The following is a 70,963-nucleotide window of genomic DNA, read 5'->3' as shown; positions in this document are numbered from 1 at the left end:
ACCTTGGGGGCCCCTTCCACCATTTCTTGGCTAAACAGACCATTGCTTTGATGCAGGTGCCCAAGGATGGAGTGCTGGGGGCTTCTGGGCCCATACCAATGGTGCTCAGGGCCCCAGGGGCCACGTCTGGCAATCAATCAACCCGGGGTCAGTGCTGGCAGGGCAGGAGCCTAAACCCCCGCACTATCCCTCTGACCCTCTGAAAGAGTTTTTCTGAACTGCAGGGTAGATGTAAGGATGGCAGTGGATATGTCTTGGTCCCTCCTACCTTCTCCCCTTAATCCCCCCTGTGCCCCCCCCAACCACACACACACCTAGCCCACACCAATCAGAGATTAAACATTTCCCCATAAGCAGGGTCTGCACCCAGGGGCGTGTCTTCTTCCTCACACGGACACTTCCCTCTCCCGGGGGTCACCCCAGGCCCCCGTGGCCCTCAATATCAAGTCTACATGGCAGGTACCCATCTGGCCAGTCATAGAAAGGAGAACAGGTGGGACCCTGTGCCCCCCCCCCCACTCTTTGTAGCCCTGAACATGAGCCTCAAAGTCACTCTGCCGCCAGCATGGCTGAGAGGTGGAGTGAGCAGGGAGGAAGGCGAAAGGAGACAGGTTGGTCCTGCCAGCCTGGGACCCATCTTTCACGGCAGGACAAGTCCTTGTTATAGATACTGAGCATAAAACAAGGCCGGCAGCAGGAAGACACAGGAGAGACGCAGGGGGAAGCGCTTCATCATTGCAAGTGCATCATCCATCCATCCGTCCGGGCACGGCGTTTATGCCTGCAGCGAGAACACGGGAAGCCCAGGCCGGGATTGACTGGGAGAGTAATTGTTCATGCACTCTCTTTTCTTGAGGAACCGTCCTCTGAAACGTCTCCATCTCCTTGCCTTGCTCTCCCGTGCCATCCCAGATGTGTGCGTCTGCCCCACAGCCCGGGGTCCTTTGCAGTTCCTCCACTGTCTTCCCTCAAGGCCTAACTCGCACCCTGGGGCACTCCCCATCTCTAACCTAGAGAAGGGGTTCCCAGAGTCTGAACTGCACAGAGGAGATGAAGCCCCTTTCCTGATTGTTCTGCTGGATCCACTGAGGATATGAGCAACTCCAGGGAACTCCTCTGTAGCTCCCCCATGGCCATTCTAGATCATTCTGGCTAGGTGGCCATGGAGCGGGCACCCTTTGCACTCAGCACTTTAACCTTCTCCGTGAAGGGAAGGATCAGACTAGGTGAATTCGCGTTTCTTTTCCCGTTCCTGCCTCGTCAAAGAAAAACCGGGCCAAGAGTGGGCATTCCAGGGACCCAGGGGCAAGCAGAGCCCTCTGGTGAGCTTGGGGGTCTTGAAGATGATGTTCTAAGTTACCTTTCAGATGGGGGGCGAGGGGAGCAGGTTCAGAGGGATCAGAAGCTTCTTTTCTGTTGTTCTGTTTTGTTTTGAGGCCAAACACAGTGGTGCTCACTCAGGGCTCCCTCCTGGCTCTGTGCTCAGGGATCACTCCTGGAAGCTTTTCAATACATGATGCCGGGGATTGAACCCGTGTGGCCATGAGCTAGGCAAGCACCTTACCTGTTGCACTATCGCTCAGGCCCAGGAGATGTTCCTTAAAGGCGGAGGGTGATGATGAGTTTTATTACTGGTTCATGCCCCTACCTTACCCTCTGTTTTTTTTTTTTAAATTCCCTTTCTTCCTCGTCCTTCTGTTCCTGTCCCTCCCCTCCTACCGCTCCCTCTCTCGTATCCTCTCCTCTCTCCTACTCTCTCCCATTCCCTCTCTCCTCTCATCTGTCTTATGCACATCTTGGGCTTTGCCATCTTGCTTCTCACAAACTAGTTCTTTCAAACTATCTTCTGCCAGAAATAGCTCCCATGTCTGGCCCAGACCCTAGCCAAAGCCATGATCCAAAGCATCTATCCCAAAACTCAGATAGGTCCTTTGGATGGGAAATGAGCTGTTCTGGTCTTAGTAAGGTCACCCCCCCACCACACAACCCCCCGGGACAGACCACAGTGACAGAGAATCATTTCTGAAGCTGGTATAAGCCTGGATGCTTAGACATTCAGGAGGAGGCATCGGCCCCTCTTGTTCCTAGGGAGGCTTCTGTCCAAGGCTGAGACTTGGGGACCCCACAGAGAAAAGTGCCTTGAAGGGGACTATGTGTGGGAGCTCTCCCACCAAGGAAATTCTGGGGTCCTAAGCAGCAGCTTTTCATCCAGGAGAGATGTTCACAGCTGTGAACCAGAAGTGTCTCCTCACGGCTTAAACATGAAACAAACAAATAAACCACATGCCAGATAAATGGCAAAAGATGGTCTGTCCTTCTGACCTGTGATCCAGCACTTTCCAGGCCCTGGACCTGCACAAACGACTCTGTCATAAGCCACTATCAAGTTCTCTCGAAACTTCCAGAGTTTCCTGCCGCCTTTCTAAGCTGCGCCAAACAGGCCTTCACACGGCCTCCTGTTTGCCACCGAGGTTCACATCCCATTTTCTCTCGTTCACCGACTGAATCTCACGGGGGTCTTTCTGTTTCTGCGCAAGCTTCCTGGCTCGTTTTTGCAGCTGCTTCGTATTCAATAGCTGCCGTCCTGCGTCAAGGTCTTCCTACATCTGAGCGCTTCGGGGGTTTCTAGATCAGACAGACACTCACCATGGGTGTTTAAGAGCAAGAGCAACATGACACAGCAAAAGGGCTCAGACCTGAGGACCCTAAAACACCACCTTCACCCAGAGCCTCCCAGGATGCCAGTCCTGTAGATTTGAGACGGGACCATAAACTGCTCTTTTATTTATTTATTTATTTAGATGGTTGGGGGGAGGTTTGGGCCACACCCAATGGTGCTCAAGGGGTTACTCCTTGCTCTGCACTTAGGAATTATCCCTGGCAGTGCTTGGAGGACTATATGAGATGAGAGGACTCAAACCCAGGTCAGATGCATGAAAGGCAAGTGCCTACCTGCTATACTGTCTTTCCTTCCCCTTTAAATGTACTTTAACAAGATGAATCTGTGCTCTCTCACTCTCTCCTTCTCTCTCTCTCTCTTTCTCTCTCAGCAGAGCTGGTGAACGGGAGAGGAAGCAAGAGCCACAGCCTACCCTGGAAATCCTGAATTTGTTGCCATTCATCATTAAATTTAGCTCTGAGCTGGCTGGCAGCCTTGATCAAAGTGGAACCAAAAGGATATAGTGTTCTCCCTGCCAGAACAAAAGGCCAGTTTTTCAGGGGACATAACCATGTCCCCGGCATTTTGTTCCAAGCAGAGTCTATCACGGAAGCCATTACTTAAGGTACACTGAGCCGTGTCTCCCCAGCAGCCTCACTGGTGCAGACACGCTCCTCACGCCGCCACTGCGGACGCAGGGAGGGAGCCCGGCCCGGCACAGAACTGTGATTCTGCAAGAACTTGGCCGGCACAGGCCGGGGAGGTGAGAAAATGGCCATCTGCAAGGAACAGTCGGGCACTCCCAACACCCTCAGAAAACCTGGGGAGGGGGGAGGACTCAAGGTGACAGAGGAGAGGGAACAAGGACAGGCAGCCGCTTGGCTTCCGAACCCCGGGGAGGCAGAGTCCCTGTGCCAAGGCCAACACGCAGGAGAATTCTCACCTTACCGGAAGAAGCTCCCGGCACAATGAGAGGAAGGCAGGGGCAGGGTGAGCTGTGAACTCTACCTCCCTCCCCTTCTTCCCACCTCAGGCATTAAGTGTTTCCTGAATCTTTGGCAGTTAGTGCCTCTTTGTCATTTAGCATGCAAATCGAGGGATTGGAACATGGGGAGCAGTAGGCTGGGCTGTTACTGATGGCGGGCAGCCTGGGGAGAAAGCTGTGCTCCCCCTCCGGCTGTCTTAGGGTATCTTGAAAGTCACCGGTGCTCATGGATCCTGAAGGGCCGATCAAGGGGATTATGTCCAATCTCCTAAAAGTGGTCCTTCAACCCCAACTTTTGTCTGCTCCAACACAGGAGGGTCAAGATACCATAAAGCCCATCTTTCCTCTATCCCCCTCAGTTCACCTCTCTCCAAATCGGAGAGTCACTGAAACCACAGTTGACATTAGGGGTGCTCAGAGAGCTGTGATCATGGAGGCTACAGACTGCTAGTGAGTTGGGATAAAGGAGGACACCCCTCTAGGGTGAGGTCAGTAAGCCAGGACCAAAGCAGAAAGGCACTGTTCTTTTTCATTCTTTCCTTTCTTTCTGTTTTGTTGTGTTGTCTTTGTTTTGGTGCCACACCCAACAGTACTCAGAGCTCACTCCTGGATCTGCACTCAAGGATCACTCCTGGTGGGCTCAGGGACCTATATGTGATGCTGGGGGGGCTGAACCACGTTTGGCTGCTTGCTAGCCAAGCATCTTATCTACTGAACTGTTACTCCAGGCCCAAGAGATCATTGCTCTCATGAGAAGAAACCATAAATAAATGATGGCAATTGTTGGTTGATTGGGGAGTGGCGGGGGCGGGGGATATGCAGGTGTGCTTAGGAATTATTCCTGGCTCTGTGCTCAGGAGTCACTCCTAGTGGTGCTGGGCATCAAACCAAGTTCAGCCTCATGCAAAACAAGCCCTTAACCCCTCACCCCACATCCCCTGTACTATCTCTCCAGTCCCACAACTGTTCGCTGAATGTCCAATTCCATCCTGCTCGGCTTCTGTAATGACACAATGATATGAACCATACAGTTGCTCAGCTAGGTGTTACGTTTCCTAGCTCCTCTTGCTACCAAGTGCAGGTACGAGCTTCAGATCTCCCCACTGGCAATGCAGCATCTGTCATTTCCAGCCCTGGCCCTTGGAGCCTTGGAGGGGTGTTCTCTGCTATCCTCCCTGCCCATGAGCCCAAATGCAGAGAGCCCCGTGGCCCAGCTGCAGCCAAGCAAGTGAGAAGAAGGCCCTAGAGTGGTTCATCTCTCTAGAGCATCAGAAGTACCTAGAGGGATTGGCAGATCATGGTTTGCTGGGCTCCACTACAACTTTCTGATTGAATAGTGCCAGGGTGGGGAACCAGGAGTTTGCATTGCTAAACAGCTCTAGGATGATGCCAGAATGCCATGGGCCCAGGGACCCTATTTTGACTAGCAAGACCACGAGGAAGAAGAGAGGAAGATTCTGGATCCCTGAAGGGTCAAGGTGGAACTGAGCCTCCATACACCTGGCTCTTCATCTCAAGTGGATGCATGAGACGGGGGTATTTTTAGCCTCTGATTTATTGCTGGCTATCTGTGTTCCAGAGTACAGCTTTGCACTAATGAATACAACCATCACCCGCTGTACCCTTTTTGACTATAGATAGGGATGAAGCAGTTTAGGATGGGAAGGCGTTACGGCCACCTTCCCGGGCTCACACTGGCCAGAACAAGAACCAGATGTTGAGCCGGTATGCCTTCTGGGAGCCAGAGCCCTGCGGATAGCTTGCTTGGCTCTGTATCCCTGAATTCCAGGAATGTTAAAAGTGTATCATGCCCTTCCAACCAGGGCAAGTGGTGGATGACCACACAGGGGAAACAGGAAGTCCCCTGCTCCCGGGGAATTCAAGGGCTAAGAGAATCATTGATTGGGAGGAATCGTTATCCTAAAACTTACTTTAGGAGCCAGAGCAATAGTAGAGCAGGTAGGACATTTGCCTTGTACATGACTGACCCAGGTTCGACTCCTGATATCCCAGATGATCCCTCGATCTGAGTGCAGAGTCAGGAATAACCACTGAGCATCTCCGGTTATGCCCCACATCTCACTTTAAGGAATGCAAGTCCTCCACCAGGAGGACGCTTTGGTTCAGAGTAAGAGGTGAGATATTAGAGCTATCATCTCTAGAGCATTTTTCCCAGAGGAAGGTGTTATACAGTTCTTAGCTCCCCTGACTCCTTCCTATAAAGCACTTATTTTTTTTTTGCTTTTTGGGTCATACCCAGAGATGCACAGGGGTTACTCCTTGCTTTGCACTCAGGAATCACTCCTGGCGGTGCTCGGGGGACCATATGGGATGCTGGGAATCGAACACGGGTCGGCTGCGTGCAAGGCAAACGCCCTCCCCGCTGTGCTATCGCTCCAGCCCCTCTATAAGCATTTTTATGGGAGCACATGAGGTTTCAGACCCACTCCTTAGAGCTCACTCTCTAGGCGCCCTGAGAAAGGGCCACGAGTGGCCCCAGCCAGCTGCTGCTCTGCGGATTTCAGTGCCCCACCCCACCCACTGCAGGCTTGAGATTAAGCTCAGGGACAGGAGGATTCCCACTCAGAGCATGCCTCTTACCCATGCCCAAACTCCCTGAATTGTAAGAGGCACAAATATATTTTTTTAATGGAGCCAGGCGGGATTAACAGATATTCCACTGATTGGGCATTGAATGGATGGAAATTCAGGCCAGAAAGGTGGGAAAGTAGAAGGAAGAAAATAGGAGGGATTCATGTGACAGTGCTCATCACTCATACCCTGAGGGGCTACTTTCCAGGCATTTGTCTTCCTCCTCCTCCTCCTCCTCTTCCTCCTCCTTCTCCTCCTACTCCTCCCCCCCTCCTCCTCTTTTGTTTTGAGACAATGCTCAGGTCTCACTCCTGGCTCTGCACTCAGGAATCACTCCTGGTGGTGCTTGGGAGACCATATGGGTTGCCAGGGTTAAGCCCTGGGTGGACATGTATGAGGTATGTGCTGTCTCACTGTCCTATCTCTCTGGCTCCTGTCCACTCTTTTACTTATTCATTCATTCATAGATTATTTCAAGCATATAGTGGACATGGACCACATCAAGTTGGATCCTGTCTTTTAGAAACCCACAGAACAAATGCTATAAAGTTATTCCCCTTACCCCTCACAAAGTCCCTGCCATAGAGGTATTGTTTGTCCTCATGTTACAGATAAAGAAACTGAAGAGCCGAGAGATTCAGCCACCAGCCCAGCTTCCGCCATTTACTTATATGTAGCAAAAAAGGCAAACTAAACTGAGCTTTCCATTCGGCATCTACTTACCCTTTCCTGTGAAGTCTGTTTTGCTGTGCAAGATGGGGGCAGCGACCCCTCTTCACAAGATTGTTCTGCATGTTAGAGGCAGTGCGTGTTAACCATGGTCATGGAGTGGAAATTCAGCAAATGCTTCATGATGCAGAAACCCTTGTGGCCTTAAGTCCAATCTCCTCGAATGGCCATTGGAGATGGTTGCCACTGAGCTGGGGAAGGAAGGAGGCAATTAAGAGCCCAGGAGATTTGGGTGTAATGGGATGCAGAGACTGATTAGACTGTCATCAGGTAATAATTGAAGAGCAGTTGTGGATCCTGGGAAGGAGATGTGAGACCCAGAAGATATGGCATCCCCCCTCCTGGAACTCTTAGATGAGGGGCAGGCAAAATAGCCTGTGAAGACAGAGGCCGGGCTGTGTGTTCACTGCATAAAACCATAGGGGCCACAAAGAGTAGATGGGAAGTCTTCTTGGAAAAAGAAACATCTGAACTGACCCCCCCCCCCCCAGAGATCAGCTGGATACCGAAGAGGCAGTTAAGAGGAAGTTAAGGTGCTGAAATGGGCTATACTTTAAACATGTATTTTTATTTTTTTTTCTTTTTGCTTTTTGGGTCACACCTGGCGATGCACAGAGGTTACTCCTGGCTCTGCACTCAGGAATTACCCCTGGCCGTGCTCAGGGGACCATATGGGATGCTGGGATTTGAACCTGGGTCGGCCACGTGCAAGGCAAACGCCCTACCCGCTGTGCTATCTCTCCAGCCCCTAAACATGTATTTTTAAAAACTGTACACTTTGTAGCACTGTAGCGCTGTCCTCCTGGTGATCATAGATTTGCTGGAGCAGGCACCAGTAATGTCTCCATTGTGATACTTGTTGTTACTGTTTTTGGCATATTAAATACCATGGGTTGCTTGCCAGGCTCTGCCGTGCCGGTGGTATACTCTTGGTAGCTTGCCAGAGTTTCCAAGAGGGATGAAGGAATCGAACCCGGGTCGGCCGCGTGCAAGGCAAATGCCCTACCCACTGTGCTATCACTCTAGTCCAAAAAAGTTGTGAAAATAACATGAGAGGGTCCAAGCTCAGATTCCCCCAGTGGTAGAGGGAAAGGTGGGGTGACACTAGCAATTTCAAAGCTTCCTACAATGAGCTCAACTGCAGCCTTCACTCAACTTTTTTTTTTCTTTTTGGGTCACACCCGGCCATGCACAGGGGTTACTCCTGGCTCTGCGCTGAGGAATCACTCCTGGCGGTGCTCAGGGGACCATATGGGATGCTGGGATTTGAGCCTGGGTCGGCCGCATGCAAGGCAAACGCCCTACCCACTGCGCTACTGCTCCAGTCCCCACCACTTTTATCCATTTTTGCACACTCATATTTTTGCGTGTGTCTTGGTACAGCTCTGTAAGTTTGCCCCATGTACATTTGTATTCCCAGAGCCACAGTTGAGATACAGAATGTTTCCATTGTCTTAAAGGAGACGCGGACAGCACACCTGTAAATCACTCACGTCATACGCTGCACAGGGATGCTGGGGTGCTCCCTGGCTTGTACTGGTCAGATGGAAGAGGTCTCATCGGGTCTGCCCACTAGAGACATGCTGGGGCGTGGAGGTCCATAGGCAAGTGTCCGGGGATGGACTGAAGCCTCCGGTGCAAGCAGTCCTCTCCCTCAGGCTCATCCTGCAACTTTCTTGCAGGAGAAACGGAAACTGCCCGACTTCTTCTCAGGCAAGGCTTGGAGCAGCACTCGGCAGGTCCAAGAACCCTGGGGAGGCAAAGCTATCAGAGACCCCAAGTGTACAGTGGGTGCCACTTCGGGGCCCGTGGGAGCCTGTGCAAGTACTGATTCCCCTCCCCTCGGACCCCAGGGCAGGGGCGAGAGTGGACTGTTCAGGAATGCAGCCCCCGGCTCCCGCCCCCAGCCTCCACCATCCAAAGCTCACACTGCCTTTTCTCCTGTCCCGAAGTTCTCTCCTTGACATCCCCACCTTGCCAGCTCCGATCTCTGAATTAATTCCCCTGAAGAGCTGGCAGAATCATCGAGACAGCCCGAGAGCACACGGCGTGCTGCTCCCTGCCTGCTCCCACATATGAGGCAGCACCCGCACCCCCACCAGCAGAACGAGAAGCCTCCGGAGGAGCCCGAGACCGACTCTCCTTCACTTGCCTTTCGCATCTCCCCCCCATCGTCCTCACACCCAGCGTGGCCCCACACCCAGCAAAGGCACTCAGGATCCTTCTGGAAGATGGGCTGAGGAGGGAATGACTTTGCAACTTTGATTTGCGGCAGCCCCCCCTCCCCCTACTGCCGCCAGAATCCTTTCCTGGCACCCTTTCCTGTCTGGCCCGAGGGCCGGAAGCAGAGTGGACAGTGAACCCTCACATTGCCTTCTAGAGATCAGTGCAGTTTTCTTCCCCTTTGTCGTGCGTAGGACTCTCGGCCCCAGGGAATGGACATGGGCAGCGGTACTAGTCCTGGCTGTCACTGCCCACCTTGGAGTTAGCCCCACCAACCAGGGAGCACCTTTCCAAGCCACGCCCCCAGCCGGTGCCCCTGAGAGAGACCTTACCCTGGTTCTATACTGGGCCAGACAGACAGACCCTGAAGGACTGAAGGGATCTTATTGGGGTCACACCCTGAGATGCTCAGGGTTCCTACTCCTAGCTCAGCACTCGAGGACCACTTCTGGTGGGCTTAGGAGACCATCCTGGTGGGGACTGAACCTGGGTCAGCTGTGCAGAAGGCAAGTGCCCTACGCGCTGTATCATCTCTCCGGCCCCGAGGACTGAAGGAGTCTTGTCTTGGCTGATGTGAAGTTCTGTCCACCCTCTCTGGCACTTACTTGCCTCAGTTGAATAAAGTGTCCTTGCCCCTCCCCACCTCCCCAGGGCAACCCACTGGCTGATCCGTGACAGGCAGTAAAGACCTTCATACAGCTCTAAAGTTCGGTCCAACTGCAGAGCCTCTGCAGAACCAGCACTGAGCACCATGAAACCACCCGGCAGCCCGGCTTCCCTCCACACGCCCTCCTCGGGCTCCGGAGACCTCTCCAGGGAAAGCTCTGCACGTGAGTGCTCGTCGAGCCCAGTGAGCCTGGAGTGACAGTCATCCGGCTCTGCCCTCTCGGTATGCTAGTCTTGGTTTTCCTGCTGGTAGAAAATGCTTAGCATCTGAGAAAACCCTCACGGCATGCGGAGTGGCAGTTGTTTTTATCTTATCTGAAGGGGATATGGAACCCGGCCTGGCTTTCCTTTCTTTCTTTTCTCTCCTTTTCTTTCCCTTTCTTCTTTCCATCCACTCTTTCTTGCTTGCTGCTTGCCCTTTATCTTCCTTCCTTCCTTCCTTCCTTCCCTCCTTCCTTCCTTCCTTCCTTCCTTCCTTCCTTCCTTCCTTCCTTCCTTCCTTCCTTCCTTCCTTCCTTCCTTCCTTCTTTCCTTCCTTCTTTCCTTCCTTCCTTCCCTCCTTCCTTCCTTCCTTCCTTCCTTCCTTCCTTCCTTCCTTCCTTCCTTCCTTCCTTCCTTCCTTCCTTCCTTCCTTCCTTCCTTCCTTTCTTCACACCCAGCTGTCCTCAAGGTTTACTCCGGACTCGGTGCTCAGGGAGTCGTGTGCAGTGCCAGAGGCCTGGAGCATGGTCTGTGCTTCCTTAGGACACCAAGACAAGCCCTTTTTGCTCAGCGACAAAGGAATGGGCTGCAGATAGCAGTGTTTGAAATTACAGCCGCTTGGGGTGCACGAGCGATGCTGACCTGTGAGAGGGTTTCAGCAGCCGAATCTGCCATCAGGAGAGTTTTGTGGAGGTAGCACTTGGCCCTCGAAACACAGGGCTGAGTCTCCAACTATCCAACCACCTACCTTTGCGGGAGAGACCCTGAGCCCCCACCCCCATCCCCGAGGAAGCTCCTGTGGGCAGCTATGTACACGGTATGAGCTGGCGGAGAGGCCAGGGTGCGAGGCTGGGAGAGGAAGTCACTGCCAGGGAGCACATTCCAGCTCCAGCTGGGCCTTCTCCGAGAACCGTGGCCCGGCACATACTGTCCTCAGGGACACCCGTGCTGGGCTCCGAGAGTGCTGGATCCAGCCCCAATTAAGGGGCCTCGGAGGCAGGCAGCCGGCAGCAGCTGCTATTTTGGGACTTGGTGAAGACACTGTCCTCTCTCTCTCTCTCTCTCTCTCTCTCTCTCTCTCTCTCTCTCTCTCTCTCTCTCTCTCTCTCTCTCTTCCTCCTTCCCTCCATCTTCTCCTCTCCCTCCTCTCTCCCTCCCTCCTTCCCTCCCTGTGTGCAAGGCAAGTGCCCTACCTGCTGTATTATCTCTCCGCACCCCCAGGACTGAAGGAATCTTGTCTCCCTCTCTCCCATCCTCCCTCCCTCCCTCTTGCTCTCCTCTGTCTCTCCCTCCCTCCCTCCCTCCCTCTCTCCCTCCATCCCACTCTCTCTTCCTTCCTCTCACCCTCCCTCCCTTCCTCTCTCTCTTCCTCCCACCGCCCTCTCTTTCCCTCCCTCCTCTGTCTGTCTATCTGCTTTTCTGTCTGTCTGTCTCTCTTTATTTCTCCCTCCTTCTACTATCTGCATTTCCATGATCCTTGCAGGTTTTTCTAGGGAATCTTATTACCCTTCATCTGAGCTTCTGTCTCCAGGCCCCTGTGACAGTATCTCATGCTCCATCTTCTTTCTCAAGCCAACCGAACACTTCCAGTGCTCCTGGCCCTGGCTGTATTCTGGGGAGATGGGGAGACAGCCCTGAGCTTCCTGCGGAGCCCTGGGGGTAGTGGGCCTGCCTCTGGTTTTCTCTACATATCTACATCTTGATGGCCCCTGTCCCCCCTACCCAGGACTCCCAAAGTTGCTTCTGCAGGATGAAGAGAAGATTCCCTTCACTCCAGTCCACATGCAATCTTTGTTGTTCCCAGGCTCTCAGGCCAGCCTCTAGGGATCAGAGACCCCACCTCCACCCAGTTTCCAGTCCTGGCAGTGAAAGGACTGGCCATTGCCAGGTTGATTTGGGCAGCAAAGCTCCAGGATCTCCAGAAGCCCAAGTCCATGCTACCCCATCCATCTGTCTCCCTGATTGGTCTAGCCCTTATCAATCAGGGCATTGGGGCTTCAGGGCTAGAGAGATAATATCCTTGATTGGACCAGCCCTTGTCAATCGAGGAACTGGGGCTCTGTGGCTGGAAAGATAGTACAGGGGTTCAGGTGCCTTGCATGCAGACGATCCCAGTTCAATGGTCCCTCTGAACACACCAGGAATGAGCCCTGAGCACAGAGCCAGGAGCATCCCTTGAGCACTGCTGGGCGTGGCCTAGCACCACACACACACACACACACACACACACACACACACACACACACACACACACCACCAAAAAAGAGAAGATTGAAGCTCATAAACTAATGCCCTTTCTTTCAGAGGGAAGGGCCTTTGGGTGGGACCCTGGGATTGCAAGCAATCTTGCTCCTACCTCTCGACTATCCAAGTCCCAACACCTCACTCCTCCTGGCTTCCTTCCCTGCATCCCCATCACATAGCCCACACAACCGTCTCCTGCACCAACTCCCAGCGTCTTGGACACCACATCTGTGCTCTGGGTGCTGAGCTGTCCACCCAGTACCTGCTGGCCAGGTTTAACTGGTGCTCTTTGATGCAGGTGGAAGGAAGGACACACCTGCATGTGAGTTCTCTGAGCTCTTCCCCCTCCAGGTCCTTCCCTCCTGGGGCTTCCAACCATATTGGGAAGGGGCAGAACCAGCCTTTTCGATCTACTATTGCATTGGAAATTTCAGTGAGCACCCGCCCTGCGCCAGGGCGGTGAGGCAAGAGTTGGTGCACTACTGTATTGAAGCCGGCTTATGTCGAGGCTTATGAACCCCATGCTTAGAAGCCCAAAGAGATTTTCCCAACGTGCTTGTGGGAGCTACCCGGGAATGGGCTTCCCTGGTTCTGCAACCAACCAGGTTTGCTCCAGAAGCCGGCCTCCGCCTGGCAAGAGCAGAAAGAGAAGACTTGCTCAGAGCACAGCTCGCCCTCGGGCCCCACAGGTCTGAGATCTGCTTGAACACAGCCCCAGTCCTCCCCACACCCCAGTCCCTCCCCCAGCACACCACCCTCGCCAGCCTGGGGGACTCAGGCTCTCCTTGCAGGGACAAGGCCTGGCTCCGATGGTGACAGGTTCTTAAAGAGAGCCAGGAGGTGATGCCCAGGCCTGGGAGGAAGGACGCTCTGCAGGGGCGTCTCCTGGTGGGAAGCGGGAGATGGGATGCATCAGGGCAGCCTTTGACGCTCCCGGGGAAGAGCAGGAGACTCGGGGCCTCCTGGTGAGCGGCCAGCAGTCCTGGGCCAGCGGCCAGTGTGGCCAGGAGTCTGTGTGGATCGGGCACAGGGTGGCAGGACGCTTTGATGGTGCTTTCCCGCCATCCCTCTGCTCGCTTCAGCAGAGGCAGCAGGTGAAGACACGCAGCGGAGGATGAACCACCCTGAGACAGGACTGGCCTGTCTGCAGTGCAGACCCGGGCCCGGGAGCCCGGGAGCCCGGGAGGGAGCCCCGAGTCCAACAGCCCTGCCCGCCCTCCGCCTCTCCCACACCTCATCAACAGACCCGAGGGCCCCCCACCCCCGGCCCACTCTCCCTTTCGGGCTGCGGGTCCCCGCCCTGACCTGGGCCTCGCTTCTCTGCACCGGGCCTGGGTCCTGGTCAGCAAGCCCCACAGTGCCTCGTCACGTTTCCGTCCTCCTCTGAGTGTCAGCCCCACTCTCCAGCTCGGCGGCTCCAGCCTTCCTCGTCCCAGGGGTCATGACCAGCTGTCATCACTGTGCTCTGCTGTGGCCAAAATGCTGTCTAGGGAGGCAACCCCGAGTGCTGCCCCACCACGCAGGACATGGCCTCCCCCCGTCCAGATCTTACGGGGGCCCGGGGCCCAGGGGCACCCAGGCCGGGGCACTCGGAGACTGGTTGTGAGTATGGCGTGACACGTCACAAAAGCCCTGACATGAGCTCTGAAGGCTCATCTCAGTCCCCGCCCGGCTCGGCCTGCTGCGTCCCCCTCTGCGCCCACTTCCCCTGGCCTCTGCTCAGACTCCCCTACTCCCTGCAGGGCCCCTGGACCCAAGCTCAGGCTGCTCCCTCTCACCCTCAGACCCACTCACACAATACTCAACAGTCATGGACACACGTTACACACACACACATACACACATATCAAAACACAATCACACAACTCACACAATATGCAACATACACATCCGGGCACACACACACATATCCACACATAAACACATTCACACGCATATGTACACTCACACATACACACACTCACATACATGCACACATATGCATACAAACTTGCACCGCACACTCACACACTCATACACACAGACCTCGCACTCATATGCATACGCACATAACCACATTCACACACATACACACTCAGACACACATACACTCACACACATGCCCATGTTCACACAAACCCTCACCCTCACACACTCATCCACCTCACATGTACACTCACACTCACTCATGCTCAGAGCTGGAAGCTTGTGGGTCGCCCTGGCAGGGGTGGGGAAGGAGACAGATGGGCTGGGGTGACACCGTCGTGGCAGGGGGGCCTTGAGGCTCAGCTCACCGAAAGAAAGCCGCTGGTTTCCAGCCCCCAGGGAGCAGCAGGTGGCCACGGAGAGCACAGCATCCCGTCCCGGCCGGAACTGGGGCCAGATGGGAGCACTTGTCTCTGCCTGGCCGCACCCTCAGCCCTGGGCTTTCTCTGGAACTGGGCAAGCCCCTGAAGTGCTCGGACATGTGTGCCCGGGGAAGCAGGGGGCAGCACGGACCAGATGGCCTGGTCTCTGGCTGGGCTGCTGGAGAGGGAAGGTTCAGATAGTGACAGGCTGGCAAGCGCCTGGTACTTCTCCCACAACTGCCACTTCTGTGTGAGGGCCTTCACACACACACACACACACACACACACACGCATGCACACCTGAGCACGCATGCATGTGCACCCCTCCACATACATACACCCACACATGCAAACACACATACTCTCATACACACTCGCACTCACACACAAACCCACACACACACTCATGCACACACATGCACAAACCTACACACGCACACCCCACACACACCTGCACACACACACACACACACACACACATACACACACACTTGAATCTGCCATTGTCACACTCCTTCACTCATTTATTTGGGTCTTTAAAGACTTTTCTGTTTTCATTGACTATCACTGGCTCACAGGTCGATGAGGTCAGGGCTCAAGCTTCCTGCCTCTGTACATGTGTAACGGTTCCCACTCCCACCCTGGCAAGGAACCTCTGCTCATTTTCCCACCCTCTCCCTCCCGTCAGCGACCAACAGAGCTTTCCTGAGTCCAGAGGTTTTTGGGTTTTTTGGTTTTTTTGTTTGTTTGTTTGTTTGCTTGCTTTTTGGGTCATACCCGGCAATGCACAGGGGTTACTCCTGGCTCTGCACTCAGGAATTACTCCTGGCAGTGCTCAGGGGACCATATGGGATGCTGGGAATCGAACCTGGGTCGACCGTGTGCAAGGCAAATGCCCTACCCGCTGTGCTATCGCTCCAGCCCCTGAGTTCAGAGTTTGTTCCGTCATTTTTTGCCATTCTTTTGCTTCAGTGATTCATATTCCACAGATGAGTGAGACCATCTGGTAATTGTTTTTTGTTGTTGTTTTGTTTTTGCTTCCTTGTTTATTTCACTTAGATCTCTACCTCAAGGACTATCTATTGGGTCCCATAAGCCGGACTTTTCTTTTCTCCAAGGCAGAGAAGCACTCCGTGGAGACCGTACCCCCTGCTTCTTTATTCCGTGGATGGGCATTTAGGGGGGGTTCCGTGTTTTCAACTGCTGTGAATAACTCTGCCATCGACATAGGGGCACCAGCATTCTTTCCAATAAGCAGTTTCCTATCCTTTAGATAATCGCCAAGGAAAACTGTTGCTGACTCATATGGAATCTTTTGCTTTTTTCTTTTTTTTAATGAATCACTGTAAGATACAGTTCTAAAGCTTTCAGAATCATGTATTTTTTCTACAGATAAAATTCTCATCAATTTGAAAGGTTTTATTAATATAAATATACTTTTCCAAATAACTATAAAACAACATTATTACTTCTGTCACTCATAATTCTTAAAAAAGTCAAATAACCATTATTTTGGTAAGCTCTTCAGATCTAGGAATCAAAAGTTTCAAGGTCATTCTATGACGCTATATATATCCAAAAGTCTTTTTTTTTTTATTGAATCACAGTGAGATAGTTGCAAAGCTTTTGTGTTTGAGTTTCAGTCATACAATGATCGAACACCCATCCCCCCACCAGTGTACATTTTCCACCACCAATGCGTCCAATCTCCCACACTTCCCCCTGCCTCTATGGCAAACAATTTCCCTTATACTCTCTCTCTACTTGCGGGCATTGTGGTTTGCAACACAGATACTGTGAGGCCATCATGTCTGGTCCTTTATCTACTTTCAGCACACATCTCCCATCCCGAGTGATTCCTTCAACCATTATTGACTTAGTGACCCCTTCTTGTCCCAGCTGCCTTCTCCCCCAGCTCATGAGGCAGGCTTCATATGGAATCTTTTAAAAGTACCTTCATACCATTTCCCACAGCAGCGACAATCTCCCCCACACCTGTGACTTCCAATCCTTGGGACCTGGGCCATTCTCATGAGTGTGGCCCACACTCTCATTTCATCTTCAAAACTGTTCATTCCTATTTTCCAGGAAAGTAGGACCCAAAGGAGTGAAGCAACCTGCCAATCTGCAAAGGCTGCTCCAGTGCATGTTACCCGTGAACATCTTTCCCGCAAAGGGGGTTCCCTAGAGCACAGCACCGTCTCTGCTGGGAGCCACCCCCTCGCACACCCTCAGGCTCCCCACTCCCTGTCAATGAAGATTTCTTAGGTGTGTGAGGGGCGGGGGTGGGGGCTGCCAGGTGGAGGGGATGGAGCAGGTGGGGAAAACTGTGCTATTTATGGAGGCCCAGGAGGTGACTCAATGACAAGCAAAAGGCCCTACACTGAAACCACGGTGCTGCCACCTCGAGATGATGCCGATCGCCCCACTCCCAGGTCCCCAGGGAGGAGGAAATGCTATTCTAGTTACTTTAAAAAGTTAATGTTCAAGTTATTATTAATGAACTTGAATTTAAAGCACCGCTTTTCTTGAGGATTGTTTCACTTACCAATCTTATTGTTCCATGTATAAACGCAATAGAATAAGGCCTGCACTTTCACATCAAAGTTTGGCGAACTCAAGTTGAAGAAGAAAAAAACTATAAGCTCCCTGAAATAATCGGTGCCATTTACAACTTAATTAAATTTATTTAAACAATTTCAACTACATTTGAACATTTAATATATTTGATTTGCCTAAGTAACACAAATGTCTAATTGAACAAGCCAAATCTCCGCATTGTGTACTTGAGAAAGTGTTGTAAATCGAATCAATTTAATTTGTAAATGTCGTGGATTTCACAGTCTCTGAACTATAGCAATTCTCCTTGCAAAGCTCGTCAAAATCTACCATACCTTTCAACTTCAGCTTTCTTCTATGGGTTTTTGGTGGTGGCTAAGATAAAACACACTTAACCCTCTCATTCCCACAGCTCACAAATAAAACTGACCTCTGGAGCAAAAGCACAGAGTACCAGAAATCCTACAAACAAAAAAAAAAAAAAGAAAAGAAGAAGAAGTAATTGCAAGTGGCTTGGGGAGGGAATAACGCTGAAGAATAGCCAGTCTGAGGATCAGGGAGATGTTTCGAAGGGCTGAGTGTGTGTTGTGTTTGCTGGAGCCCCAGGTTCAATCCCAGGCACAACATGGTCCCCCAAGCACCAGCAGAAGTGAACCAGGCCCCCACCCCCACCCAAACCAAACACACACACAAAAACACACAAACACACACACATATGCACACACATACACACACACACACGCACATACACACCAGGCAAATGAGAATGGCCCATGAGGCAGTGAGTGGCCTGGGGTTCTTTTTAACCTTCCATCTTTCCACTTTGTTCTCCCCAATCTGTACAGATCGGTTCCAGATCTTTAACATCAGTAAAAGCTCCAGAGCGTTCAGAGGACTGGAACAGAGACCCCACAAGATGGAGGTGAGTGGGGCAGAATTTCTTGCTCTCCGGGGTATGCTTCGAGGAAATCTTTGACTATGAAGCCACATGAAGCCACAGCCTACGGCATTGGTGGAGCAGGCAGGATCAGCGCTCAGGGAGATCCCTTCTCTCAGTGGGCACTGGGGGGTCGGGAAGGGGTGGAGGGGGAGTCTGTGGTTCCTTCCCTGTCCTTCACTTCACCCTGAAGGTGGAGCCAACATGGGAACCTGTATGACCAGAGCTAACCCCCAGGGTTCTAGCCCACGAACCTGAAAGGGGTCTCTGGGAGTCGGGGGTGGGGGTGGTTCGGGGGCCTATGAAGACTGGAGGGAGGGCCCCCTTCCGCCTGAGCTGGGGATGGACAGACCTGTCTGCAAGCAGAAGGCAGGTCAGGACTGTGGGCTGACAGGGAAGGTTAAGTGCATGATATTCGATGTCTCGAAGGATTCTGCGTATGAAGAACCAAGAACACTTCAGCTGGTCCCCAAGAAAAGACAATGCACAGATACCAGCTTTGAGACGATGAAGCACAAACGCTTTAAAGCACTTGTATGAGGATAGGTTAGGAAGAAGGATGTGGAAATAAATGGAAAGATAGGAGCTCAGGAAAGAGTTAAAAAAAAAAAAAGACTGAAAAAGAAGGGCTGGAGCAAAGTACAGTGAGCAAGGCACTAGCCTTGCACTTGGCCAACCTGGGTTCGATCCCTGGAATCCCATATGGTTCCCCAAGCACTGCCTGGAATAATTCCTGGGAACAGAGCAAGGAGTAACCCCTGAGCACTACTGGATATGACCTGCCTCCACCAAAAATATTTTAAAAAGATGACAAAAAAGAACCCATTGGAAAAATGTTAACAGAAATTCAATAACTATTAAAATATCACCCTAAGGACTAGAGAGCTAGCACAGGGGGCAAGGTGCTTGCCTTGCATGCAGTCCACTGGGGGTCAGTACCCAGCACCCCACATGGTGTTCGTCAAGCTCCACCAACAGCGGTCCAGGGGCATAAATTGAGTGTGTCCCAAACACAAACAACCAAAAAAAATTCACTCTATAAACTCAATAGCAAAACAGATGAGACAGTAAACTTGAAAATAGGTCAATAGGAATGATCAGTTGGGACAATGGGACAACATTTTGTTAAATCAATAGTTTCAGGGCCTAATGAAACAGTAGCAAAACATCTAACAGGCATTGGTGTTATTGGAGCCCCAGACAAAAGGATAAAATGTTGGATGCAAAAATAAAATTTTTTTTAACTTTAGATAATATTGATTATACTTATTTGGTGAGAACTTTCCAAATTTGGTAAAAAGACATGAATGGCATAGATTAAGAAACTTAGTTAAATCAACAAAAGAAAAAATTCAAAGAAAATCTGACCTGAACTATATTTCAACCAAAAAAATAAAAATCCAAGCATAAAAAAATTAAAAACAGATAAAACAAAGTAATCTATTATATTAGGGGAATCATAATTAAAAATATTACAGACTTTCTCATCAGACACCATGGGGGCCAGAAGACAGTAGAACAATGTCTCCAAAGTGCTCAAAGAAAAGATCAACCCAGAATTCTATATTCTGTGAAAATAATTTTTCAAGGTGAAAAGGGACATTTAACAATTTTTTAATTATTTTATTGCATTTTACCTTATTTTGCTTTTGGAGTCACACTCAGTGGTGCTCAGGGATCACTCCTAGTGGTGCTCTTAGGACCAAAAGTGGTGCTGAGGATTAAACCAGGGTCAGCTGCATGCATGGCCAGCACCTTAAACCCTCCAGATGCATGGCCAGCACCTTAAACCCTCCAGCCAAAAAAAAAAAAAAGAGGAGGGGGACACTTTTAGGTGAAGGGAAACTAAGAGAATTTATCTTCAGCATGCCAGCTTTAAGAGGAATGCTAGATATCTGTATTGCAAACCATAAGGCCCAAAAGGAGAGAGAGAGAGAGAGAGAGAGAGAGAGAGAGAGATGACAGGTGGGAAGGGGGGGTAGGAAGGGGAGGGAAATTGGGACCATTGGTGGTGGGAAAAGTACACTGGTGAAGGGATGGGTGTTGGAACATTATATGACTTAAATCCAATCATGAACAACTTTGTAAATGTGTATATCACTGTGATTCAATTAAAAAATTTTAAATTTAAAAAGTAAAATAAATGCTAGAGAAAGCTCTTCAGGAGAAAGAATAGTGGTACTAGAAGCAACTTAGAACTTTGAATAAGAGAAGAAAAACAAAAATTATAATAGTTAAATAATAAGCTATTTCTCACTCATAAGTAATATATGTATGCTTGTTGAAAATAGAAACAGTAACAGTGTAACATGGAGATTTCCAGATAAATAGCTGTTCTACAAATAACCACAGCATAGGGAAGGAGAGGGAAAAGCCCTATGTAATCCCAAGGTTTATGAATATTTCCCTTCAGGTGCTAAAATATTAGTTTCCAGTAGACCTGGATGGTGAGTTCGGTTTGTATAACATAGCCCCTACACGTTCTCCAGATGGAGCCCTGGCGACACTGAGCAGCAACTAACACGGCTCCGGCTTGCAGGACTGGGACACATCCGAGCCGTGCGGCCGCTAACACGGCTGCGCGACCTTTTCTAAAAACTGAAAACATGCAATCTTTTAATGGAAAACCAATTATCAAATGCTTCCTTAGTAGGGCTGTCTTTCTTTGGGGAAAACTCCAACAACAATAGTGAGTTTTGTGTTGCAATATGGAACGTAATCAAGGTAAGGAGAAAATGAAGTGAAATTCATCAGTTATACAGTTGGGGGTGGGGGGCGGGGGCGGTGGGTATACTGGGGATTTTGGTGGTGGAATATGGGCACTGGTGAACGGATGGCGTTTGAATATTGTATAACTGAGACATAAACCTGAAAACTTTGTAACTTTCCACATGGTGATAAAATAAAAATTTAAATAAAAAAAAATTTTCACTAGGTGACAAAGACTGCCAAATGTTACAGTCAGAGGGAGCATTGGGGCTCTATTACTATTGAGAATGTCTACATCATGAAATGTTTTTTGAGTTAAATATACACTATAGTAGGCTATAGATTACTATAGTAGGTTAAATAATGACCATTTCCCAAAAAAAATGAAAATATTATTTTAAGAAAAGGAATGCCAAGATTAATATCAGGCATAAGAGACTTCTAAAGAAAAAGTCTCTACAGAACTTCTCAGGGAACAAGAAAGATATTCCCTAATGGCAAAAAGATCAATTCATCCAGAGGGTGTAACAATCCTGATGTATTTATATCAAATACAATAAAACTTGGAGTTAGATGAAGCAAAAAAATTCATAGCATTAAGAAATGGATAAATCCAGTTATACATGGAGAGTTCAACACACATCTCACATTGACTGATAGAAAACCAGGGAGGAAGTCGGCCAGGATGCAGAGAATGGAACACTTACCAAATCGATGGGATGGCTATTTATAGCATCGTCCAGCCGCAGAGGAATGCTCATCCTCCTAGAGCAGGTGGATTATTCAAGATAGACCAAATTCTGGGTCATGAAACAAAGCTTAACAAACTTAAAAGAGTTGAAATCATCCAAGCGCATTCTCTGACCACAGTGGAATTAGACTAGAAATGGATAACCAGTGACTTCTGGAAAATCCCCTAACTCCTGGAAATGTATTGTGTTGGTATTTTGATTTGGGGGTCTCCCGAGGAGTGCCCGGGACCATCCGGGCCACCCCAGCAGTGCGAGCCTCTAGGGTTACACGCAGTGGAGAAGAGAAAGGGGGCGGCAGGTGGCGGCAGGAATTGAACCCGGGCCAGGGGAATCGAGGCGTGTTCCAAACCTCTGTGCTCTCTCCCCAGCCACGAATAAACAGCCACTTTATTTGTTTGGGGAACATCCCCGGTGGTACTCCAGACTTACTCCTGGCAGTGCTCAGGGCAGTGCTACAGGACTCCAGGAATTAAAGGTGGGTTGGTCAAGTTCAGGCAAGCGCACTGCCCACTCTCCAGCTTCCCAACTTTTAAATAACTTCGAGGTCAGAGCTAGGAAGTTGAGAAGCTGATGAGCAAAGCCAAAAAGTTCGATTCAGCAGCCCACACCCCAGGAGGTCTTGTGGCCTCTCAAGGTTTTTATGAGACTTAAATGCCAGGAAAAGGAATTTGGAATCAGCACTGTACTTAGGGAGGGTTGGATAACACACCCGGCGATGCTCAGGGGTGACTCCTGGCTCTGCACTCAGGAATTACTTTTGGCAGGGCTCAGGGATGCCCGTATGGGATGCCGGGGACCAAACCAGGTCAGTGGGGTGCAAGGCAAACGCCCTACCCACTGTACTACTGCATTAGTGGACAAGCATTGAAGGGTTTTCACAATTTGCAGACAGACGGCGTTAGGTGTGGCTGGCAGGAAGAATCTACAATTTGTCCTGCCAGAGAAACAATGAGATATGACAGAATTTTATTTTTCCAGATGTCTGAAAAGAGACTTTTGTTTTGTTTTTGTTTGGGGGTCATAGCTGGGGCTTACTCCTGGCTTTGTGCTCAGGGATGACTCCTGGCAGGATTTGAGGGACCATATGTGATGCCATCTTCCCATTTCACAGAGATTATCCACATTGTCTTTCTGAGGCCCAGGCATGCCTGGAGGACTGTCAGCTTCAGAGGGAGGAGTCTTGCCTCCACCATCAGACAGGGAACTTGAGGACAAGCCCCATGTAAAACCTTCAGATTAGGGATTTCTCGAGGGTGAACAAGCTTAGGGTTCTGGACAAGTTGCCTGACCTCCCTGCACCTCAATATCTCATCAGCACAATGGGGAAGAGACCTAAATCTGCATGCTGGAGAAAATTTTTAAAACTCTGCACAAAATCTACACAACGAAGAGGAAACCATCTCGCCTCGGCTAGACTGTCCTCGGGCTGAGCTGTGCACAAAAAAGGCTGGGGCGGGGGGTGAGCTGGTGGGGAATCAGGAGCTGCTGTGGGATCCTGGCTGGAGGTAGCGGGTGGGGGAGGGTCCTCTGGTGTGTTCGGAGGCTTAGCGGCATGACAGAGCCGGGGAGGGGCGACAGGGCTGGGCCTCTGAAGAAACCCCCGGAGACTTTGAGCAGCGCCCATGACAGGCCCCAGCCCATCCCTTTGAAGCTGTGGGAACATCAATCCTCCTTCTTATCTCAGCCTCTCTGCCCCGCAGCACCGCACAATTGTACAGCAGCGACTGCTACGGGCCCAGAACAGAAGAGCCAAGTCAGACATCCCTGTGCCGCCAGGGAGGAGCGGTGCTGGGCAGAGTCTGCTTCCCCTGGCCTTCCCCCGGCCCAGCCTCACAAGGAAGCGAGGAAGGGAAGAGGCGATGTCATCCAGGATGTAAGAACTCCCAGTCCCCAGTCCCCAGCCTGTGTAAGCCCACCCCCGCTCCCAGCACTCCTCTTTGCTTCAAAGTCTGCTTTGCAGCATCTCCTTTGGCTGAGATCTAAAGACACGGAGCCAGGCGGCAGAGACGGGCTCTAACTACAGGTCTGCCCGGGGTTTGCTGTGTGACCTTGAGCAAGCTATGGCTCCTCTCTGAAGCACCATTGATCTCACTTCAAAGCAGAGTCACTGTAGATGTTTTATTTGTTTTTGGTTTTTTGGGGTCACACTTGGGAGTGCTCAGGGCTGACTCCTGACTCTGCACTCAAGGATCACCCCTGGCAGTGCTCAGAGAACCAGATGTGATGCCAGGGATGGAACCCAGGTAAGCCATGTGCATAGCAAATGCCCTACCCGCTGTGCCATTGCTCAGGCCCCCGTAGATATTTTTTTCCCCAGAGCTCCATTTAGCCCTCCATGACGGAAAGCATCTGAGGACAGGATCGGGGTTCGGAGTGGAGTCAGGCTGGTTGCCTTAGATCCTCTCACTGAAGGGTCACCCGACAGCCCTGGATGGTGAGTCCCCACCAGAGGTGAAGGACGCTGACCAGGGGGATCGTGTGTCCGAGGACAATGTGGGGGTGTCTGGCGGATAGCGGGAGTAGTCATCACCCTCTGATTCTGCAGTGGACAATCAGCTGAGCCCATAACCAGACAGCCCGTTTGAAGCCAAAGTCAGCAGCAGCCTTGGCTGCCTGACCCCGGAGTCCTCAGCCTGCAAAGGGGGCCCATCAAGGCTGGGAACTCCCGGAGGGAATTTCCTGGGGAGAGTTCAAGGTTAGAGCAAATAATAATACAGAGAGCGGCTAAGGCACTGTTGACACAAGCTTTGCCCTTCACAGGTACATTTATTTCACACATTTGTCTGTTTTGTGGTGCCCGGAATCAAATCCAGAGTCTCATGTGGGCAAGGCAGGAACTCTGCCCCAGAGCCACGTCCCTGGCCCTATCTCATTCCTTCAACCTCGTGATGTTCTTGAAGTTGATCTTGTCCTATTTCACAGGGGGGGAACTGCACAGACAGTGGCTTGCACAGGACCCCACAACACAAAGTGATAGGACAAGGTTCTAATGTAAAAAACTCAGGCCCTGCTCTCGCCACTTTCCAGATCACCCTAGAGAGAGGCGGAGGGCTCTTCCCCCGCGCTCCCAGTCCTACCCATGTCAACTGAATGTCGACTGGTGGGAGAGGAGTGAGCGTCTCACAGAAGCCGCTTCCCTGCACACCCCTGGATTTCAGACCCACACTCGCTCCTGGTGAGAGAGTGAAAAGGGGGAGGAGGAGAGAGGAAAATAACCAAACAACCCCCACAATCCGAAGCTGCCGGAGACAAACCCCTCCAGGAGCTGACTGGCAGGTCCTCAGGGGGCCGGGTCCTCACTGGGGCCCACCCACCTGTCCTGCACAGAATCGCCCCAGCTGTGATGGTTTCCTGGGAGATGAGCTTGGTGGCACCCCAGAGGTGAAGTTTCCAGGAAACGACTCAGGTGAAGCGCTCAGAGGCAGCCTTGGCAACCAGTCACGACTAAGAGTATATTAGCACACAAGGCTTAACCTGTAACCTGTTAATAATCTCTTATACAAGGGTCTAATGACTCCAATCTTCAACACTTTCTTTTAAAGAAATCTTTTTTGATCATTTTTAGCAACTTAATCATAATAAGAGATGCAAAAGAAATCAAATCATTTAGAGCCTGCTACAGGGGCAGGCTTGGGTGGTATTTGGGAAAACAGCAAATAATGGTGATGGGAAGGTGTAAAGGCGGTGGGATTGATGTTGGAATATTGAATGTAATAAATCACCTGACGAATTTTATAAAAATAATCTTTTAAAAAGGCAGCCAGGGCCGGAGCGATAGTACAGCAGGTAGGGCTTGCATGCAGCCGATCCGGGTTCGATACCCGGCATCCCATATGGTCCCCAAGCACCACCAGGAGTAATTTCTGAGTGCAGAGCTAGAGGAACCCCTGAGCATTGCCGGATGTGACCCAAAGAAAAGACAAAAAATTAAATAAATAAAACTCAAAAAGTAAAAATAAAAATAAATTTTAAAGGCAACGTCGGGGCCAGAAAGATAGCACAGTGGGTAGGGCACTTGTCCTGCACACAGCTGACCCACGTTCAGTCCCCAGCACCCCATATGGTCTTCAAGCCCTGTCAGGAGTGATTCTTGAGCACAGAGCCTGGAGCAAGCCCTGAACATCGCCGGATGTGGCCTAAGAAAAAAAAAACCAAAAAGGGTCGCCCTTGAATACACAAGTGCTCTTGATACACCAGGGAGACTCAGCCCCTCCTCGCTCTTTCTTTTTCTTTTTTTTTATTTTTATTTTATTCTTTAATTAGTGAATCACCATGAGGGTACGGATACAGATTCACACATGTTAGAACTTGTTTTTCCCTCATACAATGTTCACCTCCTCGCTCTCTTGAGTTGCAAGGAAAATGCATTATTTTTTCATTAAAAATTCATTTTGAACAGGTAGCCTTCAGAGATATAATTGGCCACATTACTCTCTCCATTAGCAGTTCCGGGGGGTCACTGGGGTTTCTGACCCCTCTCCTCTCCGTTTCACCCTTTCTGTCATCTCGTCAACCTGGGTGGAGCACATTCCCCACGGCCCCTCGCTGCACACAGCCTGATTTCACACTGCATGGCTATTTTAAACCAGGGAGAAGAGTCAGAATGAACTCGCTTACCCTGGGCTGGCCTGTGGGTCACAGGTGCCCAGCCGGCAGCAGAGGGAGATGCCCCCTCCTGCAGAGATCCAGGGCAGAGGTGGGAAAGAGGAATTGGAACCTTCTGGATCTAGATGAGTGGTCCCACACACATCCCTTGCCCTCTCTGGGTTTCTTTGCCCTCACCAGTGATAAGTGTTAGCACTACAGATGTGTTAAGCCTGTGCCTGTGAAATACAGCAGGAAGGAAAAATCACGTGAACAATTTTATATTTTTTTAAGGCAGCCTTGGGGGCCAGAAAGATAGCACAATGAGTAGGGCATTTGTCTTGCATGTAGGTCACCCAGGTTCAATCCCCAGCACCCCATCTGATCTTCTGAGCCCTGCCAGGAGTAGGAAGATATTACAGGGCTCAGGCAACCCAGTTTGATCCTGAGCACTACATGGCTCTGAGCAATGCCAGGTCTTCAGGCCCTGACACTGAATCACGTTGATTTGGCCAAGTACCACAGGAGCCCTCAGGATCCCTGAACATTGCTTAGAAGCTACCCTTCCCCCCAACTCTCCAGAAAGGCAGCTGTGGTTGGGGTGTGAAGGTATGAGAGGTTGCTGTTGGGAGCCAAGTAAGCTGTAGACGCGGCAGACTGGGGCGTCTTCCATTCCTGTGTGAGAGGCCCAGGTCCCACCCCCAGCACCACACATACCCCCAGGCACCATCAGGAGTGGCCTTGTTGCTCCTTAACAATAAATAAGTTGGTTGTTTTTTTTTTTTTTTTAAAGACGTGGCCGGGGGGCTGGAGTGATAGCACAGCGGGTAGGGCGTTTGCCTTGCACGCGGCCGACCCGGGTTCGAATCCCAGCATCCCATATGGTCCCTTGAGCACAGCCAGGAGTAATTCCTGAGTGCATGAGCCAGGAGTGACCCCTGTGCATCGCTGGGTGTGACCCAAAAAAGCAAAAAAAAAAAAAAAAAAAAGACGTGGCCGGGCTAATACAGCAGAGATGATGCAGCAGATAAGACACTTGCTTTGCACACAGCTGACCCAGGGTCCATCCCTGACATCCCATATGGTCCCCTGAGCACTGTCAGGAGTGATTCCTGAGTCAGAACCAGGAATAAGCCCTGAGCATCGAAGATGCGGCCCTAAAACCAATAAAAGACACTGCCTGGTGAGAGCTGGCGCTGGCAGGGGCCCAGGTGAGGCAGGCAGCATGGTCAGGAGAAGACCCCCAGGGAGAAGGCCCCTCCTGAGCACGAGGTAGCTGGCAGCCAGTGCTCTCTGCTCCCTCACATGCCTCCTACCCAGAGCCGCGCCTGTGGGTTATTTCTGGTGTGCACGACAACCAGATACGAGGTGACACAAGTGTCATCTTCAACTGTCTGGGGGAAGTGGGGAGCAAGAGGGGCCTCACGTGACCCAGCAATGGTCCCAGGAGCAGCACACAAGCCCGGGACCCTCCAGTGTGCTCAGGGGGCTTCGGGGGCTGGGCTGGCTGGAGCTCTGAGGAGTCCCCAGGAGTGGGGGTCTGCCCCCACCCCAGCCCCCATCCTCGGCACCTCTTGCTCATGACATGATGTACAGCTGTCTGCGCTGTCAGAAATACTGTGCTCCATGGGGGCGGGGGCAGAAACCTGCCACCAAGCAGCTAAACTTATCCTGACTCCCCGTGGAGAGGGAAAGAGAGGAGGGAACAGCTTCAAGGCAGGGAGCATTGGCACTTGGCAGCAAAACGCCATCAGGATGCATGTGACCAGGCCGAGACGGGCAGTCAGGGCCTGGTGTCCAGGGCTCATCTCTCCCACAGGGACGCAGTGACGTGGCCTTTCCTGTGGTCTGCTTGCGAAGGACACTGGAGCAAATTTTTTATTTTTTATTTTTAAACTTTAATTTAGGCACCGTGGCTTACAGAACCATTAACGACGGGGTTTCCTACGTAGCACAGTCCCTCTCGCACCCTCCCCAGTGTCCTCTTCCCTCACCACTGTCCCTGTGTCCCCGTCTCATCCCTCATTCGTCCCCAAAGTAAGCTGTCTGCCGAAGACCCATTCTGAGCTTCTGTGGCCTTTGGGCATTTGTTGTTCCCCTTCTGTGTTCCTTTATATCCCACATATGAGACTCGTCTATCTGTCCCTCTCCTACTGACTCATCTCACTCAGCATGATACTCTCAGCATCCGTCCAGGTAGCAGCAAATTGCATGATTTTATCTTATTTCTGCAAATTTGATTTCTGATACTGGCCTCACCCTGAACAGCTGGTGATCCTGGTGCCCAGCTTCCTGCAGAACACAGCGCGGCTCAAACTTCTGGGCTCATGTGCATGCACTGTATGTACTTGTGTGTCTGCCCCTGTGCATGTGTGCTTGTGTGCACAATGCATGTGTATTCACATGCATGTGTGCTCACATGCCTCTGCTCATGTATGTGTGCTGTGTGCATGTGCTCGTGTGCATATGTGCTTGTGTGCACATGTGTGTGCATGTGTGTTCATGTGCCTGGGTCATGTGCATGTATGGATATGTGTGCTCATGTGTTTTATTTTTTTATGCAGGAGTACTTCTATTTGTGCAGCCATTGATTAAGCTGATTAAACTGGGCATGAATTCCACTTTACATTTTTTAAAAATTTTTTAAATTGGATATCCAAGAGATAGACCATTATAAAGCTGTTCATAATTAGGTTTGTCATACAATAATCCAGCACCCGACCTTCCACCAGTGTACATTTCCCATCACCAATGTCCCTCATTTCCCCACCACATCCCCCAACCCCTCCCCCAGTCTCCCTCTATGGAGGCACTTTCATTCTTGCGCTCTCTCCTTTGTTGCATTATGGTTTGCAATACAGGTGCAGGAGGTCATGGTGTTTGTTCGGGGCATTCGGTATTGTTATTGGGACAGTAAGACTGGAGTGGCTTTTCAATTGGGTGGCAGCTTCGGGGTGTGGATGTGACTGCCAAGGCTTCTGGAAGTACAGGGAGGTGGGGGGAGGTAGCCCATCCCGACCCAAGAAAGCCTGGAGATTTCAGTCACAAAACCCACATACCAAAATTTTCAGCAGATTGTATCTAGTAAGGTCCGTCCTGAGACAGTGGAGTCAGGCCGGGGGTATGGTGGCAATTTTGTATTGTGGGAGCAAGCGGCTGCCAGGGGCTCTGCTTGGGTGGGCACAGCCAACACCCTTCTGATTTACCCCAGTCTGTTTAGCCATGCATGGTTCTGAGATTAACTGTGGCTTTTGATCTCTTTTGAGATTTCTCTATGAGTCTCTGAAATAAGGCCAATAAATGAGCTTGTATAGCTGAGCCGGAGGTGGTTTGTGGGCATGGCTCCCACATACCTAATATTTTTGTCATTTAATTTCTTGGTAAACTTGGTTGTTGGGGTCCGGTCAAAGGTACAGTGGCAATTTTGGGTGTCAGAAAGCCTGAAGGCACCACCAAGCCGCTGATGCACTTGCCCCACAGGTACAGGTTGACCTGTTGATATGTATTCTCATATGTATATGTGCTAGTGTGTGCACATGCTCGTGCATGTGTGTGCATGTGCTCAGATGCATGTACATTTGCACGTGTGTTCCTTTCCCTCCCCCACTTCCTTGTTGCTGGCATTGGCAGTGACAGATGAGGGGTCGTTAGCTGTGGTGCTTGAACTCTGAACTGAGGCTCACACATTTGGGGGGTGCTGCTTGCTAGGGCTTCCTGCAGTCAGAGGTCACACACAAGCTTACTAGAGGTCAGAGTTCCTGGTTACGGAGCATGTGCATCTTTGAGTTTTGGTGGTGCTCACACACACACACACACACACACACACACACACACACACACACACAGAGACATGCTCTCTCTCACACACTCTGGCTGTGATAAGGCTGCATTGTGCAGGGTCATGTGGGGCACAGGGATATGAAAGCATGACCAGGCGCTTTCAAGGCAGATGTTCTGGGCTTCTCAATGTTCCTCCTGACCCTGGGGGTTGGGGTTCTTTGAACTTGGGCCCTGATATTACTACCAGCCTCGCAGAAGCAGGAGGTCTGGTTCACAAGGTTTTCTAGACTCCCTGGGGAACTAGTAATAATAAGATTGATGTGAGGTTAAGAATAGCCCCCAGGGGCTGGAGCAATAGTACAGTGGGCAGGCCATTTGCCTGCAAATAGCTGACCTGGGTTCAAATCCTGGTGTCCCTTTTGATCCTCTAAGCCCTGCCAGGAGTGATCCCTGAGCCTAGGGCCAGGATTAAGCCCTGAGCATCACCAGGTGTGGCCAGAAAACCAAAACAAAACATCCTAGTTCCCAGGCGCTTCTGGCTCAGCAGGTCGTTCCCCTTCCCCCCCACCACCCCGGAAATCATCAGCACCTATGGGTGCCAGGCACAGCAGGAGGAAGAAAGATGCCAGGCACTGACCTGGCAGAGAGGAATCTGTGGCCCAGAGAAGAGCAACGAGCCCCACAGAGATGCCACCAGGGTCCAAACACACGGAGGCATCCTCCACGCCGAGGCTCTCTGAGAAAGCCTTGACTCATCAGTGCCCAGGGAAAGATGGAGCAGGGTGGGCACCCCTTGTGGGCACCAGCACCAGGGCCAGCTGCAGGAGACACCTAAGGGAACAGAGAAGTCCCCCCCTTCCTGGAGCAGACAGCAGGGGGTGGCTTCATGCCACAGGACTCCCACCCCAAAGCCGGCACCAGCCCAGGCCCGGGGAGGAGGAACCTCCTCAGCATCTGGAGTCTTCAGCCTAGGGCCTGGCATGACCAAACCAGCTCCGACTGGGCCCCAAGCGCGGGGTTGGGCCCAATCCTGCTCTTAGGGGATGAGCTGGGGCTGAGAGACAGCAGGTCAGAGGGCCCTCGGTCAACAAGAAGGACTAAGGTCATGTGCTGGTGGAACAGGGCCCAGCAGTGGTCCTGAGGCTTTCTGCTGGGGCCACATCCCTCCAAGGACTCAGTCCCCAGTGCCTCCACACCCTCTGAGGAGGAGTGGAAAGGTTCTCTTTTTCATGCAAATTCAAGAACTTGATAACCTTCAATCACCCGCCAAGAACCATATCAATGCCCAGGACTCCTTTTTCCTCATTGACTTGCCTTCTGGTTTACAACCAACCGATTTTAGGGAGCGGGCTTTACCTATCTCTGTATATTTGTCATCACTGTCACCACCCCAGTCCTGGTGCCAGCCCTGAGAAGGACTGCCTCATTGCCCCCACCAGCTCCTTCCTTTTTAGGAACCAGCAGTTTCCACTGAAACAAGGAGTTCAATCTTCTAGTTCCTTCTTCCAGTTTTCAGATTCTCCACAAAAAAGAAACCATTGAAATCTTTCACTTCCTGAGTTAATTAGCACCTCGAATCTGTCCATCTTGTCCCCAAAAGCATGGTTCCACCTTTTCCATGGCAGCATAGTAACCCACTGAGCATTGTACCACAGTTTCTTTATCCAGTCGACAGCACTCGGGGGGAGCCCATCTTTGACTGGTGTGGGCGATGAACATGCAGTGTTTCTAACCAACGCTTTCATAAACTTTGCATAAAAAATGAGGAGTAAAGACTGGGAATCCTGTGCCCTGAAAGAGCTTTTGTGTCCAGGAATTTAAAAGCAGAAAAATGGGGTTTTCATCAGCCAGAGGAAACATACACAGAAGCAAAACTAAATAATCTGAGTGGGGTGGGCAGAGGCAGCTAGAACAGAGAAGAGACAACTATGGCAATGATACTTGAAAATGATCATTCTGAACAAGAACAGTGCTGAAAAGACAAACATGATAAGCTTTTAGTACCTGTAGTGCAAACCATAATGCCCAAAATGTGGGAGGGAATAGAAGAAAGGAGAAAGAAGAAAAAAAGAGGAGGAAGAGGAGGAGGAGGAGGAGGAAGAGGAGGAAGAGGAGGAAGAAGAGGAAGAAGAATTAAAAGGAGGAGGAGGAGGAGGAAGAGGATGAAGAAGGAGGAGGAGGAGGAGGAAGAGAGAGGATGAAGAGAGAGGATGAGAGAGAAGGAGGAAGAGAGAGGAGGACGAGGAGGAGGAAGAGGAAGAAGAAGATGAAGAAGAGTGAAACTGGAGACATAAGTGGCAGGAAATATACACTGATGGAGGGGTGGGTGTTAGAACATTGTATGACTGAAATTAAATCACGAACAACTTTGTAACTATGTATCTCACGTTGATTACATTTAAAAATAAAATAAAATTTAAAAATTAAGAATCTGGTTGACTGACAGGGAGGAAGCTCAGGTGTCAGGGCATCTGCCCCGTATGTGGGAGACCCTGAAATCCCTCCTCAGCATCACTGGGGTACCCCTGCTCCTCAGAGCGCCACTGGGATGAATACCCTCAGTCGGGACCTGGGACACTCTCCCAGGGGGTTGGCCAACTATGGAAATTAACAAACATGGTAGGGACCATACATGGCCTGCAGGGGGTGGGGGAATGAGCTTGACATATGCCAATGCCTTTCAAGAATCATGACCAAGGAAGGCTGGGGCCAAGATCAGGGATTGGGATTAAGGCGTCTGTCTTGCATGAGGCAACCCCAGTTCCATCCCCAACACTGTGTGGTTCCTGAGCACGTCCAGGAGCAATCCCCAAGCTCAGAGCAAGGAAGAGACCCAGAGCACTGCTGGGTGTGAATCAACACCCCACTCCCCTCAAAATCAGGCCAAGGAGAATGATGTATCGACGCCTGGACTTGCTTCTGTGGAGCACCCCACAATTCTGGCTGAGCAGGAAACCCGTGTGTGGTTTCTCTGAGACTTGGGTAATATCAACAAGCGCTAATTGGGCGGGGGGGGGGGGGGGATATTGTCCACGATTTGCAGCTAGAGGCCTAAGGGAGCTTCAGTGGCTGATCTCTGCCCTTGGGAGCATGTAGCTGAGCTGTTTCGTCTCCCAGCCTAAACCGTGGTTTCCTAGGGATGGACTGCAGTTCATTCTCACTGAGCAGGTGGTCAGCGTGGAGCTCAAGACAGAGACGAGCCCAGCTGGTGAGTAAGTGTCCCCCCACGCCCTCATCCCCCCCTCTGGACCTTCACTTTGGAAACTTCTTTCCAACCTCAGAAGGGAAACTTCTGGCCTGGGAAGTTTCCCAGTCTAGCCCCCACTTCCCTACTCAGAGGCACCTCCTCCTGCTTCCAGGAAGACCTCCAGGGTTTCCTGGATTAGGATGGAGTAGTGGAGGGAGGGAGCGTGATGTTTTGATTTACAAGGCGTCCTGCCGTTGCCAGCTAAGACAACACTGAAAGCAAATGAGACAACAAATTGTTTCCACCCAACACTTTCTCCCCAACCTGAATGTTAATAAGGACCCGAATATTAACATTTCTTGTGTGGCTGGAGGGATCTGTGACCCAGGAAGAGAATGGGGGGACATTCAAAGTTGAGGTCATAGTCCACACTTCCACTCTCAGCTTCTGATTCCAATTTGGTGGGTCTAACAGTGATGACTAAGATGTTTTAGAGCCCAGAGGCTCCAGTGCAGCCCCGGGACCCAGCAGAAAGGTGGGCGATGCTTAGGGGAGAGAAAGGGGGAGTCGGAACCCAGAGGAAACAACTCCTGGGCTCAGCCAACACATCCAGTCTGGGGCCAAGGGCTGAGTGGCCAGAATGGCCCTGAGAGGGGAAAACGTAGAAGAACCAGACTTTGAACTCATGGTGGAGGGTGAGGTGGGTGATGCTTAGAAATCTCCAAATATGCATAAAGGAGCAAGAGAGTAGGAGTTGATGTTCGAAGGGGAGCAGGGGGCTTCATGACCTCTCCCGTCAATCAAAGCTGTTGCTCAGTCACCTGGACACTGAATTAAGTGTCCTTGAAGCAGTTAAATAACAAAAAATACTTGTCTCTACTGATGAAAGCTACCAATCAAATACAGAATCCGGGGCCAGAGCTACTAGTAGTACAGCAGGAGGGTGCTTGGGTCCCCCAGGCTAGCCAGGAGTGATCCCTGAGGGCAGTGCCAGGAGTAGCCCTAAAAACCAGATGAAAGAAAGAATAAAATAAAGGAAGAGAGAAAAAAGAAGGGAGGAAGAGTAGGGTAGGGAGGGAGGGAGGGGGGTAAAGAGAAAGAAAGAAAGAAAGAAAGAAAGAAAGAAAGAAAGAAAGAAAGAAAGAAAGAAAGAAAGAAAGAAAGAAAGAAAGAAAGAAAGAAAGAAAGAAAGAAAGAAAGAAAGAAAGAAAGAAAGAAAGAAGAGGAGGGAGGGAGGGAGGGAGGGAGGGAGGAAGGAGGAAGGAAGGAAGGAAGGAAGGAAGGAAGGAAGGAAGGAAGGAAGGAAGGAAGGAAGGAAGGAAGGAAGGAAGGAAGGAAGGAAGGAAGGAAGGAAGGAAGGAAGGAAGGAAGGAAATCTGTTCTCTGGATCAGGGGACCAATTTGGTGTGGTACACAAGGAAGTCACCCAAAGGATGGATACTCAAGGCAGGGAGAAAGACTTGCCGGCGCCTCTTCCAGGAAGCCCTCCAGGACCAGGAGACAGGCAGGATTGTGTGCCCTCTTCACAGCACACCTACAGAGCACATCCTGCTGTGGGGCGAGGCCTGGCGGGTTGAGTGCCTGGGGCTCACGGGTGGGCCTCGCCTCACAGCCATTGTGACCAGGGTTCCATTGCCTTGTGACACGCAGCTGACGGGCAGTGTCCAGGAGGAGAGGCCAGGAGAGCCCCAGTTCCCCCTGGGAATGCAACTCAGCCCCCAGGAAGCTGCTGTCCCTGACCAGGAAGCGTCGCTCGGCCTCGGTGGGCGCGGAAGGTGCTCTGAGGACGGCCAGCAGGCGCCATGACCACACTCTCTCCCGAAAACAGCCTCTCAGCCAGGCAGTCAGCCTCCTTCATCCTGGTGCGTGTCTCACACCCTCGCGCCTCCCGAAACGCCCCAGCATGTTTCCCCTGTGGGTCATTGTCACCATCACTGTCCTCCTGTTGCTCATCGATTTGCTCGAGCGGGCACCAGTAACGTCTCCACTGTGAGACTTGGTGTTACTGTTTTTGGCATATCGAATATACCACAGGTAGCCTGCCAGGCTCTGCCGTGCGGGCGGGATACTCTCAGTAGCTTGCAGGGCTCTCCGAGAGGGATGGAGGAATCGAACCCGGGTCTGCCGCATGCAAGGCAAACAAACACCTTACCCGCTGTGGGTAGGAAGGATCAAACTGGGGGCCAGCGTGGAGCGGATGGCTGGTACCTGGTTCTTGCCATGAGCACCCACAGCTTGACTGAGAACGCATTTTCCCCAGTACATAAGGCTCTCACCCGCCTACTGTGTCTTAGGTTGGCCAAGTCCAGATGATGACCAGTGTCCTTAATGGTTTTGCCAACAATTTTGGTATCCCGCCACCAGGTGGCAGTAGAACTCCTGGCAGGAGGCGGATCCCAGCCTAGTTAATAAGATAAAGGCGATTCTTTTAAGAAGTCATAAAAATTTACCACTGTATTTTTCAAAATCAAAATAGCTAATTACAATGACCTTACCCACTCTCCAGTCTCATTAATCATAGTGATTAAGAGAGTGATATATAAAAAGCAGAGAAGAAAAATGGGTACCTCTGTTCCTTGTTATTTTTTTTTTCATGTTACTGCTTTATTGCAGATCACCAGCAAGCCTTGGCTTGAATTTCCTTTATGTCTCCCTTCATTTTCTGAGCTTCGACAGAAGAAAATTACTATCACATGGCATTTGTTAGTAATGACCACCCTAAACACTTTATTTATAGTCGTCTGTCTTAACCCCGCAAGGGGGTCACGCGTTTATCTTCATTTTGCAAGTGAGAGGAGTCCACCCCACACAGTGAGCAACCGGCCTCCAGCACATAGCTCAAAAGTGGTCTGCCTGGGGGCTGGAGAGATAGCACAGCGGGTAGGGCGTTTGCCTTGCACGCGGCCAACCCGGGTTCAAATCCCAGCATCCCATATCGTCCCCTGAGCACCGCCAGGAGTAATTCCTGAGTGCAGAGCCAGGAGTAACCCCTGTGTGATCCCCCCAAAAAAAAGTGGTCTGCCTGGTGTTTACACTGACCAAGCCCCGTCCTTCTGCAATTGCCAAACTGGGGTGCGAATTCTATGGCCTCAGCCTTCACAGGGAACTTACAAGAAACACAGATTCGTGGGTCCCAGCTCTTCTCCCAGAAGGTTGAGGATGGGCTCAGCGATCTGTGTTTGAATGAAGAACTCTGATGTAGGCAATTCCTTCCATCGCTGGGCTGATGACACAGCCTCTACATCTGAGCTGATAATGGCCACAGGGTAACTTCCAACTTGTACATTGGCCTTATGCCTGCCCTTCCCAACTGGGTGGATGTTGGATGGATGGGTGGGTAGATGGGTGGGTGGGTGGATGAATTGGTGGATGGATGTTGGATGCATGGATAGGTATGTGGAAAGAAGGAAGGATGGACGGATGGATGGATGGACAGATGGATGGATGGATGGATGAGTAAATAGAAGAAAGGAAGGCTGAATGAGTGGATGGGTAGGATGGATGGGTGGATGGATGGATGGATGGATGGATGATGGATGAGTACATGGAAGGAAGGAAGGAAGGAAGGAAGGAAGGAGGGAGGGAGGGAGGGAAGGAGGGAGGGAGGGAGGGAGGGAAGCATGGCTAGTCTCCCAGGTCCGCTCTGCTGGGCTCACACATGCACAGATAAAAGTGCTCTGCTGTGTTCTCTAGGACACGAGGAGGGAGGCAAGGGGTGGGGGGGTCTGCAGCCCTTCGTGGACTCCATGCACTGCCCCCCAGGGTTGCCAGACCATTATACTCAGATTTGGGGTGGGGGGCAAACTGTGTTACTAGGTTAGTGGAGCAAGAAATGGAGGAATATTAGAGAATAAAAGATACACGTCCAGGGGGAGGGGCCTTGCACGCCAGCTGCCCTGGTTCCACCCCCAGCACCAGATGTGATCCCAGAGAATCACCAGGAGGGTCCCTGAGCACAGTGCGTGAGCAGAGCACTGCTGGGTATGGCTCAGACTCCTCCTTCCCCCCAAAGGAGGAATTGAAAGACCATTTTTATGTTCAGTCTCCATCCTCTGAAGGACCCCAAGAGCAGCCCTGGACGGGGCTGCTTCTCTGGCTTGTCCTTGGCTCGCTGCCAAATGCCTTAGATGGACTTGGAGGTAACCTGGGGTCGGCTTGGGTTTGGGCAGATAGAGAGATGGAGCTTCCTAGAAAGGGAAGGCAGAGACTTGGAGGGGGCACCTTGGCAGTGCTGGGGGCAGGCATGCTCTGGGCTCAGAACACCGTGTGCTGCCTCTGACTGAAGCCAGGGCCCTGCACGGGTCCCCAGCCTGCGAGCCATCACTCTCCCAGCCCACCCAGAAAGCAATGCGGGCACAGCCAGGGCTCACTCCTGGCTCTGTACTCAGGGGTGACTCCGGGCTCTGTGCTCAGGGATGACTCTTGGCAGGGCTTGAGAGGATCATATGTGGTGCTGGGGATCACTCCCAGGTTGGCTACATGCCAGGCAAGAGCCCTATCCCAGGATTGTCTCTCTCCGCTGTACTGTCTCTCCCTACTGTACTCTCTCTCTCCACTGTACTATCTCTCTCTGCTGTACTGTCTCTCTCCTGTACTATCTCTCTGCTGTACTGTCTCCGCTGCACTGTCTCTCCCCTGTACTGTCTCTGACCGCTGCACTGTCTCTCCCCTGTACTGTCTCTGCCCGCTGTACTGTCTCTCTCCTGTACTGTCTCTCCCTGCTGTACTGTCTCCCTGCTGTACTGTCTCTCTGCTATACTGTGTCTCCCCGCTCTACTGTCTCCCCCTGTACTCTCCCCACTGTACTGTCTCTCACTGTTGTACTGTCTCTCTCCTGTATTGTCTCTCCAGCCCTGGCAGTGGCTTGTGATAAACAGGTTCTGCACTGGCCACAAGGGTTGGGTGTGGACTGTCAGGAATCGGAGCCCCTAGATTTGGTGAGCAAACAACTGTCTGGCGGTGTCTGTGCTGCACGGCGCTGGTGTCAGGTCCCGTGTGGAGCACGAGAGGCCCTTCCACAGAGACGACCTGTCTGGCTCTGGCCTTTGACCCTAAGACCCATATTTGTTAAAACCTTGTATAGATGGATTATGTGTGGGTCGGGTTATGGGGAGGGGCGTTTGTTTGCCGACTTCTCATTCTGCCCCTCAGAGTTTAGAAGGCCAGGAGTCAGTCACTCCCAGGGTCACCCCCAGGGGTCACTCCCAGTGACATGTGCCCCCTCCCCCCAGTGCAGGTCTGAGGGTTCAGTGCTGGGCATAGATACACACATTTTGTCCAAATCGCAAACCGTTGCCTTTGAGGCCGTCGGCGGCATAGCATTAGGTTAAGCCCCGGGTCTGTCAGGCCGGAGCAGGGTTGCAGCAGGTAAGGCGTTTTCCTTTCAATCCAGGTGCCATCCCTGGCACCAGATGGTTCCCTGAGTTCACCAGGAGTGATCCCTGAGCACCGCTGGGGGTGTTCCAACCCCTAAAAAAAAAAAAAGCAAAAACTGAACTCTTTTTGGCTCCCTGCAGTGCCAGGGGACCAAGCCCTAGCACCAAATACCCAAACGCACAGGGGAAGAGCTCCAGCTCTGAGCTGCTCCCCAGCCCCGTGCACCCTGACTCTTAAACCAGAGTGTTCTGTGTTCAAATCTCAGTGCAGATGCTGGTGTGTGATTTCAAGGTATAACCATGAGCCCTTCTAGGGCTCTGGTGTGTAAAGCAGTGTGCCCGGCTCAAAAGTGGTTGTGGAGATTCAATAGCTTGATAAAAGCGTATTAAGTGCCTAGAGCAGTACTTGGCACACCATCAATGCTTTTTAAGTGTTTTCAATAGCACTGTAGCACTGCTGTCCCATTGTTCATTGATTTGCTCCAGCGGGCACCAGTAACATCTCCATTGTGAGACCTTTTGTTACTGTTTTTGTCATATCAAGTATGTCACGGGTAGCTTGCCAGGCTCCACTGTGGGGGCAGGATACTCTTGGTAGCTTGCCGGGCTCTCCGAGAGGGGCAGAGGAATCGAACCCGGGTCAGCCACATGCAAGGCAAACACCCTGCCCGCTGTGCTATCACTCCAGTAAGTCTTATTGAAACTGTTTTCAATATTAGAACTTAATGCATTTATTTTCATGATTTGATTTCTTTTGTTTTTAATATTTTTTTGCTTTATGCCTTTGATAGTTCCTTTTTTGACTTTAATTTTTTGAGTGAGTTAGGGGGAAATGTCCCATAAATCTCCAAAATTTAGTTTGTTTGGGGGCCACACACAGCATAGCATACCAAATGCAAGGCATACACCCTCCTACTATATTATCTCTCCAGTCCTAAATCTCTTATTTTTAAAATCAAAAACAAAATAATTTTTCCCGACTCCAGACTCAAATCAAATAAAGAAATTGAATTTGTAGTTAAAAATCTTCTCAGAAAGAAAACTGCCAGCTGTACCAAACATTTAAGAAAAAAATATTAGCAAGTCTGTATATAATAATTTTAAAAATTGAAAATCAGGAAACAGCCCTCCTTATTCTATGAGGTCAGCATTATCCTAATGCCAAAATCAAGGACATTACCAGACACGGAAATTATGGATCTATATCTCTCATGAACATGGGTGCAAAATTTCTAAATAAAACTACAGCAAATCATATCCAGTGATGGAGATAAAAGATCATTTATCATCACTAGTGCATTTTATTTTAAGAACACAAGCTAATTTAACTTTTTAAAATTTAAACATTTTTAAGGCCTCTTTTCCGGACGCTCGGGCCGAGCTTCACGCATGAGTGAAGTTCCACAGAACCAGGTAATACAGAACTTTGTGACCCTGGACTCTAGGCTCAACAGGACCTGGAAACAGAGATCCTCTGCCTGCTTCCACCAACCTCTGGTGACCCAGGGGTCACAGCCATAAGACCCACCCTGCTGACACCAGATAAATTCCACAGGGGCTGACCTTCACTACACAACTGCCACCATGCTCCAGGCTGCTTTTCCAGGCCACACAGCCATTTCCTACCCATTTCCCATCATTACTGCACCGTATTTGATGGGGTTCAAATATGGTGTGAACCATCAGAGCACCTATAATGGCAATTGGAGGTCGCCCTAAAAGCCTCCATCCCTCTCAGAGAGCTCGGCAAGCTACTGAGAGTATCCCACCCGCACGGCAGAGCCTGGCAAGCTACCCGTGGCGTATTCGATATGCCAAAACCAGTAACAACAATGGGCCTCATTCTCCTGACCCTGGGAGAGCCCCGAATATGGCAGCGTTAAGGATGAACAAGGAGAGGCTGATAAAATCTCAAGGCCGAGTTAGCCTGCCAAAACGAAGGACTAAAATGACTCTTTGCACTTTTAATGCACGTATGCTGGCATTGGAAGCATCCATCGAGGACCTGATGGTGCAAACGCTGAAGATCAAATACGACGTCATTGGATTGACCGGGATGAGAAGGCATTGAACACATCACGCCATTTTCGACACTGGAGAAGAACTGTTCCTCGGAACATGCGACAGTAGAGGCGTCGGTGGTGTCAGTGTCCTTGTCAACCCAAACTTGGTCATGAGCATTGATTCGTTCAAATGCCAAACAGCCCGAATTGGATGCTTACGTTTGAATAGATGTGGCTCGTTGCTGGCAGTTTCTATCTTTGTTGTCTACACACCAACATCCAACTATGATGAAGAAGAAATTGAGAAGTTCTACATGGAGCTGGAGAAGTTCTATAAAGAAGACCACACCGTCTACAAGGTCATTGTCAGTGATTTTAACGCCAAGATAGGACCGAGAAGGTCACCTAAAGAACTCCACATTGGGACCCAAGGCCTAGAATGGAATGAACAGGGTGAGAGACTGTCTGAGTTCATCATGTTGACCAAGACCATCCACGGTAACTCGAAATTCCAGAAGGCTGAATGTAAACACTGGACATGGGAGTCTCCCAGCAGACAGCCCCACAACGAAATTGACCACATCATATTCAGTCGACGGTTTTGCCTGACGGATGTTGCTGTTGTCCAAAAATTCCAAATGAGATCAGACCACCGTCTCCTTCGTGTGAAATTCTACTTCACAGAGCGGGGAGAAAGGGCTGCATAGTTTAAGAAGAGAACTCCCAGAACGACCACCAACTGGGAGCTCTTTGGCACTACTGCAGCAATATGGGAAGATGCCGTCGTTGACAACATCGATGAGGAATACAATCAACTGGTTCAGCACCTCCATGATTGTGCGAGAAATGCAGAGAGAAAGCCACAAAAAGTCACCTGTCTTTGGAAACTCGAGCTCATTCGCCAATGTGGCCTGGCGCGGGCCTCAGGCTACCACAAGCTAATGTCTGAACTCGCAAAGCTGTGCAGAGAAGCAATAAAGGAAGACCTCAAAGAGAAGAGCAGTAATGTTGGCCAATGTGGCAAAAGCCGGGAAAAGTATTCGCAACACCCATTTGTCTTTTGCCAGCTGTGGTGAGCGGGCCTTCAGCATATAGCTTGCGGTCAAACATTTGCATAAACAGGTTTAGAAAGCCATTTTACAAGAACCAGAGGACTGGGACATTTTTACAAGAGCAGGATGGTTAGCCAACAGGAGCAGATAGATCAGCCTTCTGGTTATCTATTGTTATCTCCCCTAGTTGCCCCGGGTGCCATTAGTTACTTCTAGTTTTACCTTAAGGCCATGATGCCAGTAGACTGAAGCCTAAGCATACATAAGTGCTGTGGAGTTATGATAAAGTAGCTTTTGCTCACCTCTCTCTGTATGTGTGTGTGTGTGTTTGTCTCCTCTCTCCCTATCACTCTCGCACCCTCTCCTCGTGAACCCCATTATCCGGTTCCATGGGACGGGACAGCCAACTATAAGACCAAGATGACTGCCCTCCGACGTCCTGATGGATCTATCACATCTTCCAGAAGGGCACTAGAAAAGGTTATCCATGACTTCTACTTGGATCTCTTTGATAGCCACGTCCACCTGCCACATACCAAATTCCACAGGATGGATATCGTTCCCAGCATTCTCCCTTTCGAAATCTGATACACCATTTCCTCAGTAAAGAAGAGAATAGTACCCGGTCCAGACAAGGTCAGACCCAAACACCTGAAGAATCTGCCGCCAGTATTCATCAATACACTGGCTCGGCTCTTCACACACTACCTGTCTGAATGCAAATTTCCGTCCCAGTGGAAAACCAGCAGGACCGTCCTGTTGTACAAGAAGGGAGACATCCATGACATTGGCAACTATTGCCCAATCTGCCTGTTGTCCGTTGTCTACAAGTTATTCACTTGAGTCATCCTGAAAAGGATTGGCAGAACACTAGACAAAGGACAACCATTCAAGCAAGCCAGGTTCCAAAAAGGATTCAGCACGATCAACCATATCCACATGGTGACCAAACTCATTGAGGTTTCACGAGAGTTTAAGACGCCACTCTGTCTAATGTTCATTGATTTAAAGAAGGCCTGTGATTCTGTTGAGACTGAAGCGGTCATCAAAGCCCTAGACAAACAGGGCGTTCAAACTCAGTACATCAAGATCCTCCATGAACTGTATTACGAATTCACCACCAGGATCTCACCATTCTATAAAGAGGGGTTTGGCAGGGCGACACCATTTTACCGAAACTCTTCTTCAGTGCCACCCTCAAGAACATCATGCAATGACTGGAATGGGAAGGAATGGGAGTAAAGATAGTCAGCAACTGCACCACCTCCACTTTGCTGATGACTTCATTCTCATAACACCAAATATCAGTCAGGTGGGACGAATGCTGGCCAACTTCGACTGTGAGTGTGGAAAGGTCAGACAGCAGCTGAATCTCACGAAGACAATGTTCACGAGAAACAAACTAGTTTCTGATTTTCCATTTGCCCTCAATGGAACAAACGTCTCCGAATGCAGCAGTTATGTGTGCCTAGGGCGAGAACTAACATGACAAATGACCTGGCACATAAACTGCGCAAGAGGAAGAGAGCAGCGTGGAACACCTTCAGGAGTGTCAAAGAAGTGGTTAAGAGGATGAAGAAACTCCAGCTCCGGGCACATCTTTTTGACTTCACCATTCTTCCTGCACTAACGTATGCCTCAGAGACCTGGGTCCTACAAAAACAGGATGAGAATGCTATTCGGATATCCCAAAGAGGAATTGAAAGAGCTGTGCTTGGAGTCTCACGTTTCACTTAAGTGAGAGAAGGAATCAGGAGTTCTGACCTCCATTGACAATCAAGAATCAGGGATGCTGTCTCATTTGCCAACGTGTTGAAAATCAGATGGGCCGAACACATAATGCAACTCAGAGATGACTGCTGGACTAGAGCTGTTACCGACTGGATTCATGGGATGTCAAAAGACCGTGTGGCCGCCCACCTACGAGATGGTCAGACTTCTTCGTCAAAACCCTGAACGAACGGTTTGAGGCTCTTTGTGTTCCTGGAGTGAGCAGATATCATTGGGCTACACTAGTAAGCGACAGGGACAAATGGAGACTGTACTGGTGCCCACTCTAGCAAATCAAAGATCGAGATGACAAGTGATACAAGTGATATAAATTTTTTTAAACTTAAAAATTTTTAAATTATTTTTTGTTTTTGTTTTAGGGGCCATATCTGTTTTTGTTTTAGGGGTTACTCCTGGCGCTGCACTCAAGAAACACTCCTGAGGCTATGCTCAGGGGACCATATGGGGTGCCAGGGATTACATGCGAGCCAGCTGTCTGTAAGGCAACGCCCTCCTTGCTGTACTATTACTCTAACTCTGATTTAACTGACAAAAAAAAAAGCATCTATTAAATTTACTATGTTCACACATTAAAAGAAGAAAACCTGCATGATCATTTTGAGGGATACAAACTAATTTTGTATTTGGAATAAAGTCCAGGATGCATTTCTGAGAAAAACTCTTAACAAATTAGAAGGGCATCTATGAAGCCCTGCAGTTAACATCTTACTGAATGGTGAAAGCCTGGATATGCTCCTCTAAGACTGGGAACAAAGCAAAGTTATCTGCTGTCACTGCTCTCCAACATGTCACTTGAAATTCTAGGCAGCGCATAAAGCAAGAGCAAGAAATACAAGGCACCCAGCCTAGAGAGGCAACCGTGAAACTGCCTTTGTTCACAGACAATGTGACCATCCAGGGCAGGGTTGGCAATCTTTTTCTGTCAAGGTCTATTTAAGTTCAAGTATTTTAGGCTTTGTGTGTGATCCGGTTTCTGTTGAGAAGACTTAACTGTCATTCTAGTCATTCTAACGTGAAAATAGGCATAGACAATAAATGAATGAATGGGCAGGATTTTGTGCCAATAAATCTTTATTTAAAAAAAAGATGAGAGACGGTCAGAGAGATGGGACGGGGATTAAGGCACTTTCCTTATGTGCATCTGATCCCACTTCTATCCTCAGCATCTCATATGACCCCCTGAGCACTGCCACGAGTAAGCCCTGAGCACAAAGCCAGGAAGAAGCCCTGAGCACCGCCAGAGTGTGCCCAGACACTGAAACATGGAAGCAACTCAGCACCGGGGAGATAGCTCAGAGTAAGGGAGCACGGGCTGGCATGCTGGAGGCCCCAGAGTTTGACCCTCAGTCTTGTGTGTTTCCCTTAGTACCACCAGATATAGCACTAGAAGACCCTGAGCGTATGTGGGCCTGAGCACTGGATCCCCAGCACCACAAAGTTGGGCCAAGTATCACTGGAGCCCTGAGTACTGCTTGGGAACACTAAAAATTCCAACCAAAACAAACCTGGAATCTGGAAGAGTTCAGTGGTCAAAGCACCCGCCTTACCAGCTGAAGCAGGCCCGGTCCAGCCACACAGACACTGCATGTGTTCCGAGCAATGACCACGTTGCCACTTGGGGTCCCCAAAGTATGGGACCTCCAGCACACAGCTGCCAAGGGCTCAGCCTCTGGGAAACATGTCACCACAACCCGGATGGCTACCTCTGGTTGCCACGGCCACAAGAAAGGAAGCATGAGCCCTAGACCCTGGTCATTGCTCTATAAGGCAAATCCCATGGAACACACCACCAAAAGAAGACCCTCCAGAACTAATAAATGTATTTAATAAGATTGCAAGATATAAGGTCAATAGGACTGGAGTGATAGCACAGTGGGTAGGGCGTTTGCCTTGCACGCGGCTGACCCGGATTCGATTCCTCCGTTCCTCTCGGACAGCCCGACAAGTTACCGAGTGTCCCACCCACACGGCAGAGCCTGGCAAGCTACCCATGGTGTATTTGATATGCCAAAAACAGTAACAAGTCTGACAATGGAGATGTTACTGATGCCCACTCAAGCAAATCAGTGAACAACGGAATGACAGTGACAGACAGTGCTATACAAAACTCCAGTGTGTGTGTGTGTGTGTGTGTGTGTGTGTGTGTGTGTGTGTGTGTGTGTGTGTGTGTTTGGCTTTTGGGTCACACCGTGTGAGGCTCAGGGGTTACTGCTGGCTCTGCACTCAGAAATTACTCCTGGAAGTGTTCAGGGGACCATATGGGATGCCAGGGATCAAACCTGGGTCAGCTGTAAGACAAATATCCTACCCACAGTACTATTGCTCCAGCCCTGCAATTTATTTTTATGTAAGAGCAATGAATAATTGGAAGTGACTTTGTTTATGTTTTTGGTTTGGGTACCACACCCAATAGTATTCAGAGCTTAATCCTGACTCTGTGTTCAAGGATCACTCCCTGTGAAGCTTAGGGGATCCTGTGTAATGCTGGGGATCAAACCTAGGTCAGCCATGTACGAGGCAAGTGCCTTACCCACTGTACTATCTCTCCAGACACTGACACTGTAAAAAATAATATCTTTATGCAACAACAATAACAAAAAAAATTTAAGGCAAAATCTGGCAACACAACAAAATAGAAATATTTAGATAAACCTGGCAACATAGATAGCCTCTACACCAAAAATTGTAAGACACAGTTGAGAAAAAAAATAATACTGAAATCAGTGGAGAAATATACCACGTTCATGAGTTGTTAAGCAGGGTTACTCATTCTTCCCTCTCTGACATAGAGATTCATCAACATCAAACAAACTGTGTTGGAGACACACAAATTGGTGAATATTCATATGAAACACATTTCTGAAGTTGATGCACTAATTTTATAATTAAGGTCTTGGGAGAGCTGAATTTGCCTGTTGCTTTTGTCTTCCTGCCACATTGCAGGCAGGAGTGAGTCTCAGAGTGCGCCAGGGCTGCACGAGCACTGAGAAGAGCATGAGTCTGAGTTACTCAGAAGGATCTCCCAGTCCAGTGCTCTCCAACGTGGAGTTGACAGTTGAGCCCGTACTATAGGGTCTGATTTTTTCATTTCTAATGTTTTACCTTCTAACATCTTGTTACTTAGAAATGCACCACCCATCGCTTCTCGGCCTTTTGGCTAAGATCAAGTGTAGAAATGCACCACCCAAAGGCACCACAATCTACGTTTTAAGATGATCCTGGGGTGACTTATGCGCAGTTTAAACTGGTAGGCATGAAATTTGCTTATACACGGATGGACATGGACAGTATCAAGCTGAATGAAAGGAATCAGAGGGGGAGGGACAGACATGGAATGACGGCACTCATTTGTGGGATATGAAAAAGTTAATTGTCCTTGGGTATTAACATGAGACTCATACTCATACCCAAGGACGGTAGAAATGAGCGCCAGGACGGTGGGCCCGTGGTTGGAAGCCCGCCACTGACTGGGGGAAAGCACAGTGAGGTAAGGGCAGGGGCCACTGTGGCAATGATAGTTGGGGATGGACACTCTGGACAAGAACTGGGGGAGAGGTGGGGAGAGAGAGCAGAGAGAGAGAGGGAGGGGAGAGGGAGAGAGAGAGGAGAGGAGGCAGAGAGAGAGAGAAGAAAAGCGCTTGCCATGGGGGCAGGCGGGGGGGGTTGGGGGGAAACATGGTTGGTGGGAGGTGTACACAGGAAAGCAACGGGTGTTGGAACATTGTATGGCCGAAACCAAATCATGGTCAACTCTGTAAAGAGTACAAAATCTAAAATATTTTTAAAACTGGAGCATGTGTGAATGCGTTCAGGAGGACAGATACGGGAAGGCGGGGCTAGGTAGCTCCAACACCATCAGCTGGTGAGTTCTGCCTGTCAGTACGTCTTTCTAGTGCGGTGTGGCACTTTAAGATATTCTTCTCTCCAGGGGCTGGAGTGATAGCACAGTGGGTAGGGCATTTGCCTTGCACACAGCTGACCCGGGTTCGATTCCCAGCATCCCATATGGTCCCCCGAGCACCGCCAGGAGTAATTCCTGAGTGCATGAGCCAGGAGGAACCCCTGTGCATCGCCGGGTGTGTGACCCAAAAAGCAAAAAAAAAAAAAAAAGCAAACAAGAAAGAAAAAAAGGATATTCTTCCCTCCAATAGAAAACTTCTCTAGGGCTGTCCCCCAGTCCAACAGAGACTCTGCTGGCTGGAGTGGTTTTTAATTACTTTGCATGGAGCATTCCCTCTCTCCCTTACCCCAGCGCACATCCTTAACCTAGAGCAGAAACCGTTCCTCAAGATAGAACACTTGACTCTGCCAGGAAACGCGAGGGTTTAATTAGCGTTCATTTTATGTCTTATACATTATCAATGCAGGTTTAATTAGTGTTCATTTTATGTTTTTTTCATGATCAATACAGCATATATTATTCTAAAGTTTGAAGTACAAAAACTACACAGGGAAACTATTTCTAGTCCTAGATTACTTCATCACTTGTTTTGCTCTTAGCTGGCTTTGGGGATTTTTTCCATCTTCATGGAATTATTTTATAGTAGGTAATTCACAGTATTGTAGAGTAGATATTGTCTTTAGTTGTTGGTTTAGTTTTATAACCGTGCATAAAGAGGATCGATGTGGAACGCACAATTTTTGTGTTTTGTGTTTTCTCCCCCCTCACATTTGCGTTTTCTAAATAATTATTCATTCCTTGTACGCCTCATTTTATATGCCTCATGATATTCTGCTGAGCATCTAAACCACAGTTTACTTAACTATTCCCTTATTGCATAACATTTAGGATACTTGCATTTTTCAGTGTGGTAAGTAGCACACGCAATGAAAATCATTGTGTCGACAAGCGTCTGCCTGTAGATGTTTGGTACTGTCTTCAAGAAGGAGTCGCAGCTGTGCACCTTAGTTCTGGGGTCAAACTCAGAGGAGAGCATTTCAAAGTCACACAAACACACATGCACGCACACACGCATGCACACATGCATGCACACATGCGGGCAGTGGGTCCAACTGGTTGTCCCCTCCAGGTGAAGAGAAAGCCGGCCATTGACAAGACGGAATGGAACAGCTACTTTGATGAGAACGGGCAGTTGGTCAAGACCCGAGACTTCATCTGCATCAACATCCTGGAAAGGGTCCGTCCCCCAGCTACCCTCGACCTCGCCCTGAAGCTGGGGGTTGTGGGAGGGCGGGGGGACACAGCTGTGGGAAGCACCTCCAGAGAGGCTCAGGACCTCTCCCCCACCCCCAGGGCCTGCACCCCTGTGTGAGGACCGAAGCCTGGAAGTTCCTCACTGGCTACTACTCATGGCACAGCTCCCAGGACGAACGCCTCTCAGTGGACAGTACCCGGAGGTGCAGCAGATGGGGACTGGCAGGGAGGGTAGGGGGAGCACTGGCTTCTGATCCAGGCCAGGCACGCAGCTCCTGAGCCCACCGTCCACTGTGTCCTGGCAGCCTGGCCTCAGGCCAGCATATGAAGCAAAGCCGAGGAGCAGGGGTCTGCGTGCTGGGAGGGAAGGCGGTCCTGAGCTGCCGGGGCCACATCACAGGCCACACAGGCAGGAGCCTGGCCCACAGCCCTGTCAGCAGCGCTGAGGGAAGAACCTCCTGGCCCCGGGGGTCCCGGGGGCCCAGGCATGCTCTGGCTGGGCCTCCACCCCGCTAACCTCTGCCCACGGCCGTGGGCTGTGGCCTCCCTTCTCTGCGTCTCCTCAAACACGCGGCGTCCATGGTCGGGGTGAGGGCACACCTCAGCCTAACCCAGGACGACCTCATCTCGAGGTCACCCTTCTCTGAATAACTCGCCTCTGCCGATTCTGGTGTGAAGGTGTGGACATGCCACTGGGGCGGGCCTCACCTTGCTGCCCACCTCACCACTGACTGCATTCGACACTGGCCCAAAGCCCCCCACAGCCAGCCCTGCCCATGGGAGGCCCCGAACCAGTATTGCCCCCTGTCCACAGATGACGGAACTGAAGCTTGGAGGGGGAAAGTGAGGGTGTCAAGGCTGGAGCCCAGGGACAGACCCGTGTGTGTGTGTGTGTGTGTGTGTGTGTGTGTGTGTGTGACTGTGAGTATATGAGTGTATGAGAGTGTGTGAGTATATGTGTAAGTATGTGTGTATATGTGAGTGTGTGTATATGAGTATGTATATGTAAAAGTGAGTGAGTGGGTATGTTGTGAGTTTGTGTGCATATGTGTGTGAGTTTGTGTGTATGCACATGAGATTGTATGTGGGGGTGTGAATATGTGTGAGGGTGTAGTTGTGTGAGTGTGTGTGAGTATGTGTATGTGTGTGAGTGTGTATGTGTAAGAAAGAGGGCGTGTGTATGAGTGTCTGGGGGAGTCTATATGCATGTGTGAGGGAGTGCGGGAGTGTGCTAGGGCAACTGTATGTGTGTTTGTGTGCACGTGTGCCTGTGAGTGTGTGAGACTGTGAGGACAGGACCCCGGGAGCATCAGATATCTCAGGGATGTGGCTCAGCAGTGCCGCTGGCCCGGCTCCTGTGAGGCCCCGAGTTCCATCCCCAGTGCCATAAAAACAGACAAAACCCCATGACCGCTTGGGCCGAGCTCCCTGCACGGCCGCCTGCCTCGGCTCCAGGTCAGGGAGGGTGGCGCGGGTCGGGGACACCACAGGCAGGGCCCGTGTGTCAGGTCCCCCCCGCACGCGCCCAGGCCGGCGCCGCGCAGAACCCCGCCGGCTGCCCACTGCCCACTCTGTGCGTGCAGGAAGAACTACGAGGCCCTCTGCCAGATGTACGAGAGGATCCAGCCGCTGCTCGAGAACCTGCACCGCAACTTCATCGAGACTCGGAACAACATCGGTGAGGAGCAGGGGGCAGTGGGGAGACCGCGAGGCCGGACTGGAGGGGGGCGGGGCCAGAGCCGTAGGACAGCGGGCGACCGGACCATATCCCATATGGTCCCCTGAGCACCAGGAGTGATTCCTGGGTGCAGAGTCAGGACTGGCCCCAAACAAAAACAAAGCAAAATGAGCAGAGGAGCACGGGCCAGCTTCTGGCCATTGGCCCGTGCCTGGACCTGTGCCCGTGCCCCTGGGTGCTGTCCACCCTCCAACTGCCCTTTGCTTCCTCTTTGCCTGCCCTGGGCTCGCCCCAGGTGGGACTGGGGGGCGTGGCCGGTGGGAGACGTGGGGGCGGGGAGGAAGCAGGACTGCAGTCAGGAGGCCCGCCAAGGCCTCCACAGGGGCCCCGCCCTGCCTGCCGGGCCCTGCCCTGCCCTGCCCTGCGGCCAGTAAAGCTCCGTGCAGCCTCTGCTGGTGCCATCCGCGGTCCCTTGCCCCGACCTAGCATTTGATATCCAGAAACTCTATGACAAAGACCCGCTGGGCAACGTCCTTATCGACAAGAAGAAGCTGGAGAAGATCCTCCTGCTGAGTTACGTCTGCAACACCCAGGCAGGTGTGTCCTGCGCAGCGCCCGCGCCCCGCCCCGCCCCCGCCCCGCCCCCCCCTCACTGGCACCTCTGTGCCCAGAGTACCAGCAGGGCTTCCACGAGATGGTGATGCTTTTCCAGCTGATGGTGGAGCACGACCACGAGGCCTTTTGGCTTTTCCAGTTCTTCCTGCAGAAAACAGTGAGGACTAACCCCAGGGTCCCGCCCCCCTCCCAGAGACCCCCTGGCTTAAGAGGTGGAGGTCCCTTGGTCTTTTCCTCCAGCCCGGAAACAGCACCCAGGGGTGCTCGGGGGGAGTCAGCGGCATGCACGGGCTAAGGGGGCAGCTAAACTGAGTGCCCAGGAACACTGACAGAACGTGGCTCCCCAGGCCCACAGGGGCCCCTCCTGGACGCAGCTCTGCTCCGGCACGTGCTCCCTAGCCCCCCAGAGTGAAACCCTGGCCTCTGGCCTGCTTCAGGCTTGTCTCTCTCTGCCCGGCCCCCCAGACCTACCCTCCAGTGCGCCAATGTGGACATGGGGTTCCCCTCCCCCCAGCCGAAGGTTTTAGAAGGTGCTGCTCCCTGGAGCCCCGCCTGGAAAGCCTTCCCTTGCGGTCCCTGAGAGGCTGTCCAGGGCCGGCTCTCGGGCTGACCTCCAGCCTCCACCACAGTGCTGGTTGCTCCTCCTTGTCCACCGGCTGGTCACAGAGGGAGGAGGGAGGAAGGAGGCTCTGCAGGGGGGCGTGCCTGAGACACGACCACCTCCCCAACACACACAGCCTACAGTGCACTGCCCCCTGCTGCTGAGGACCGTCCCAGACAAACACACACACACACACACACACACACACACACACACACACACACGGGCCTCTGGAACCCGGGTGCTATGAGGCAGGCGTGGTCCTCCCGAGGCTGCGAGCCGAGGAGGTCTCAGCCCCGCTCACCCCCAGGAGCACAGCTGTGTCATCAACATCGGGGTGGGCAAGAACCTCGACATGCTCAACAGCCTCATCGCCCTGCTGGACCCCGTGTTTGCTGAGCACCTGAGTGCGTAGACGCCCCCAGCCCCCCACCTCCATTCCCAGCGGGCCAGGCAGGGGAGAGGCCCAGGACCCTCCTCCAGGCCCCTCCCCCAGACCCTCCCCTAGCCCGCCCCCCACGGGGGGGAGTCGGCCTCCTTGGCCATCGATTAAGGGAGGGACGTCCGAGGGGGAGGCGCTGGGCCGTGGCCACCCCCTGCCCGTCCATCAGCCTGGCGAGCACGCCAGCTGTCTCCATCTCTCCGCAGAAGGGAAGGGCGCGGGCGCCGTGCAGTCGCTCTTCCCCTGGTTCTGCCTCTGCTTCCAGCACGCCTTCAAGTCCTTCGACGACGTCTGGAGACTCTGGGAGGTGAGGCGCAGCGCCCGCCCGGCCGCCCGGCCTGAGACCCCGGCCAGCCCCGGGAGGAGGCGCCAGGGTCCCCTAGGCCTGCTGCAGCCCCCGCCTGGCCTTCCCCACACCCCACGGACAGCCCGGTCTGCGGTGCTCCAACCCCAAACCCCCGAACACGCCCTCACCTCTGCCTGCAGGACCCAGCCTGGGCCCAGCCCTCACCAGCCTCCCTCGGGGCGCACGTCTCCAGGAGCAGGTCCGGGTCACCCAGGTCTCTACTGACGCCCCGGGACCGCCAACTCCCCTCAAACCTGGCCTGGTCAAGGTCGCCCTCAAACGCTGCCATAGCGCCAGCTCACCCTCCCCCATAACTAAAGAATTCCCAGAAGCCACTTCCTCTTGAGTCCCCCTGCAGCCACCAGCTAGAACCCCAGAGGTAGCTGTGAGCGCCCACCTGAGTGAGTGAATGAGTAAATGAGTGAATAAAATAAATGAATAGGTGAATGAATAAGTGAGTGAATGAGTAAAATGAATGAGTGGGGTTGGATGGATGAAAAGTGAATGAGCGGACAGTGGAAAAGTGAAAAAATGAGTGAATGAATGAATGAGTGAGAGAATGGATGAATGTGTGAATGAGTGAGTGGCCGAGTGCGGGAATGAGTGAGTGGCCGAGTGAGGGAATGACTGAGTGGCCGAGTGAGAGAATGACTGAATGGCCGAGTGTGGGAATGAGTGAATGGCCGAGTGAGGGATGAGTGAATGGCTGAGTGAGGGAATGAGTGAATGGCCGAGTGCGGGGATGACTGAATGGCTGAGGGAGGGGTGCCTGAGGGGCTTGGGGGCGCGTGGGCCGCGGCGTGGGCGGGGTCCGCGGGTCCCTGAGGCCCGGCCGCCCGCAGGTGCTGCTGAGCGGGAAGCCGTGCCGGAACCTGCAGGTGCTGGTGGCCTACAGCCTGCTGCAGATGGTGCGGGGGCAGGTGCTGCGGGAGAGCATGGCGGGGGACGACATCCTGCTGGTGAGCGCCTGTCTGGCAGGAAAGCCAGCGAGGCTGCCTGTCCCGGACCTTTGCATCTGTCTTGGGGCCACACCTGGCCGTGCCCAGTGCTCCCAGTACAGTGCTCCCGCTGCTCCAGGCTCCTGCGGGGGACTGAGCCCGGGCCTCCTGTGAGCACGGCATGAGCTCAGCCCAGACCCCTCGCGGCCAGAGCACAGCTGGCGGGCGGCAGCCCACCCTCGGCCCACCCTACTTCCCGACCTGCAGAAGGCAGCTGCAGGCTTTCAAATTTGGGGTGCTGGGCCACCCCTGCTGTGCTCGGGGCTCCCCCTGACTCGGGGAGCTCTGTCGTGCCAGGGGTGAGGGCCGGCGTCCCTGGGGCCTCCCCCCCTGCCGGGCACTGTGCTTAGATGATAATAATGAGGGGCACCAGTCAGGAAATCCCGGGAAGGCTCAGGACCACCCCCGGCACCCCGGGAGCCCCGAGAGAAGGGCCTGACCGGTTCCCAAAGTCTAACACCCCCGGGGGCTGGAGCGATAGCACAGTGGGTAGGGCGTCTGCCTTGCACGCGGCTGACCCGGGTTCGATTCCCAGCATCCCATATGGTCCCCCGAGCACTGCCAGGAGTAATTCCCGAGTGCAGAGCCAGGCGTAACCCCTGTGCCTCACCAGGTGTGAGCCAAAAGAAAAAAAAAACGCAAAGTCTAACACCCCCGGGGGCCTGTCAGGCGCCCCGCCAGGGTAGCGTGGGGAAAGGTCCCCTAAAGCCGCACCCCCTGCCAGACCCACTTCCCCCCACTCCCCTGCACAGGCCTGCAATCGCCTCATTGACCTTGACGCTGACGAGCTGATCTCCTCGGCCTGCCTGGTTTATGCTGAGCTCATCCAGAAGGATGTACGTGGCCCCCATTGTTGGTCCTCCTCCAGGAAGCCCTCCCTGATCGCCCAAGCCTAGCTCATGGCAGAAAGGTTCTGCCCCAGAGGCCCTGGAAGGGGGACGGAGGGAGGTTGCTGCACCCAGTCTTCTCACACCGCGTGTGTAAACCCAGACGTCCAGGAGCTGGTCCCCATCCCCATCCCCAGGGGGTGGGCGGGGGGTGAGAGCGATGTGGGGGCCACTCAGCCAGCCACTCCCCCCCAGCTTCCTCAGCCCTTACAGGATTTCTTCCTCTGAGGACTGCGCAGCGACCCCCCTCGGAGGAAGGTGACAGTCACACCTCGCGTGGGCCGGCACCGCCCGTCCGTGGGGCTCGAGGGCGAGGGGTAGGTAATACAGTGGCGCCAGAAGAGCCTGTGGGAGTAGTTGCTTGCGGGTGTTGGGGCCTGAGAGCAGGGCGGGATGGAGGCTCAGAGGACTCGCACGCGCGCCAGTAGCGGATACAGGGGTCCAGGCTCGGAGACGGCGTCGGGAGGAGGGTTTCGGGGACCACAGGCGTGGGTCCCCCGCCTCCCACGGCTGGCCAGCGTGTGGGGAGGGTCTCACGGCTGTGCCTGCATCCCCACCCCACGTGCCTTTCTCCTCCCGACACCCGGCAGACCAGGACGAAGGGGGGAAGGGGCTGGGAGGAAAGACCCGGGCTCCCAGTGCGGGAGGGCGGGGGAGAACAGCCCGCCCTCCCTCTGCAAAGCCACCAGTTCCCACCACCCGGGTGCGGAGCGTGGGTGAGGCCTGAGGTCTGTGAGTGACCCCATGGGGAATCCGGAAGCAGGAGACATCAGAGCCTCATCTGAACCTAGGGGCCTCGGGCTTCCTCTCCGGGAAATGGGGGAGTTGAGCAAAGCAAGTGAATGTGTGTTTTCTCCCCCTCTCTGCAGGGGCAGGGACAGATGACCCGGTCACAGGCAGTGGGATGAAGCTGCTTCCTCTGGGTGGGGGGCAGGGAGGGAGGTGAGAGGAATCGGGGAGTGTTGGGAGGCGCCCCCCTGCCCCGCCCTGCCGGCCTGCTCCACTGGCCCCAGAGAAGGGCTGCTGTCACTCCTGGGCTGAGGGGGAGAGTCCAGGCAGTCACGGTCAATCTCCGCAGCCTTCCGGAGCATCTGTCTCCTCGCCTATAAGGAATAAGAATATACCAACAGGGACGAGGCTTAAGGCGCTTGCCTTGCACGTGGCGGACCCAGATTCAACCCCCAGCACCACATAGGGTAATCCCTGAGCACAGAGCCAGGAGTCAGCACCGCCCAAAACCGAGCTGGCCGATAGAACATTGGTTGTCTGTGACAAGTGCAGCCCAGCAAACTTCGACTCCGGAAGCTGGTGGCTGCCATGCAGACTAGGCCGGCGGCAGGTACATGGCTCTGAGCTTCACTGACCCTGGAAGCTGCAGCACAGAGGGGCTCTCCTGACCCTCCGCGCCCCCTGCTGCGGGGAGCCTGCACTTTCATGTTCTGTCCTGCAGAGGGCGCGCCTCCTCCACCAGCGGGCACGGAAGGAAGGAGGAAGCCGCCAGAATCTGTCTCCAGAGCCAGCCGGCTGGCAGCGTGGTGGTGGTGGTGGGGGGGGGGGGGGGGCGCTGACCTTGGGCTAGAGCTGCTTTGGGGATCTGGAAGAGGAGGAGGAGGGTAAGAGGAAGAAATGTATTGCAGATGGGTCTCATGCTGAGCCTTCCACTCAGACGGCAGATTTACTGGAAACTGAACTGATGCTTGGGACGCAGGAGTCAGGGGACCCCCGGAAGCATCTCCCGACAGCCCAGTACCCCAAGGGCAGGGAGACAGGTGCCTGCTTTCCTCCTGCCACTCTTCTGGCTCCCACACGGGCAAGCTGAGGTCAGCCTGGTCCACGGGGAGTGTCCAGAGCCCCGGGAAAGGCCCAGGCTACCTTGGGGCAAGCTGGATGGTCTGCAGCTCCTCTGGAATGGCTCTGGGGGGCGGGATGGGGGCTGTGCCCCCCATACATGCAGGTCATGACTACTCCCATCCATGGGGCTCTGCAGCTACCACCCAGCCCAGGCATGCTCATGCACTGACCAGGAGAGACAGCAAGGGGGCGGGGGCGGGAGGGGGGAGAGAGAGAGAGAGGGAGGGAGGGAGGGAGAGAGAGAGAGGGAGAGAGAGAGGGAGGGAGGGAGGGAGGCCCGGCAAACGCAGGAGGGAGAGAGAGACAGAGTGGAAGAGAGAGAGGGAGGGAGGGAGGGAGGGAGGGAGGGAGGGGAAGACAGAGTGGGAGGGAGGGAGGGAGGGAGGGAGGGAAAGAGAGAGGGAAAGAGTGAGAGTGAGAGAGAGAGAGCTGGAAACACAGGCAGAACCTGCCAGAATCAGAACCAAAGGATGAACATGAGGAAAGGCAAAAGGCCAGAGGCAGAATCAGAGAGAGTCAGCTGGAAAGGGCAGGAGCAGGGCACACGGCTGGGGCACAGCCCTTGCTGACATGTGCAATGCCCCAGGTTCCACCGCTGGCACCACTTCCTCCCCGCCAGCTACAGCAGGTGCAGCCCTGCTGCTCCCTGAGTGCAGCCGGCCCCTGCGCCTGTGCACATACAGGAGTCAGGAGCGGAGGGAGGGATGAACCTGGGGAAGACGCAGACAAACACAGTGCCTCCGCCAGCTGGGGCATGGGAGGGAGATGGCAGGGGGTGGGGGAGGCCCCCGACAGGCCCCCTCCCAGGGACAGCTGGGGGAGCCCAGAAAGTGCCCCAATTGTCCCGGGCCAGGCAACCCCCTTAGCCGTGTACAACAGTCAGATGGTTCCTCGGATCGAGGCAGCCACACGCAGTGATTCCGCACGGCACCCAGTGACACGCGAGCCCTTGGAAATTAGGTTAAACAACAGAAGCAATTTAATCGCCAAGTGAAAGAGTCCCGCCAGCCGTCCCCAGAGGTCATCCTCCCTAAATCAGCCGTGGACGGGACACGGAGTTGGAGGGGCTGCTTCAGGCTCTTCCTGGTCTAAGTCAGCAGGGCCTGCGGGAGGCCCCAGGTCCACGCCCTTCCCCGACCCGTAGAGCACCAGCGTCAGCAATTCCCAGATTTGCTCCCTTCTGGGGCCTTATGGTGGCAGCCGGGCATCGCCCATGAGGGAGATTTTTCACCATTGCACCTTGCCCCGACCGCCTGTTCCGACCGGCCTCGTGTCTTCAGGTGAGGCCTTCCCACACCAGCACTCCGCCTCGCCTGGGCCCCCAAGGGGGCTGCACTTTGCTCCTGGGTAAGAACCAAGGCCACTCACTGCAGATGCCCTAGGGTGGGAGCTGGCCACGAGGGGCCCTTCGCAGGGTCCTGTGCCCCCCACCCAGGCAGCAAGGCCTGGAGGGAAGCCCCGTGCCCCACCAGGAGAGGGGAGAGTCGGCCCGGGAAGGCCAGCATGGCCTGACAAAGGCAGATTGACTCGGGGTCGCCAGCTGGTGACGGGGTGGGCCTGGCCATTCCAGTGTCTGAGGAGGCGGTCAGGCCACTTGAACCTAGAGAGAAAGTTGGTAGTTTGTGTGTCTCTACTGCCTCCTGGGGAAACTGAGTCCAAGGGGCCAAAGACACATGGTGCTGCCCACCTGGATGGTTGGAGAGGCGGGAGGATACACCATGAGCTGAGTGTTTGCACCACATATGGTCCCCTGAGCACTGCCAGGTGTGGCCCCCAAACCACACCAAGGGTCGCTAAGGGCAGGCAGGAGGTGTGGAGGGACACAGGTTTCTGGAGCAGGGTGCAGGAACCCACCGCTCAGTTCTTCGGAGAGAGACTGCTCTGGAAAAGTGCTCCAGCCACAGAAACCCAGTGAGAGGAAGAGGAGGCGTGGCCGGGAGAGGGCACCTGGGGTCAAGTGAATCAAAGGCTCAGAACTCCCACCCCGGTAGCATAACGAGGCCCCCCTAGCCATGCCACCGGACCCCGTGCCAGGCCATTTCACTCGGGGCGCCCCAGAGGGGGCAGGTGAGAGCCCTCCCCACCCCAAGGGATCCACCCCGGCGGCCAAAAACCTCCACATCCCAACCGCCGCCACGCTCAAGGTTGTTCCCCACGTGCTCGGGCCGAGCCTCACGCATGAGTGAAGTCCCACGGAACCCAGGTAAAGAGGAACTTTGGGACCTTGGACTCTGGGCTCAACAGGACCCGGGAGTGGAGATCATCTGCCCGTTTCCCCCAGTCTCCGGCGACCCAGGGGTCACACCCCTAAGCCACCTCCTGCCCCTGTGGCACCAGATAATCTTGTCATCGGCCACCGTCCAGATCACACGGCTGCTTCTCCCGGAAGGGAGCATTAACATGAAGCCCCCATTGCCATGCCACCAGACTCCACGCCAGGCTGTTTCACATGGGGCACAACAGAGGGGGGCGGGTGAGAGCCCTCCCCGACCCAAGGGACCCAGCCCTGGCAGCCAAAAACCTCCAGAACTCAACTGCTGCTACTCGCAAGGCATGCTTGAGCCGAGCCTCGCATATGAGTGAACATATGTGCAGCCGCACGACACGTCGTAAGACACTCCCTACCCATTCTCCATAATTACCACACCACATTTGATGGGGTTCAGATGGTAGGCAACAAATCATAGAGGGAAATATATATGTGCATTTAGACATATTTTCAGATATATATACCAAAGCTCACATCACCCAAACTTTAACATGTGAGTAATATCCTATAGAATGTTTTAATGGCTCCTGCCAAAATAGAACAAGCCAGTTTCCTATAGGAACACTTGTTTGTAAGTATGTTCAGCAGGTCTTTTTTCTTTTTGGGTCATACCTGGCTATGCACAGGGGTTACTCCTGGCTCTGCACTCAGGAATCACTCCTGGCGGTACTCAGGGGACCATATGGGATGCTGGGAATCAAACGCCCCACCTGCTGTGCTATCACTCCAGCCCCATGTTCAGCAGTTCTTAACAGATGATACAAAATATATTTTGGTTGTGTTTTGGGACAGGGCTTGGGGCTTGGGATGGAAACATCCCAAATTTGGTGGTGGGATTGGAGTTTGAATATTAAATGTTATCAAATATTGTGAACTAACTTATAAAATAAAAAAATTTAAAATAATTCCCACCCCGGGAGGGTGCGGGGGCTGTGTTGAGCCACTGTCCTCAGCTCTCGGCTCCCCAAGGACCGAATGACTCCCTCAGGCGGGTTCCTGGGGCCCCTGCAGCGGCACTCTGCCACTCGGAGATCCATGTGGTCATAGACCCCCTCACATACAGCTCCACCAAAGGGCCCCAACAGACAGCCGGGCACCCCCTCCTGTCCCCACCCCATGCATCTCCCACCTGCCCACCGACCAGGCCTCTACAAACAGCACGCTGACCCCCACACCAGAGCCGCACACTGCCCATCCGAGGGAATGTCCGGTCTGGGCCGTCCAGCGACGAGCCGGCTGCTCCACCTAGCTGCCCTCAAGCCCATCCATCTTCTGGTGGTCTGGATGTGGAAAACACGGGCGCAGAGCAACTCTGGGAACTGTGAAACCAGCCTGGATTTGGGAGCAGAAGGTAGAATTCAAATCCCACCATCAGCACTTCCAGGCAGTGTGACTCAGCCCCCTGGGCCTCGCCCTGCTCATCTGCACAGTGGGGGCAGCGCAGGGCAGCCAGGAGAGCAGGTGTGAAGCTCTAGGCAGTTCCCGGCTGGAGAACTCTGCTTGCTTCCTCTGCCAACGTGGTTCTTCCCCTGCTCCAAAGTTAACAATGCTGGTCGCTGCTACCAGCTCCAGAAATGACCGTGCCCAGCAGTGGCCTGCTACAGTCACGGGCTCTGTCCCTGTCTCTGACCCCATTATTTAACACTAGGAGGTGCACTTTCTGGAGGAAAACCACGCATGTGCACACATGTATGCATGCATGCCAGGGCAGGCGCACAGACCCCAGGCAAGAGCCTGCAGTGGGTACCTGGCGCGTGAATGGGGCTTTGGCGCCCTCTGCTGGCGATGGCGGGTAGCTCAGCCCAGGGAGACGAGGGGAGCTGGTCCTGATGCAAGGAGAGGGTGCAGAAAGGAGAAGGGGGAGAAGGGAGAAGGCAAGAGAGCCTCAGCCTCTTCCAGCCCCAGAGCCTGCAGGCTGGAGCTGGCTGGCTGCAGCAGTGGCTCAGAAGCACCTCCTGGGATGCTCGTGGGGGGAGTGGAGTTGGGCTGCGACGTGCCTGTGTGAGTCCCGTGGCAGAGAGCACGCAGTCTGAAGGTCTCTCGGCCTTCACCGGGCCCAGACTGGCCATCTCAGAGGCCGGGTGGGCTTGAGGGGAAAAAAAGATGCAGGCCTGGATGTGACCTCGCTCTGATGTCTCCAAGCCTCTGTGGATTGAGGGTTCTCGGAAACTTCGAGTGAATGGCCAGGGCCAGGCACACAGGAAATGCAGGAACCCGGCTCTCACGGTTTCTGGGCCAACAACTTGGCACCTCACAGTGTGTGCCTGGGCAGGGGACAGGGAGGTAGGGGGTGGTGGGAGGGCGCCCCCAGAGCCCAGGCTGCAGGGACATTGCATCAGACACTGAGTCTGAGAGAGTGTGCCCGCCGCCTGGACTGAGTTTGTAGGTGAACCTTGCCCTGTGTCCTGAGCTGCCAAGACCCGCCATGCTTTGGACGGGCCAGTGTGCAGTGACACTGTGGGTTTGGGGAGGCTGCCGAGGCTCACAGACTCCTCGGTTCCAGATGTGACTCCTGCCCGCCCGTGTTGCCACCTGCAGTTCTGTGCTCCAATTCTCAGGCCCATGCATGGCCCTTGTTCCTTCCAATGAACCCGCCCTTCTCTCTGACTAGAAACTGTACATTTGTCCCTTGCATGCAAAAGGCCAAGGACTTGCGTCTCCCCCTGCCACCACAGACAGCCTCCTCTTTCCCCACAGAAAACTCCATCTCACCTCTGGCACCTCCTGGACCCTCAAAGGATTTCCAAAGCTGCATGTGGTTTTGACTTCTCACAGGGAAAAAAATACAATTGTTTTCACATACAGCATATTTATCAGCGTCTCCATGATGTCTCATGGAGGTGTAGGGATACAAACAAGAGATTGTTTATGCTACCAACAACCACCTCCTGGCCCTGCAGTGCCCTGCCCAGGGTGGGCAGCTCAGCGGACACCCAGTTTCCGCCCATCGCTGTGACGGTCTCTGCAGGAACCAAGACTCGGCCCCCTTCACCTCCCTCCTCAAGCCCACCTCTGCTCAGAGAGAGCTGGCGTGACTGGGGGCCACTGGAGCATCGCCCCTCACTCACCAGGACAGACGGGGAAGCTGAGCACCAAGGCTGTGCTCTCGGGAAGATTGCCGCTGGCCCCATCTCTTCAAGTGCAGCTCCTGGGGACCCGGTGCATTCTGGGGAATGGCCTGGGAAGGCAGCAGCTGGGGCAGAACCCTCAGGACCCCCCATCTACCCCCCACCCGTTCCCTGTGCGGGGAAGCTCAGGCACATCGTGGGGAGAGGGGACTGATCTCTGCTGCTAGGACCTCCCTCCTCCTCCTGAAAGCAGAGAGCAGCCCCACTCCCCAGCAGCCCTGCTCCCAAGGCTGCAGAGGTGGGTGAGGGGGCCCCAGCCCAGTGCAGGGAGCTGGCCCTCTGAATGCTCCATCTTTAGTGCTCAGTTTGGGTTTTAGCAGCCTGGTGCTGTGCAGTAGATGCAGGCAGGGGCTCTTGGCCCTCCCTGGTCCCTGCCAAAACAATAAAGAGAATATGAGGGGAGGGGTGGCAGGAGGCGCACTCGGGCTGTGAAGAGACCCCAGCCTCAGAAGGAGCTGCTCGAGGCTGGTGGAGGCAGAGGAGCCCCCACACCCAGCCTGCCTGTGCCCTGGCTCCCCAGGGGCTTCCGTTGGAAGCTGGCTCCGGAGCAGGTCCAGGGGTGAGGAGAGGTGAGTCCTGACCCCACGGCCTCTGGCAGGAGGGCCACTGGCTGCAAAGGCTTCAAAGGCTTCAGCAGTTACCCAGAGGAGACGCCTCACTCTGAGCTGGCCCCTGCTGACCTGAGCTTTGCAATTTGCCTGGCTGGAGCCAGATGCCACCTCTCACAAACACACACACACACACACACACACACAGAGAGATACATACAAACACACACACACAAGACGCACAGAGATACACACACACAGACAAATACAGAGAGACACACACAAGTACACAGACACACAGATATACACACACACAGGGACACACACCGATACACACACAGACACATACAAAGAGACACACACAAATACACACACAGACACAGAGAGACACACACAAGTACACAGACACACAGATATACACAAACATACACAGGGACACACCCATACACACACAGACACATACAAAGAGACACACACAAATACACACACATACATACAGAGAGACACACACAAGTACACAGACACACAGATATACACAAACACACACAGGGACACACACCGATACACACACAGACACATACAAAGAGACACACACAAGTACACACACAGACACACAGATATATATAAACACACAGACACACACCGATACACAGACACATACAGAGACACACACAAATACACATACAGACACACACAAGTACACACACACAGATATACGCAGAGACACACATACAAACACACACACATACACACACAATTCCTCAGCTAGGCAGGCTCGTCCAAGGTTAACTAGGAACAAAGAAGAACACAGTCGCGCCCACGCTTTCTCTCACGCATCCCCAGCCTGCAGCCACCAAGCCTGGGGACAAGCGAGGACACGTACACCAGTGAGTGCCCCCATCCAGCTGGAGCGCACGTTTCCATTCACCTCCCTCCCGCCGGAACGGCGAGAGCACTGGAGAAGCAGCCAGGTAGACGGTGAGCCGGGGAGGAGCCACTCCTTTCCCTCTTGTTTTGCAGGGAAAACATAAGGTTTTACCAACACCGTTGTTTGTGTTAAAGGCAGTCCCAGCAGGACCGGCACGCGTCTCTAAACACACAGGGCCTCGAGAAGGACAGAGGGGAGCCAAGCACCGTGCGTTCCCGCGAGGGAACAAAGCAGAACAATCCCTCCGGCAAATATCGACAGAAAACAAACCTTCCAGACCCCAGCTTGGCTCTGCATTCGCCTGGCAAGACGTGAGCTCTGAGACAGGAGCACTAGAGAAGGAGCCAGGGAAGGAGACAGGTGGAAGGGAGGCGCACAGGCCGGGGAGGTGACACCAGAGGTGTGGCTGCAGGACCCCGAGTGGCAAGAGTCCGGGAAAGAGCGGCACTCAGTCGAGGACCTGCACGGGTCTGTGTGCAGAGGGAGAAGGAGCCGGGCTGAGACGCCGGAGAAAGGCCAGAGGCGCCAGCCGACACACAGGCTGGGGTCCGAGACGGAAACAGAAAACGCCAAGAAGACAGGAGAAAGGAAACCTGGGCTGACGCCTCTGGGCCTATCACGTTCAAAAGCTGTGTTTTATGTACATTGAATAGGAGGAATAAAGGGGCTGGAGCAATAGCACAGCGGGTAGGGCGTTTGCCTTGTACGCGGCCAACCCGGGTTCAATTCCCAGCATCCCATATGGTCCCCTGAGCACCGCCAGGAGTAATTCCTGAGTGCACAGCCAGGAGTAACACCTGTGCATCACCAGGTGTGACCCAAAAAAAAAAAAAAAAGAATAGAAGGAATAAGGGAGAGAGGAGGGGGAGGAGAGAGGGAGAGGAAGAGGAGGAGGAGGAGGAGGAGGAGGAGGAGGAGGAGGAGGAGGAGGAGGAGGAGGAGGAGAAAATACCTAGAATTACTATGCAGGATTTGGACTATTTTTAGGGTGAAAATTCTAGAAGTTGGGGGCCCGACTGATAGGACAGTGGGGAGGGCACTTGCCTTGCGCGCAGCCAACCTGGGCTGGATCCCCAGCACCCTGTACGGTCCCCTGAGCCCACCAGGAGTAACTCCTGAGCTCAGAGCCAGAGTAACCCCTGAGCACCGCTGGATGTGCCCCACCCCAACACACCGCTCCTAGAAGCACGGTTATTTCCGAGGATGTGTCATTGCAGGGGAGTCTGGAATGTTGGAAAGTGCTTCAGCTGGAAGTAAAAGTTTCTGTCATAAAACACAGAAGGCACCAGAATAAAACCCTCCCCTGTGGCTCTCTTGAGCCAGGTTTTGTTTTAGCTTTGGGGGGGCCACACTGAGGGCACTCAGAGAGGTGTCAGCTTTCTCCTGGCTTCTTGGGGTCTTACTTCTGTTTCCGCTTCTGACTCCAGCCTGGTGTGTCTGTGTGTGTGTGTGTGGTGCGGTTCTGCCATAGGGCACCTTCTCGCCTTGCGAGGCACTAAGGGGGCGAGGCATTGGGTTTGCTTCCTGGCATCCCACCTTCCCTCGGGCTCTTGGAAGCCGTCATGGGTGTTGAGAAGCGGGTGCCATCGCCGATGTCCTGACTGGTCAGATGTGAAGACCTCGCCACTGTGCAGACAGGAGCGCCCCAGGGCACTGGCTTGGGGGCTGCTCCCACACGGGCGAGACATGAGTCACGGCCTCCACGGTCAGTATCTGCCGGGGCGTTCGTGCATGCAGACCCTGCAATCAGGAACAGAGATTTCCCTGCCCTCTCGGCCACACGCTCAAGCATGACAAACAACACACACACACACACACACACACACACACACACACACACACACACGAAGCACCAAAACTCAGAGATGCACACTAAGCAAGCAGAAACGGCCCCAAAGAAGCCAGACCAGAGTGGAACCAAAGCTCCAAACTGGTGGAGAATAAAAAGCCGAGGTGTGAGTAAAGACAACCTGTGTTGTTAGACTAACGATCACTAACGTGTCTGTCAGGGGCCCACCAGGAACAGAAACCACTTCCTGTCCCAGTACTCTGTGTTGGGGCGTGGGGGGCGGAGCTGACCCCATGAACCACAGTCAGGGCCCAGGGCCCGGGCCCTACAGCTCAGGGGTTAGGTGCCAGCCACGGCAGGGCCCGAGCCGAGAGAGAGGCAAGGAGGAGGGAGGAAGGGAGGGTCATCCCGCTCCGAGTGCCCTCTCCTGGGGACCACGGGCCCCCTTCTCCCGCGACGGCTCCCCCGGCCCTACAGCCACAGGGACCAGCAGAGTTTAGGGTATTCTTGAGTGTCTCCTTCACCTCACCCACGCCTGCCCCTCCTCCCTCCAGGAAAATCTATTTATTCCAACCCTCCTGCCAGGCCCTGACTCACAGACGTCTCGGTTCTTTCTGGAGGACCAGAATGAGTCTGATACCGAACCCTGACAAATGGCACCGAGACAAAATGAATGAATGAGTCATGCGCGAGTCTCCTTTATATAGACGTAAAGTCCTCATAAAAATTTCATCAGGTTAAGTCCCAAGTAAGTCCGACGATACATTAAAACAATCCATCATGAGCGCACATTCCTGGAATGCAGGGCTGACGCTCCGTCCGCACTGCAGCCCAGAGCGGGACGGGATGGAGGCAAGGGGTCAGAGGAGGGAAGGATCATTTTACAGGCTCAAGAGATGTTTCGTGAATTTCAACATCCAGTCCCGGTTTTCTTTGAAAAAGCTCTAGAGACCTGGAAATTGAACTGTATTTATTTCATAAGAGAAAAAGAAATATTTGCTCTGAGAGTCGAAGCCAACAGCAGAAGAGAGAGCTGCGAGGAGCGTTCCTGAGAGATGGGGACGAGACAAAGGCCTCCACTATCCTGCTACTCAGCTTGTTCTAAAGTTCCTCATAAAAGCAATTTGACAGGACAATCATAAAAGAAAACACAAAGCATAATTATTTGCAAATGTGACTGTCTTCATAGAAAAAAAGAAAAATATAAAATTATCAGAATAGTTTAGCCAAGTGGCTGTTTATAAAAGAACTGCAGGGAGGGTGCAGGAGGTCACACGCTTTCCTTGCCTCCTGCCAAGCCTGGTTCAAATGCCCAGAACCACAAGTGGGCCCCTGAGCACGGCCAGGGGTTACTCGTGAGCACAGAACCAGGAACAGCCCCTGCACAGCACTGGGTGTGGCCAGCTCACCTCCCCCCATAAAACAAAATAACTACAGAAAAGTTTGTATAGTTTCCATGTCCTAATAATCTGTTAGAAAACGTGATGGGAGCAGGAAAGAATCAAAATCAGCAAAACCCTAGTAACTCAAAAGTCAACATTGAGGACGTTGAATCATAGTCATAGAGGAGAATAAAACCCAGCTAGACACACCGTCACCTATGAGAAAGCTGAGGGGTGTCTCTGGGCAGAAGCCACCCCAGAAATCACATCCTCCCCGGCTGGGCCTGTGTCCCGGTGCAGGGAGGAGATGACCCACAAACCCCACCCCTCCCCAGGGTCCTGGTCCCTGTGGGGCTTCCATTCCTGTGGGGAGAGAGACAATAAACAAAGGATGGTGGAATATTCCAGAAGGCAGCCGGTGCTCTTGGTAAGAAATGTGCGGATCATCCAGGGTTGAGGAATGGGGCGCTCAGGGCCGGGGCATCACTCAGCAGGGGGCCTGGAGGGAGGCCTTGGAGAAGCCCCCGGAGCTGGTGCTGCGCAGAGGGGCAGGTGGGCTGGGCGGCTGGCTGTGCTGGGGGTGTGGACAGTGCGGCTCCCACCCAGAGAGCAGCAAGTGTCCGGGCAGCCGGGCCCGGGGGGACCCCGGAGCAGTGCAGGTCTTGGCTCTTCTTCCAGGGGAAACTGGAAACCACTGCTGAGTTACAAGACAGAGAGTTGAAATTCTGACTTTTGTCTTCAGGGGCTCGTTCTGGCTGCTCTCACAGCCTCCCTGTGTCCAAAGGTGGGAGCCAGAAAACCACATGAGAAGACACCGCACACGCGACAAAGCACCCGCTTTCACAGGCACCCACATCAATGCACCTTAAAGTGTCATGGGAGCGTTAAGGAGCTTCCCGGTGGAAGTGGCTCCTGCGCCGACAGTCCCTTCCTGACGCAGGGGCTGGGGACACTGGAGTGTCTGCTCTGGGGCTGTCCCTGGGACCGTGCATTTGCCAGTCATGCTCCTCCGTGCGTGTGTTAAAATGACTTTTGTGAAGTGATCCTTTGAACTTGACTTGCCCTCTGCTTCTCGTGGGAACACAAAGGTCTGCGAAGGGGCCGAGCGGGGGAGCGTGTGTGGTGTGCGTGGTTCTGGGGATCGAACTCCGCCTGGCCTCGCGCTCGGCGTGTGCCACGGCCTTTATGCTCTCTCGCCAGCCCGTTTCTCTCCGTTTTGATGTCTGTCCTTCTGCCAGTCCCTCCATCCATCTGTCCACCACGCATCCCTCCATCTAGCTAGTCTCTGTCCCTGTCCTCCTCTCCTCCCTCGCCTGCCTCCGTCTGTCCGTCCCCTCTCTCCGTGTGCCCGTCTCCCCTTGGCGAGCTGCTGTGCTTTTCGCCCTGGTCACTTGCTCTCACAGAGTGGCACAGGCAGTCTGGGCGGGGCGGGGGTGCTGGGGGTGGACACCAGAGGGAGCCAAGCCCCTTGTGGTCTTTGCTGCCCATGGTGCCTGCCCAGGAAGGGGCCTGGGCACTTGGGATTCTTCTGGGGGTGGCAGGAATCCGCTCTGGGTGAATGAGGCCACGAAGCCATTACCCCGGGACTCTCTTTCCTGCTGGCGGTTCCAGCGCCATTCTAGGGTGACCCCCAGCTCAACGCCCCTCCCCCACCTCATGCCCCCTCCAAGGTGTGTGAGAGATGAAATATTAACAACCTCTCTCTTTGCTTTTGAAAATAACTTTTTATTTCAGAGTACAAAATAAATCCAGTTGGGAGTTTATCTGGACTGTGGAAAACATAGAATGCAGAAGAGAAAGAAGAAAAAAACGCATTTTATACTCTAGTGGAATCCACAGCTCCAGGCTCCTTGTCCTCGCTGAGAGAACGGGACTCCGATGCCGAGGTTGCACTGTGCCCTGCTCTGTTGGTGTGCTGTTATTACATTATTTATTACATGGCTCACGTTTTCCCACGCCACGTGACCTTCACCTGCCATGACCTTTCCTCTCTGCTCTCGGGCTGAGGGCAGGGGTTCCTGTGGGCACCGTTCCTGCCCTGTTCCAGGTGGCCAGGGACTTCTGGCTCAGGGAAGGCTCCAGCCTCAGCTTCTCTCGCCATCAGCCTCGCCTTCCCCAGCGCGGCCCCCCTAAGCTCCGGGTGGGAGGAACCCTAAGCCTTCACCTGGGAATCACTGGGGCAGCTGGGCGGAGGGTCCCCTTCATGTCTCTCTATGCACACTGCCACCCACCTCCTTCCCGTGGGAGACCAAGCGCTTTCTGGGTCGCAAAGTCCCCGTGGGGCATGTGGCAGCTACTCACCACGTTTGCACACCCCTGAGGATCTTCTCTGAACCCCAAACCCCCTTTCCAGGTTTTGGGGTGCTCAGGGATGCGCTCAGTAGTGACTCCTGGCGGTGCTCAGGGGACCATTTGCAGCGCTGATTTCCAAGCTGGCTGACTGCGTGCAAGGCAAGGGCCTCAACCTCGCGGGAGCAGAGCATTGCCACGTGCAGCCCTAGACTGCCCACCCCACCCCAATATCATGGGGGGCCGAGCACGGAGGGTCCTTTCAGCATTGCATCCTCAGACCCTTGCTCTGAACTGTCTGTGGAGCAGCAGAAGCCCCCAGAGCCCCACCAAAAATAAGTAAATTAATTAAATAAAGGCCCAGAAAGGAGTTCTGCCTCTCCAAGTCACAGGGCAGGGGCCATGCTCACCCCCAAGGCCCCGCACTCTGTTCTTATCCATCCAGGGGACTGGACCCGTGTGGTGGCAGGAGGGGACAAAGGAGGCATGCTGTCAGCAGCAACTGCAGTCAACAGAGGTGGGGGAGTGTGAAGAGGCAGAGACAGACACAGAGGGAGGCGGAAAAAAACACTTGAGACTGCATGTTCACGCTCCAAACCCAGAGAGCAGACGGAAGGCAGCGGGGCAGGAGAACAGGAGGGACAGTCAGAGAGACGGAGAAGTGCCGGCCCACGGCCTTGCCAGCCTGGGCCTAGCAGGAACCGCTGTGCTCCTGCCTCAGTTTCCCTGCTGGTTCTCCAGGCTGCAGCCCGGGGCCTGGCACCCTGCGTGCTGTTGCTGGGTTGCCGTTTTGGACGGAGAACTCCTGCCCACAGCCTGCTGGCTGAGACCGCCCCCACCTGGAACTAAGGCCTCGCCCACCCAATGGCCCTCACCTACATCCCCCCCCCCACACACACACACCTGCAAAGCAGGCCCTGGCCGCTCACCCCTGCCAAGAGTCCCCAGCCCTGCCCTCCTCCTAAGGGGAGAAGCTGACTGGGAAGGGAGCTGGGAGGGGGCGGGGAGGACGAGGGCCTCCAGTGTGGCCTGGATGCCCGGAGTGTTCTCTCAGCTCTGGTATCTGCGACTCCCTGGAGAGCCCAGGGTGGGGGCTGGAGAGCTGGGAGGAGGCAGCCAAACCCTCCCCACCCCCCTCTCCTGGGTCCTGGAGAAGTGTGGGCTCCTTCCTCCCCCTCCCCTGGAGGGCCTCCCCTCCCCCACTTCCGGACGGGGGGTGGGGGTGGGGGGGGCTGGTTTGCTGCCCAGAAGAGCAAAAGCCTCTTCCTTACCAGGTGGGGGGCAGGGCCTCCTCCTGTTCCCCCACGCTGTGCCAGATGTGGCTGTAGGGGAGGGGCAGGCACTGGCCCAGCTGGCAGGGGTCACTCGGTGGTCCTCTGTTCCCTGCAGCACTCCTCAAAGCCCGCCCCTTCGGCCACTGGGCCCTCCCCCGTCCTTTGCCGAGCTGGGCTGGGGCTCCCTTCCCCCATCCTGCTGGGGCACGTGCCCCCCTCCATTCCCCCCACGTGCCCCCACACTGCACAGAGCAGTGGACAGAGGGCAGGGCACCCCCAGGGCCTGCTGCCCCTCCGGACCCCCAGCAGGCCTCAGCAGGGGACCCCTTTCCCTGCAAGAGCTCCTGCTCCCCAAACCCTTGCAGCTGCCCCCAAACTTTCCAGGGCCGTTTCACCCCATGGTCGAGAGACACTGGCCCCAAGGCCAGGCCCTCAAAGTCACGCGGCCTCTGCCACTGCTCCCCACCCCCAGGTCTCCCAAGGCTGGTGCCTTGTACCGGGATCTGGCAGCCAGCCTCCACCACATGGCCGGGCCTCAAAAATGTGGCTCTGAGTTCCAGCCCGTGGGAAGAGGCCTGGGGAGGGGATGCCCGGCCCCCTCACCTCCAGACCACCGGGCTGGGCCCAGCTGTGTAGCACCCAGGGCTTTGTTCCACCCCAGCTCTAGCCTGCTCGCCAGCCAGCCCCCGTCTCCCGCAAGCACCCAGATTCTCCAGGGTCCCGTCAAAGGGTGCCACATGGAGAAGCACCAGAAGGGGCCCTGCGGAGAGGTCAGAGGGACGGAGGGGACGGGGTTGGGGGGGGACGAGGATGGCCCATAGATGCCCTCTGTGAACTGCACACTACACTCCCCTGGGCAAGAAAGGATGCGGAGAACCGGAAGCATGACCCAGCGGGAAGAGGGGGCTCACTCCCAGTTCCGAATATGGTCCCTGAGCCCTGAGTGTCACAGTGTGGCTGTGCCTGCCCCCCAGCCCCCTCCGCATGAAAACAGGGCAAGTGTAGGAGGGCAAACTGGGAGGGTCTGGGCAGGAGCTAGGGAGAGAAACCTCGGCTCACTTTCACCCAGGTCAGAGGAAGAAAGTGGCCACATGCCTGGAACTGGAGCCACACCTTTCATTAGCCTCCCAAATGTGCCCCCGGAAAGGTGTCACTGGCCAGGCGGGTGGAGACTCCAAAGGCAGGCGCCGGTGCAGAGCAGAGTTTATTCAAACAGTTGAACAGGAAACTTGGCTCCTGCTGCTCAATCCCACTCGGCCTTATTAAGAAAAAAGAAAGTGGCGCAGGAACCAGCACAGCTCAGGGGAGGGTTTCGGGGCAGCCAGGGGCTCCGGGCAGAGGGGAGCAGCTGGCTCCCCACCAGCCCTCACCTGGCCCTGAGAGAGGGGTCCCACCTTCTCCTTGGCTGGTGGGGCTCCCCTCCCTCCT

The 70,963-nt window shown here is 53.3% G+C and overlaps 1 protein-coding gene across 2 annotated transcripts; it reads left to right on the top strand.

Annotated features, from left to right (window-relative positions):
• Window positions 1-34,936: 34,936 nt before the first annotated feature.
• On the top strand, window positions 34,937-54,305 carry TBC1D21 (TBC1 domain family member 21). 2 transcript variants are annotated; one of them, XM_055133680.1, is made up of 11 exons: window positions 34,937-34,996; window positions 48,386-48,493; window positions 48,610-48,713; window positions 50,094-50,188; window positions 50,675-50,785; window positions 50,860-50,960; window positions 51,715-51,811; window positions 52,053-52,153; window positions 53,035-53,151; window positions 53,943-54,026; window positions 54,273-54,305. In XM_055133680.1, exons 1-11 carry the CDS (start codon window positions 34,937-34,939, stop codon window positions 54,303-54,305), a joined length of 1,011 nt encoding a protein of 336 aa, XP_054989655.1. The 2 variants fall into 2 exon arrangements, with proteins under 2 accessions (XP_054989655.1, XP_054989656.1); XM_055133681.1 differs by lacking the exon at window positions 48,386-48,493.
• The last annotated feature ends 16,658 nt before the right edge of the window (window positions 54,306-70,963 follow it).

This window comes from Sorex araneus, chromosome 3 (genome assembly GCF_027595985.1).
Source record: "Sorex araneus isolate mSorAra2 chromosome 3, mSorAra2.pri, whole genome shotgun sequence".
Classification (NCBI taxonomy): Eukaryota; Metazoa; Chordata; class Mammalia; order Eulipotyphla; family Soricidae; genus Sorex; species Sorex araneus.
The sequence above is the reverse complement of the archived record's forward strand: the minus strand, read 5'-3'. Positions and strand labels throughout refer to the sequence as shown.

Excerpts from the sequence above, each read along its gene's own strand:
- TBC1D21 (XM_055133680.1), top strand. The coding sequence starts at position 34,937 with ATGACCACACTCTCTCCCGAAAACAGCCTCTCAGCCAGGCAGTCAGCC. Across the intron at positions 48,714-50,093 it reads TCAGTGGACAGTACCCGGAG|GAAGAACTACGAGGCCCTCT; the intron begins GTGCAGCAGATG and ends CTGTGCGTGCAG. Across the intron at positions 54,027-54,272 it reads CTGAGCTCATCCAGAAGGAT|CTTCCTCAGCCCTTACAGGA; the intron begins GTACGTGGCCCC and ends ACTCCCCCCCAG.